The sequence below is a fragment of the Anolis carolinensis genome, chromosome 2 (genome assembly GCF_035594765.1).
Source record: "Anolis carolinensis isolate JA03-04 chromosome 2, rAnoCar3.1.pri, whole genome shotgun sequence".
NCBI classification, from domain to species: domain Eukaryota; kingdom Metazoa; phylum Chordata; class Lepidosauria; order Squamata; family Dactyloidae; genus Anolis; species Anolis carolinensis.
This window is the reverse complement of record NC_085842.1, coordinates 266,659,969-266,729,915: the sequence shown is the minus strand read 5'-3', so window position 1 is coordinate 266,729,915 and position 69,947 is coordinate 266,659,969. Positions and strand designations below refer to the sequence as shown.

The following is a 69,947-nucleotide window of genomic DNA, read 5'->3' as shown; positions in this document are numbered from 1 at the left end:
CCATGTTATTTGTTCAAAACAAACACTAATCCTGCCTGTAAAAGAGAAAGCTCTGTGCCTGATTGAAGGCAGCTGGTTGTCGCTCAACAGTGGTATTAAAGCAACATTTTCTCAGCATCTTTTCCAAAGCTTTTGTTGAGCTACGTGTAGTAAAATATTAAATTTTATTAAGGGGTGAGCATGGAATGAGAACATGGGTAGGGAAGGCAAAAGAAATCAAGGAAACTATAAATGACAAAAGAAGTAATTTACACTAATTTTAAAGGGCGGATCTGATGCTGACATTGGACGAGGAGGGGTGAGCTTCTCTCAGGGAGCCATGTGAATTCTTATTTCAATGAAAATGAAAGCGTTAATTAACCAGGACGATTGTAGAATCAGCCGTTAAGCATTATCTTGGTAGGGTAGCAATTTCGCAGCCAGCTTTGGCACTTTGTCCTGATGGTGTTCTACTAACTGAAATAAGAACGTTTCAGTTATTTCAGTCAATGTAACATTTCAACAGAGGTATAGAAAAGTTGCTTTTGGGAGTCTATAACTTCTAGGGCCCTTTCTACATTGCCATATAAAATCCAGATTATCTGCTTTGAACTGGATTATATTGCAGTGTGGACTCATAATCCAGTTCCAAGCAGATAATGTGGATTATCTGCTTTGATAATCTGAAATATATGGCAGTGTAGATCCAGCCTGGAATCGCCCAACTAGCATGGGTATTAGCTATGCTTTGACAGGATTCTGCCAAAAAGGTTGACAATTCGAGCCTGGGTCAGGGTGAGCACTCAGTCTTCAGCCCAGCTCACTGTCCACCAAGAATCATAGAGTCATCGAATCATAGTTGGAAGAGACCTCACAGGCCATCCAGTCCAACCACATGCCAAAAAGCAGGAAGATGACATTCAAAGCACCCCCAACAGCTGGCCATCCAGCCTCTGCTTAAAAACCTACAATGAAGGAGCCTCCACCACACTCCGGGGCAGAGAGTTCCACTGCCAAACAGCTCTCACAGTGAGGAAGTTCTTCCTAATGTTCAGGTGGAATGTCTTTTCCTGTAGTTTGAAGCCATTGTTCTGTGTCCTAGCCTCGAGGGCAGCAGAAAACAAATTTGCTCCCTCCTCCCTATGACTTCCGCTTACAAATTTATACATGGCTATCATGTCTCCTCTCAGCCTTCTCATTCTAAAAATGCCCAGCACTTTAAGCTGCTCCTCATAGGGCTTGTTCTCCAGTCCCTTGATCATTTTAGTTGCCTTCCTCTGGACACTGCACCTATCTTCTGGAGTATTAGCTATCCCCCCCAGTTTGGAGACATCTGCAGTTAGAAAACAGCTGTGAGCTGTGAGTAGAGAAATTAGGCACCGCTTAAGTGGGGAGATATTTTATGGCACCAAAAGGAATTTTACGGTAATCAAAAGAACAGGAGGAAAAGTTGTAATCAAGGGCTCGTCCTCATAGCGGTTGGAGCCACAGCACCCCCCTGTGGCCGGAATCAGGTACAACCTCCCAGACGCCGAAGTTGGAAAAATGCTGACATACTACCTCTATCTGTTGTCTGTCATGTATATCTAACAACACTGAATGTTTGCAGTGTATATGTTCTGTGATCTGCCCTGAGTCCCTTTTGGGGTGAGAATTGCAGAATATAAATGCTCAAAATAAATTTAAAAAGACATTTTTGAAAGCTCTCAATTTCAGTTACATAATATTTTTGGTTATTATTTTAAACAACAACCACTATCATCTTGACCCTATGCCTTGTTCATAGACACAGTCAGGCCCCTTCTACACTGCCATATAAAATCCAGATTATCTGCTTTGAACTGGATTATATGGCAATGTAGACTCATATAATTCAGTCCAAAGCACATAATGTGGATTATCTGCTTTCATAACCTGGATTATATGGCAGTGTAGAAAAGGCTGTAGTTTGGGGAGAGGTGCGCACACACACACACACACACACCACTCTACTACAAAGAACAACTGTACAAAGGAGACTATCTAATGTATTAAGATGAATTGGTATTTGTAGACATTTCCTAAGGGTTTTAAAAATTGTGTCAGAAATGACTTGAGAACATACTGCAAGTCGCTTCTGGTGTGAGAGAATTGGCCATCTACAGAGGTGTTACCCAAAGTACACCTGGATGTATTACCATCCTGCTGGGAAGCTTCTCTCGTATCCCTGCAAGCTAGAGCTGACAGACGGGAGCTCACCCCATTGAACTGGCAATCTTCAGGTCAGCAATCCAACCTTCGGGTCAGAAGTCCAGCCATCACAAGGGTTTAACCCATTGTGCCATTGCGGCTCCTAAGGGTTAACCATATTAACTTGTTTGCAGCAAAAATGCAAAGTGTTAGAAAGTTTGGTGTTGGAAGGAAAAAAACACCAATAGATGCAACAAGTCACCACTAAGAAAAGTGGGAGATAACCATATAACCAGATGGTTTGGTCAGATGGTTGTCTCTTAATTTTTTTAAGTGATTAGGTGTTTAAAATATAATATTTACTCTCAAGTATATTTCTTGCTTCTTTTCAGAGATAGGCATTAAGGATGGTAAAAGAGTGATGTCACAAGGGACAGCCGCTGGTGATGTGATTAAGCAAGAAATCTTAAACACCAACCCCAGGCTACAGAGTATGCCATTCAAATGAAAAACACAGAGTCTAACAAATGAGGAAAAGCTATCTATGTACACTTTCAAGGCAGTGTTCTCACTCAGAGCTTTCTCCTTTGCACCCGCTGTCAAAAGTGTGAACATGAAATCAAGTCTTAAGATCTGGGAACTGTATTGGACTTATGATAACAATCTCTTAGACCAGTGGTTCTCAACCTGTGGGTCCCCAGATGTTTTGACCTACAACTCTCAGAAATCCCAGCCAGTTTACCAGCTGTTAGGATTTCTGAGAGTTGAAGGCCAAAACGCTTGGGGTCCACAGGTTGAGAAACACTGTCTTAGACTAAGTCTTGCAAGGAACTGTTTTATTGTTCTTTTTTTACTTGAAAAGCATCATGTGCAATGATAGCATTGTATAAATAATTTATGATGGTGCAATTATTCTAGTGTTATTAGTATTATTTATCTGTCACCAGGGCCGGCCGGAGATAAATTTATATATAAAGCGAGGGGGGAAATTGCGCCCCCCCCACCGGCGCCGCAGGAGGCGTGGCCATGTGCCGCGAGAGGCACATGGCCACGCCTACCGCAGCGCCGGCGGGCCCCGCCTCCTGCTCCCTGGCCCCGCCTCCTGCTCCCTGGCCCCGCCTCTCACGCAGCGTGGGAGGCGGGGTCACGGCGAGCAGCGCGGGAGGCGGGGCCAGGGCTGGCCCCGCCTCCCGCGCAGCTCACCCCGACCCCGCCTCTCACCCAGCGTGAGAGGCGGGGCCAGGGCGCACGGGCCAGGAGGCAGGGCTCCGCCCAGACGGGGCCTTGCCTCCCGCCCCGCGCGCCCTGGGCTTTTCCAGGCGGGCAGACTGCAACGGAGGTCCCTGCAGGCCGCAATCGCGGCCTGCAGGGACCTTCGGTGCAGTCTGCCTGCCTGGAAAAGGCCAGACGGGTGAGGCTGAGCTGCGTGGGAGGCAGGGCCAACCCTGGCCCCGCCTCCCACGCAGCTCACCCCGACCCCGCCTCTCACGCAACGTGAGAGGCGGGGCCAGGGCGCACAGGCCGGGAGGCAGGGCTCCGCCCAGACGGGGCCTTGCCTCCCGCCCCGCGCGCCCTGGGCTTTTCCAGGCAGGCAGACTGCACCGGAGGTCCCTGCAGGCCGCGATCGCGGCCTGCAGGGACCTTCGGTGCAGTCTGCCCGCCTGGAAAAGGCCAGACGGGCGAGGCTGAGCTGCGTGGGAGGCAGGGCCAACCCTGGCCCCGCCTCCCACACAGCTCACCCTGACCCCGCCTCTCACGCAACGTGAGAGTGTTGTCGACCGCGTTTCTGGGGGATCGGGCCCCTTAAGGAGAGAGCCGATCCGGTCCTGAGGGAACGGACCTTGGCGAAGCCAAAAGAAGAATATAAGCCGCAATACAACCTGAAGCCTGAAATGAAGAAGGTCCGCCAAGTTGAAGGAAAATCCGCCAAGGAGTTTTTTATTGAGCAATTCAGCTGAAAAGGACGCTAATAGCGATCATTCAATCTACTAGCGTAACATATGTTTCAAATAAAGCCATATTTATACAATGTTTCGGTCTGACAGCCCTTTGAATTTCCCGCCCTGCTCCCCCGCCCATCTGATCGCGGATAGGCTGAGAGGTTGAACGAGGCGGGCTTTCGTTTCCCGCTTTGCTCTGCTGGCCCAATGGGGAGCCGCTTTTTGTCCCCCCTCGAGCCAATCAGAGAGGAGGAGGCGGGAGCTATTGAAACAATGAAGTGACCGGATAGATTAATCCTGACCCGGCCGATTTCTAAAGGAATTAATGGCACCCATCAAGGGTGTCCGGGGTCCTGTCACGTTCACAGATTTTAGATATGCCTTGGGGTGTCAGACGGGAAGTGGTGATGGGTGGTGATGAGCCGTCATTGACGGCCCCACAGGGTGCCTTCCTGCGGCGTCCTGGCCTGGGATATGACAATGTTTGCCCTGGGGGTGAGTCACCTTTAGGAATTTGGGTGACTCGCCCTATATTGTCCATGCGATCGGAATGAGATTGGATTAAACTGTGGCCGATTATCCTTTGGTTTTTGGGAAGGGAGGTCTGGGTCATAGGGCTAGAGTTCATGTTGGGGTCATAATATTTCCCATTTGATTTCATGATTTGGCAATTATATGGGATAGAATGAAAATTAAAATAAAGTTGGAACATAAACCCTGCTGGGAAGAATACATATTTTCCGGGGATCCCAAAGAGTACAAATACATATAGGCAGATAGATAGATTTCAAGGAAATAAAGGAGAATCCATAAAGGTGGGTGACATTGCATAAAGGGGAATCATGAATGATATAAGCAACAGAAAACATTTGATAAGGACGAAGTTCACAACATCTGGGGAACCCGATATGGAAGTTCATAAGAGTGGAGTTCTAGCAGCATAATTTCACAATCCATGAAGTTAGCCCAACGATTAGAAATTCATACAGCAGTGAGTCATGAGAGTGTCCAAGTACATAGAATATGAGAATTCACAAATACATGAGGAAAAAGAGTTCATCTGTGATGGGAGGAATTCGTAGAGGTGGCATGGGGAAGAGGCACATGTGGGTTGCAGTCTTTGGAAGTATAGGATTTCATAAGTCCAGGGGTAGGTCTGGGGAAGAGTGTTCTTCTCCTTCATAAAATCATGAAAAGTATGAAACGTGGAGGGCATCCGTCCGGGCACCCCCTGGCAGCTGCAGAGAGGGTAAGGGTACTTGGAGAACTATGTTTCCCCAGCGAGAGAGAGCGATCCCCCATCCCTAGTTCACAGAAAGGGGCTAGGGATCTCTCAAACCCCTTCCGCGGGGAGAGGAAAGTCCGGGATAAGGCAGCAGTTTAGCTTGAAAGGAGCCGTCGGTCCCGTTTGACAGTCAGCTGTTGAGGTGCCGAAAACTGGACCGATTCCGGTTCTGCTGGTTGTCTTCGAGTCAGGAGCCTTAGAAAGGGTTAGGACTAAAAGAGGAGCATTCTGGGGGTAATTTTGATAGAGATATGAGCCGATTTATATCGACCGCCATGTTAATCTATGGCGGAGAAATCTCAGCCGGAGTTAAAGGGACGAGAGAGAGAGAGAGACTTCATGCAAAGGAAGGAGTCAGGGAAAGATACAAAATAACCAGATAGAGAGTGTTATTGTTAAAATAAATGCTACTTTTATTGGGGGGATTTGTTACATAGTTCAGGGAAGGGGAAAATGAAGTAAAAAGATCTCTTAATAATAGTCTGCTGCGGTCCCGTTCCGTTCCTTTGGTGAGCGATCTATGGAACTCTCCGCTGCGTTTTCAAATCAATTTGAAAGCTGGGGTGACGGTCATCAAGAGGCGGGGCCAAGGCGCACAGGCCGGCCATCCAGGGCCATCCCAGCCGGCCATGAGAGCTCGCTCGTCACCGAACAGGCCTTCCTGTTCGCCGGCGAGCGAGCTCATGGTCCCCGCTGGGAGGGGGGAAGCCTGACGGCGCCCCCCGGGCCCTGCGCCCGAGGCGGCCGCATCACGTGGCCTCCGTGTTGGGCCGGCCCTGGTCACAAACGGTTTACATGAAGTATTACTTCAAGCCCATCTTGCCTTAGTGTTACTTTATTCTTACTTTTGTAAGGAAAGAGCAACATTTTCCATGTTAATGAGCCTCATGGAGAGTCGGTACCCGTTGTGTGGAATAAGAACAAGCAGCTTCTCCAACCACTCATTGGACGTGGCCCATAAGAGACCCATTACTATGACTCAACCACATGCTTTTATAAATGCTTTTAATTGTGGTATTTGAGATAAGGAGCAAGAAATACAGCCTCAATTTCTGCATCTGTCAAACTCCCACAGATGTATCCATGGAATCATTTTGTTTGGCATCCATTGCAAAGCTCTCTCTTCACTGTTGGGCATACTCTCTTTCATTCAGTAACATTCATATTACTGGAAACCACTGACATGTGGGAAATGCAAAGTTTAATATTTCATAGGAAATTTATCCATCACTGGGCTTTCTCGGCTAGACTTTAGAGTAGGCATGGGCAAACTTTAGCCCTCCAGGTGTTTTGGACTTCAACTTCTATTGGCTGTTGGGAATTGTGGGAGTTGAAGTCTAAAACACCTGGAGGGCCGAAGTTTGCCCATGCCTGCATTAGAGACTTGCGTTCCTCTGAGGCTGAAAGAGTGTCAGTGGCCCAGTGGATTTCCATGCCTGAGGCCTCTTCTACACTGCCATATATAATCCAAATGATCTGCTTTGAACTGGGTTATCTGACAGTGTAGACTCGTATAATCTAGTTCAAAGCATGATGTGGATTATCTGCTTTGATAATCTGGATTATATAGCAGTGTAGAAGGAGCCTAAGTGGGGAATCAAAGTTTAATTCTAGAGCTGTAGTACGATATTAAAACCATTATACCAGTGTTTCCCAACCTGGGGGTCAGGACCCCTGGGGATGTCGCGAGGGGGTTTCAGAAAACATATTTCTGAGGGTCTTAGGAACCCAAATCCCTCCAGTATTTTCTGTTGGTCATGAGGGGTCTGTGTGGGAAGTTCGGCCCAATTCTATCAGTGGGATTCAAGGGGCTCTTTGATTGTAGGTGAACTATAAATCCAAGAAACTACAACTCCCAAATGTCAAGATCTATTTTCCCCAAACTCCACCAGTGTCCACATTTGGGCATATTGAGTATTTCATGCCAAGTTTGGTCCAGATCCATCATTGTTTGGAGTCCACAGTGCTCTCTGGATGTAGGAGAACTACAACTCCAAAACTCAAGGCCAATGCCTACCACACCCTTCCAGTATTTCCTGTTGGTCATGGGAGTTCTGTGTGCCAAGTTTGGTTTAATTCCATTGTTGATGGAGTTCAGAATGCTCTTTGATTGTAGGTTAACTATAGGTGTCACAGCATTAGGAAGGTTGAGAACCACTGCACTGAACCATGCTGGCTCACATAAGTAAACCAAACCTAGAATAGTTCATGTAAGCAACTATCCAAAGGCTGCAAGGAAAAGCACACTTTGGGGCATGAGATGGAATGCTAGGCACTTTCCAACAGAATATTTGTAGTGTAAACATGGCCAATTCTGTTTTAGGTCTTGCCTTTCACACTGCAACCATTATTAACCACTAGGAATAGAAATGAGTTACCCTAATAGAGCCAAGGAATAGTTGCAACATCCTTACTTGCGATTTGCTGGGTTGGATTGGAAGAGTATAACTTGCTTAAGGTTGCCCAGTGCAATTCCCTGGCCAAGTGGAGATTCAAATTCAGGTTTCCTAGAATCCAAATCCTTCATTGAAGCCATGATGCCGCACTGGCTGTCTTAAAGAAAGGCAATGGTAAATCTCTTTTGAATAAATCTTGCCACCCCCCCCCACCCCCCACCCCCATCAAACGTTTGCCTTAGACTGGCATGAGCAAACTTTAGCCCTGCAGGTGTTTTGGGCTTCAATTCCCAGAAATCCCAGGCAGATTACTAGCTGTTAGGAATTGTGGGAGTTGAAGTCCAAAACACCTAGAGGCCCGAAGTTTGCCCATGCCTGCCTGAGTCACTGTAAGCTCAAAACAAACTGAAAGCACACAATTGTGGATTAAAGTGATCTCTATTTAATGGTTTTTAAAATACTTTTTTTGCTTTTCGGCTGCTATATTTTAATATATGCTGTAAAAGGTTTGGGGTTTTGTTTTTGTTTTTTTGCAGTTAGAGAAAGATGGAATATTTAATGAATAAATCTAAACGTGGCATTATGTATGGCCATGATGGCTAGGCTTTGGAATGAGAACTGAATTATAATCAAGTGGTATTTTTTATTTGAGTTTTATATAAAGGACATTTTAAAGCATCTTGTGAGACATTTTGAAGCTTTATGCCATTTTCCTTTTAAAAACACAGCAGACAGGTGTGCTGTTTAAAAAAAGAGAGAAATCTCAAGTGAAATAATGAGCAGCACAACAAAGCACTTAAACAGCTGTAACTCTGAAAAGCAACATCTTACTGGGGGCGGGGGGGGGGAGGTTGGCTGCAAGTTACATAGCCAATCCTTTTTAAAAAATGAACTTTCCAGGTTCTATATTCACAGCCTTTCTAGTGAGATATTTTCATGCCTGGTATAACAAAATGAAATATGTTTCAGTCTTGCTCAATACTGTGATATATATGAAATATTGTGGGTGCACAGAGATTTTCCCTTCTAAAGAGATGCCAAAGGCACAGGACAGGTGGAGAAGCGGCATCATGCCCATTGGACACACCTTCTAATGTAAATACACTTTCTTACCTTGCCTCACCTCCATGGCCACACATTTGACACCAATGACAAAGATATCTAAATCCATATAACTTTGTATGCCAATAGAGCTCTTCCTTGGCATCAGCAACACTGTCTGAAGCTGAATTCCTGTAGAAGAGTCCTCTTTCCGTAGTTCCTCTTTTTGACAACCTGGCTGACAGAAGGACAAGGTCATCTTGAAGAGCTTCCTCAACCATTGGACATATTGGGACAACTAGCTGGGATCTGAGTTGGAAGGAACAGCCAAACCCAACAATCTATTATATCAAACATGGTGTGTATGCTATTCTTACAACCATAAAGCTAACCGATCACCCTCGGTTGGTATGAAGGACAATATCCATCCTCTCACCAATGTCTCACCAACGTTTGGGTGAATTTGGGCAAGTCACACTCCCTCAGTCCCAGAAGAAGGCAATAGGAAACCCCTTCTGATTAAATTATGTGAAGATCTCCACATGATAGATTGTCACAATTCAGAAATGACTTAAACTCACACAGCAACAGTGACAACAACAGCAACAACAACTTTGAATACAGATGTGCCCCAGGCTGTCAACACATCCCCATCATTGGCAGGACTCAGATATATAGTTCTACTTGCCTTTGAGACATTCACAAAGGTTGGAGGGGAGATGTCACTGAATATGTAAGAGAGCAGAAAAGCACCACATTGAAACCACTCTAAGGATTTAACATTTTTGTTACAACATTCAGAAGGTGGGGTGAGGGATGGTGAGAGCATTTTGGTGCCATGAGTAAAAAAAAGGCCTTAACATTTGGATCCCATCTGGCCTAAACCAAGCTCTCCTCATCTCTCCTGTGAGTTAGTTTTTTGTGTGGAATTGATATGATTAGAGGAATTGTTCTACAAAAACATCCCCTAGTTCCAGCTTTGCTCAGAGCTGAATAGAGGAAGCCTCTGTAAACAAACAATTGAACTTTAATTGAGATTTGAATGAAGCTCATTGTTTTGCTTAGAAATTATTCTTCCATGATGAAATCCCCTCTTGCTGGACAGGGGAAGTGTTTATCTCTAATATGACTTCTATTTAAAATAAAGCTTCATGTGCAAACTAAATAATTTGAAATATTATAAATCCAGATCATGATTTTTATTTTAGTTAACATCTTTGCCACAATACAAATATTTTGCACCTTCACAGTGTTGATTATTTTGTGTTTATCAAGTGGTAACAATGTTACTTGAATCTATTTTAATTCCAAGTTGTAACACAAGCAAAATACAGAATCCAAGGGTGGGAGGTTTGGAGGCATTGTATCATTCTACAATTATTTTTCCTTATTTTCCTAACTATGCCCAGTCTCACTGCAGCAGTTCACGCTATGCAACAACAACAATACCAACAACAACAACAACAACAACACTTTATTTCTAGATCTCTCCCCAAAGGGACTCAGGGTGGTTTATGGACACAAAACAAAGAGGCAAACATTCAATACCTGAAATGAGTACAAACACATCAAAATAGTACAAGATAATGCACAGTAACAAGAGTCAATTTTCAACAAAAATTAAGCATTGAGATGAAAATAATAATAAAAAACAATCCAATAAGACATTGTAAACTAAAACATGTGTAAAACATTACAACATATATCCTAAAAGCAATAAAGATATAGTTACATTAACATGGCTTTAAAATGGCGAACACCAGTGTTCATTTAAAATGAACAGCCATAAAATGCAAGTGGTTAGCCAAAGTTCCAATGGATTAAAGTGTCCTACAAAATTTGCAGCATCTTTGGCGCAGTGATAGTCGGGCCAAGAATATCCAGCAAAGACAAATTGCTGAGGAAGAAGTACATGGGGGTATGGAGGTGATCATCTGCCACTATTGCCAGGAGGATAGCCTCATTCCCTGCCAGGGAAATCAAGTAGATCAGCAGAATCATCACAAAGAGGAAAAATTGCACTTCTGGGAGGTCAGACAACACGGTCAAGTAGAAGACCTCCACTGATGTGATGTTATCTTTTTCCATTTTCTACCTTTACAAATTGATTGCTGAGAATACCAGAAATCTAAGCAGGCTGAGTCCACAAGTCCAAGAGCAGTCCAGTTTTCAAATGTGTTCACAGTTCCAAGGTACTGAAGTTGCAACCAGCACTTATGATGCTATAGTTCCACTTTAATTGCTATGGCAACATCTTGTGCAATTCCGGGGTCTGCATTTAAAAGAGAAGCATTTAAAATTCTTAGCCAAAAAGCTAAACTACACTAAACTACACTAGGATGATGCCATGATAGTTGAAGTGGAATATAGCACTATAAATATTTCATGTATCCTTTATGCTGCTTACTTGTGTTGTATAATATCCATGAGATTTCTTGACAAGCCTAGAATATTCAAAAGATTCTTAAGCTCTTTCTTCATGAAACCCCAAAAGCACACAATGTGAGGCAATTTGCGCAGGTTTGGGCACCATCTGATGTTACTCCCTGATGCTTTTTGTCTCCTCTTGCCCAAATATTAAATGAAGCATTTTGAGGTCATTGGTGGACATGCGTGCCACGGGGTAACTGAATGTGCTCAATCCTTTTTCTTTCTTTCCATTTCTCCAGGTGTGTTTCCTGTCCATAATACCACTTTACATTTTTATTTATTTTCATAAATAAAACTAGAAATAAAATATTAAGTTGCTTTCTAATTCAGTTAAAGGAAGATTCCTTCCCACTTACTTCCTCATCCATCAACTCAGACTCCTTGCTCTCATAGCCATTGTTCTATGACATGGGAGGGGAGAAAGAAAGTGAATTGCACCCCATTTTTGAAGCGACCCTGTTTCTTCTGTCATGGGAACAAGGCCCCTTTCATTCAAGGTCGGGGTTCCCTTCATTTGTCATTTCCCATGACATTTAACTTGTTTAGAAGAGCTTTAAGAGTTTCCTGCAATTCAATAATGTTCATCTAATCCCAAATATTTACTTCAAGGGCGATTTACTGTATTTAGCTTGTGCTTTTCTTCCCTGCCTTGGATGACTTAGCTTAAGGAAGAGCAAGATGTGGCCCCTCATGTTTTGTGCTCCCAGCTACCCACACAACTGCTGGTTTCAATGGCATGGTGGTGGCTAAAAATACCCACACACTTATGCTCCAGAACAAGGCATCTGGAGAGCACATACATACATTGTTTCAAAGGAAAATTGTATTCCCAGAAAGTTCCCAGCAGCAAGATTCTTTTTAAAAACAGAGTGTGCACTCCATGCATGCTCTGTTTTAAACTACAGTGTTGTTTTTTAAGTTGCTTTCATTAATGAGCTTTTAGCAGTGAGGGGAATACAGCTCTGGGCAAGTTTTAGGAAGTGAAAAGAGAGAGAGAGCTTTGTGTCCTGGGAGGTACCCATTGTTACATTCAGATTACAGCCATTTCATTTTTACTGATTTTTATTTAAAAATAAACAAAACATAATAAAATAACAAAAATAACCAAAAGGCAGATTTTTATAATGTACTGTATATCACTAAAACTTAGCAATTATCTAACTAACCACTACAATATACTACAAAATTAAATCAAAAGTAAACACTCCAACCTAACACATTAATCTGTAACATACTAACCTACAAACACAGAACAGAGGCAATTGTCTGTTAATTTTTATCCATTATTATTATATTCCCTTTAGGTAGTACTACTGTATTTCTTCAATTCTAAGATACACTTTTCCTCCCATGTAAACATCTCTAAAATGGGGTGTGTCTTACAACCATAGGGGATATACATACATACATATATAGCACACACATACACACACATTTCTGTTGGTGATACAGAAATCAGTATGTGGTTTACAATCAATGACATCTTAAAATCAAAGAAATATGGTATATAATCACACTTCTACTTTTAATGACATTCATAAATCCTATAATTGACACTTGTCCCCATCTTTGTGGTAAAAAAGTAATAAACAAGTCCCAGTCTTTTGTGAGTCTTGACCATGATTTTTCCTTGATCAGCATAGTCAGTTTGTCCACCTTAGATGGCTTGCAGATATTTGTTCACCATTATTTTTGCGTTGAAATAACATTTCTTCCAACTCTGCTCATAGATGATTCTCACTGCAGTTGTCATATATTATAGTAATCTTCCATGTTTTCTTTCCTAGTACAGTAGTTTCCAACCTTTGGTCCTCCAGGTGTTTTAGACCAGTTCCCATAATTCCAAACAGCTGGTAAGATTTCTTGAAGCTAAAGTCTAAAACAACTGGAGGACCAAAGCTTGAGAATTGCTATTCCCGACAAATAAAACTGGCTTTATCATGATTAAGACTGCACCCATTTCAGTGGGGTTGCCCACTCACACTGGCAAACTGGTTACATCTCATAAAGTGATATGTAGAGAAACCCACACCATTTCTGTATGTAACCAGTAGCACAGTATGGTGCAGCTTCACAAAAATATAGTGAATACATGCCCAATGCCAATAAGGATTCAGGGTTGGAGGACAAAAACTGAAGTTTTTATTCACAATCTGTGCAGAAAAGGGTGCTTTCACAAAACACGCACCACTATCTACCTGTTTACAAATCTTTTTAAAGCCTTCTAACTAACAGCATGTTACTATCTCATAGGTTCATTGTCTTGACATTCGTTGATTGGTTATAGTTTGACTCATGACCCACAAAAGATGATATTATTATTATTATTATTATTATTATTATTATTATTATTATTATTATGAACTTTATTTCTATCCAACCTTTTTTTCTGTAAGGGATCATGGCAGCTTACAATATTAACATGGCACACCATAATTTTGCACTTCCTACTAAAACATTCTACATCGAGACATTAACTCTCAATGGCTTTGGCCTACTATCTAAATTTTCTTAGCATAGCAGTCATCAACAGGACAAACTGAGCAGTTTTTCAAATTTAGTTTGTAATAAGTCATGAGATGTGAGAAAAAATATCAAAAAAATTTATAGGGTAATTAATGTAAGGGCTGCCCAGAAGATTTAGAAGTGGTTTGGAATTAAGCCATTGTCACTTCCTATTTATATTGATGATTTTCTGCAAGGATAACACGGTGTACTCTTGAGGGCGGGAATTTATTTTTGGAACAGCCCAGAGATATTGATGTTATAGACAAGCCAGATGGTGATGTTCATAAATCATCTTAATTGCATAATTATAACAAGGGAGCTCTGTTTTGGTTGGATAATTGGGATCAGAAATTGCATGAATGATAAGTTGCTCCCTCTTTTGACTCATTGACTTGAAGACAGTATTGTTTTATCTATTTACTGAATTTCTTCTGTCTCGCTCCAATACTTAAACAACATATACCTTAAACTATTCTTTTCTTATATGTAGCTTTTCAATACATTTCTGCTGTGGTGTAATATGTGTGCTTTAAAACAAAATATATAATATCAGATACAAAAGTTTTTGAACTATTCACTATCTAAAATATTCCTTTCCAGATCATGTTAGTACCACTGAGTTTTTACATTTGTCCTTATTGGACAATAAAATTACCTTGATCTTTCTTTATTTTTGTAACCCACTCAGTATAAAAGCCAGTTATATTTTACTTAAAAATAGGCTGGAGACAATAGGACCTAACTGAACTATGTTGATTCAGGACTGCCAATGCATTTCTTTTATGTAACACACCGGGAGATATTCACTTACGTCAAACATCTGTTGCTATGACAGAATGAAAGTAAGCCATGAACTCTGTGCATGAAGAACTTCAACAGTAAACAGTGTGTGTACAAAGAATAAAAATGTTACTGCTTTGTTTCTCTCCAAGACCTTCTGTATGTACTAAATGAGAGCAAACTGTTCTTAAAATACGAGTCATGTACTTTTGGCACTTAGCTGGGTTGAAGAGACACCTACCTTTGCATTGCACTTGTTTTGATGAGAATTCTGTGAGTAGTTAGAAAGTCAATGTGGTAGCAGGGATCAACCATGGATTATGTGCTTTGATCATCTGGATTATGTGGCAATGTAGAAGGAGCCTCAGGTTTCAGTTTCCACCAGTTCTACTCAGTTTAGCCAATGTAAGTCATCATGGAAGCCAAAACCCAGTGACATCTGCATTAAGATCTGACCGGGGGTAATCTAAGGCAGTGGGTCTCAACCTGTGTGTCCCCAGATGCTTTGGCCTTCAACTCCCAGAAATCCTAACAACTGGTAAACTGGCTGGGATTTCTGAGAGTTGTATGCCAAAACACATGAGGACCCACAGGTTGAGAACCACTGGTCTAAGGAAAGGTGTTTCAGGACAGTAGAAACAGAAAACTCAAAAGTGAGTATGCTGGTGGAAGATGTAGGCCAGGGGTCCCCAAACCAAGGCCTATGGGCCAGATGTGGCCCACCAAGGTCATTTACCAAGGCCTTAAACTTTAGATTTAGAGTCGCCCTAAATCTGGAACAATTTGAATGTGCACAACAACAATGATCCTAATTAACTTGACTATCTCATCAGCCAAGAGCAGGCCCACACTTCCCATTGAAATACTGGTAAGTTTATGTTGGTTAAAATTGTTTTTAATTTTAAATTATTGTTCTTTCATTTTTTGTACTTCAAATAAGATATGTGCAGTGTGCATAGGAATTCATTCATGTTTTTTTTTCAAATGATAATCCAGCTCCCAACAGTCTGAGGGACTGTGCATTGGCCCTCTGCTTGAAAAGTTTGAAGACCCCTGATGTAGGCTTTACAATGTAGGCTTTGTGTAAGGCTAGCTGAAGAATAGTGCTTGAAGAAACTGAAAGAGAATGCAAGGAACAATAGCAGGAAAAGGCTTACCAAAGATTGTTTTTAAAACTACACAGCGGTTAGAATTCATAGGGTGCATTTGTTATTGCCCAATACCTGGGATAATTATTTTTAAAGATCACAAAACCCCAAAGTAAGTATTTTTCCAAAGATCTGCTGTTAGCAAATGCTATACATGAAGAGGGTTGGCAGCTTGAAAGAATCAGCTGAAATCATTGGACCTCATCACATGGAGGTCCAGAAGCCAGGGGGCAGTGACAAAAATCATTGGCAGTATTTTCTCTTACTGTCATGGGTCATGGGCTTCCATCCCATGATGTTTCCATGCTGTCCCTTGCTTCCTTCATGCTGTCCTTGGCTTCTTCTATGAGGAGTCAAATAGTCACCTGACTGCTTAGGCTCCATCTCTGCATGCTGCCAACACATTGCCAGCACAGAGCCCTGCTGGAAGTAGCCCTGCATAATTTGATGGGTGCCGGCGGACTCTGTTCTAGCAGCATGTTGGCAACACACAGAGAAGGCGAAAGCCACCCATCTGATGAAGTCTATAGAGAATTGTTGTACAGTAGAGTCTCACTTATCCAACACTCGCTTATCCAACGTTCTGGATTATCCAACGCATTTTTGTAGTCAATGCTTTCAATATATTGTGATATTTTGGTGCTAAATTCATAAATCCAGTAATTTCTACATAGAATTACTGCGTATTGAACTACTTTTTCTTCCAAATTTGTTGTCTAACATGATGTTTTGGTCCTTAATTTGTGAAATCATAACTTAATTTGATGTTTAATAGGCTTATCCTTAATCCCTCCTTATTATCCAACATATTCGCTTATCCAACATTCTGCCAGCCCATTTATGTTGGATAAGTGAGACTCTACTGTACTTCGTAAGCTCTGGAAGTAGAGAGATAAATCTTAAGGTAAAGGTAAAGGCTTCCCCTGACATTAAATCCAGTCGTGTCCGACTCTGGGGGTTGGTGCTCATCTCCATTTCTAAGCCGAAGAGCCGGCGTTGTCCGTAGACACCTCCAAGGTCATGTGGCTGGCATGACTGCATGGAACGCCGTTACCTTCCCACCTGAGCGGTACCTATTGATCTACTCACATTGGCATGTTTTCGAACTGCTAGGTTGGCAGAAGCTGGAGCTAACAGCAGGCGATCACTCCCCTCCCTGCGTTTGAACCTGAGATCTTTTGGTCTGCAAGTTCAGCAGCTCAGCGCTTTAACACACTGCGCCATTGGAGGCTCCGAGATAAATCTTAGGGTGAGCAAAACTAGAGAAAGAAGTTTGCTTTTCACATGTGAAGTGGCTTTAAGCCTGAGCATGCACCTCTAGTGTTTTTCAACTGGTGACAGGACTTTCTAGTTGACTCCAAAGTTTGTGTATGTTGCACTTGTTTAACATTGCTGGAATGAAAATAGTAGGAGCGAGCTCAGGGGCATTGTGAAGTGAAATGGGGAGAGGGTTGTACTTGGACCCTTTGCCCCATTTGGAATAAAACAGGGCATTAAGTGCCCTTTTCTTATCGTATATACCCTTCAGCCTGTGGTGTGGGGACTACTTTTTGAAAGCCAGCAATGAGAATTTCACAACTGAATGGCAGTGATTATTGCAGCTACTGGGAACATTTCATCCTTTAGTCATTTTGGAAAAAATATTCTGCATGGCTTGGGTTGGGGTTACCATATTACCAGGTTAACTCAATTCTACCCAAATTCAGGATCAATAACCCTCCAGGGTTTTTTCCATAATCACTTGACCCAGAAGCCTTCTGGCCTAACTGCAACCCTCTGTCTTACCTGCCTCTGTGACATCACAAAGTCCTACTACTTTTGATTTCAGACGGCCCATCTCATGACATTACAAGACTTCATTCCTTGTTTTCAGGTTAGTTTTGAAAACTCAGGAAATGGGATAGTGCTGACATGGCAGCTATGTTTGGGAAGGGAAGAAAAAATATGCATGTGGGGAATACTGGAGAAGCTGTTCAAGAAACAAGGTTACTAAAAGAATTAGAAAGGAAATAGTGGCCCAAAAACAGGAATCTATGGAAATAATTTGCTAGCAATTACCCTAAAGTGATAAAGAGAGCCAGAGTGGTAGAGTGGTGCAGTGGTTTCAGTGTGGTATAACAACTCTATAGTGTGAATCCCTACTTGACTATGGAAAACCACAGGGGTGATCCTGGGCAAGTCACCTTCCCTTTGCCTTACAGGAAGCAAAAACAAACCATCTCAGAACAAATCTTATCAGAAAACCCCCATGATAGGTTTGCTTTAGGTTTGCCACAAGTTGTAAACAACTTGAAAGCTCACAACAACAAACCCTAACAGCTCTAGATCATGTCTGATCTTGGAAAGGAAACAGGCTCAGCCCTAGTTAGTACTTGGATGGGAGACCTCAAATTAATACTAGATGTTGTAACTACGGTATGTTTCAGAGGAAGGAACTCACAAAACCACCTCAGAGCAATGCTTGCCCAAGGAATCCCTCTGAAATTCATGAGGTCACCCTAATTTGCCAGGTACATATACACACAAAAGACTTTGTTATTACTATGATCACCCACCCAAAGTTACTCCAGAAAGCAACTATGTCTCTTTCCTTGTTCCTACCCCTCAGCTCTTTACTATCTGCGCACAACATACCCAAAATGGTTCATATGGTTGGTCAAACCCACCCAGACTAGTTCAGAATGATTAAAACACACCAAGTACAGTAATGAGTGACAGGCAGAAAATCTATTTTGTTGCCCTAAAAACTAATGAATGATAGCCAAGCTGCTATAGCTGAAAATATTTAACTTCGTTATTATGAAAGATGAGTAGCTGTCATTAGATCTTGTTGCAAGCAACATATTTCTGCCAGATTCTAGGTTATATCTAACAAGGGCCAGCCTTATCTTCCACTGTCACTTTTCATTGTGACTTGACACTTCTAAGGGCTGAGGACGAATTAGTATTGTTTGGGGTAGTTTGGGCTGGATTTCATCTTGATTTCAAGCCAGTTACTTTAGCTACCGTTATATAATTTTCAGTGATTCTGGAAATAGTAGAAGCCCATCAAGAGACTCTGAAGGAATGGAAAGCATAATGAATAAATCATCTGAAGCTTTCATCCAGTTGAGATAGGTGATCTTTTTATTCTCCCAGGCATTTTAAGAATTCTTTTAGTGCTTTTACAAAGTGCTAAGTGCAACCCTCCAGGCATTACTGAACTGCAACTCCCATTAGCTCTAACCAGCATGGCCAGTGAGGAGGAATATTGGGAATTCCAGTTCAGGGGGGTTATGGTTTGCCAACCCCATTGTACACCGTTATCCTTTATGCTACCAGTTTTTAGTTTCTTGGTATATTCTGTATCATCCCTGTTTTATCCTATTTTGCTTCTTCAAACATGGTTTTAATACATTTCACTTGTATTTTAAAGCATTGCATATTTTAACAGATTTTAAACTTCCCAAAGAACCTTCTTTAATGGGTGGTTCCAAACTTCATTCATTAAAAGGTGTTAGGCAAGTTGCTAGAATATTCCGTACTCTTGAGCATATAAAGGCAAGATCCCTCTCAATGGATTGTCACCTTGTCATGGTGAGGCAGCTTGTGTGTTCCAGTGAACCTGTAGGCATAACCACCAAAGTAATGTACTCCCAGGAGGGGCCGCAAGGGAGGTTCCAGACCAAGAATAATCTGAAGACTTGAAGACCTCAACAACGAATCAGGCAGAGGATAGGATGAGGCATGTTACAATGTCTGTGAAGGCAGGAGAAGGCTGCAACAGATTGGGAATCCACCATCATCGTATTAATCATGCCACTGATTGGGACCCCACTCTGTGAAGACTGTGTGTTGATCGGCTGTGCACCGACCTCCACACATTCAAAAAAACTCTCATACAGGCATCTTCCAAGAAAAAAAAACGAACAAAAGTGCCATGGCGATCAGCGAGTGACGACGGGGGCAGGACTGTGAAATTTGAAAGCCCCTAGTCACAGACTGGCACATGGACAGTGGATATGGATTCATTCATTTTACCTCAAGGTCCGAGGCAGTTGTTTAGTCTGGCAGCTGTATCCATGACTGAGCAGCCATTTTAGGATCCACTCTGCTCAACCCACATGGGGAAGGGGCTAGAAAAGGTGCCCTAAACATAGTCTGCCTCTCTTATCCTTGACTGGACTGCCACGTCCAGAGGGGTCACCACCCTGTGGCCAAAAAAGAAAAATGAACTTTGGAACATGGAACATACGGACACTGTTGGACAACATTGACAGTGAACACCCAGAACGCAGGACTGCTATCATTGCAAGGGAGCCGGGACGCTTTAGCATCGACATAGCAGCACTTCAGCAAACCTAGCGGGCAGGAGAGAGACAGCTAAAATAAGAAAAAGGAGGCTACACCTTCTTCTGGAAGGGACTGCCTGAAGAAGAACAAAGAATACACGGAGCTGGCTTTGCTATCAGAAATGACTTGGCGAAGCACCTGTCCAAAGCACCCATTGGCATTAACAAATGACTGTCAACCCTCCGAATTAACCTTGCCAAAAACCAACAGGCAACCATCATAAGTGCCTTTGCACCAACACTAGATGCTGATGAAGACATCAAGGAAAATTTTACTGTCAGATGGACAGCATCCTATCAGAGATACCCAAGCAGGACAAAATCATCCCCCTGGGGGATTTTAATGCAAGAGTCAGACAGGACTCTGACCTGTGTCCAGGGACCATAGGAAAAGACGGGGTTGGAAACAGCAACTTGAATGAAATCCTGCTTCTCACCAAATGTGCATAACACAGCCTTATAATCACCAACATGTTCTTCCACCAGAAAAACAAGTTCAAGACATCATGGAAGCACTCCCAGTCAAAGCATTGGCTTCTCATAGACGATGTAATTACACATGTCAAAGACTGCCACAACATGCTTCTAACAAGAGCCATAACAGGCGCTGATGACTGGTGGACAGACCACAGGCTAATCCAATCCATGATGATTATCAAGATCACCTGAGCTGACACAACAACTCCACCAGCTCATTGAAAAAGTGTGGGTGACCGAGAAAATCCCAGCAGACTTCAAGGATGCCACCATCATCACCCTTTTCAAAAAAGGGGAAAGTACAAAGTGCGGATTCTAACCTCCACTAGGAAAATCTTTGCAAGAATCCTTACAAACTGCCTTCTACCTGTCTCTGAAGACACCCTCTCAGAATCCCAGAATGGCTTCTGCCCCTCCAGAGGAATAGGGGACATGATATTCACTGCATGACAGCTCCAAGAAAAATGCAGGGAACAAAATCAACCTCTGTACATGGCATTCATTGACCTTGCAAAGACATTCGAAACAGTGAATTGCAGTGGAACAAACTCCAAAAAAACCTCCAAAAAATCAAGTGCCCTGACAAATTTGTGAACATCCTGCGGCTCCTCCATGATGACATGATGGCAACAGTCTAGGGCAGCAATAGCTCCCAAAGTGACCCATTTAAGGTGGAATCAGGTGTCAAGCAGGGATGTGTTATTGCCCCAACCTTATTTTCCATCTTCATCACTATGATACTTCATTTTGTTGATGGGAAGCTTCCCACTGGAGTAGAAATCATTTATTGACAGATAGCAAGCTATTTAACCTCAGCAGACTGAAAGCCAAAGCCAAGGTCACAACATCTGTTATAGAACTTCAATATGCTGATGATAACATAGTCTGTGCGCATCCAGAAGACCTACAAGCCACTCTAAACACCTTTGCAGAAGCTTGGCCTCTCACTGAACATGGAGAAAACGAAAGTGCTCTTCCAGCAGTCACCAGCCAATCCCCCTGCAATGCCAGGAATACAGCTTAATGTTGCAACATTAGAAAATGGTGACCATTTCCGCTTCCTTGGCAACCACCTCTCCACAGAAGTCAAAAATGACACTGAAATTCAACGCTGCCTGAGCTTTGCGAGTGCAGCATTTCTCCGAATGAAGCAGAGAGTGTTTGAGGATCGGGACATCTGTAAGGATACCAAATTGCTTGTTTATAAAGCTATTGTCCTCCCAACCCTGTTATACACCTGTGAAATGTGGACTGTCTACAGACATTACACTCAGCTCCTGGGACTATTCCATCAGGGTTGCCTCCTAAAAATCCTACAAATCTCTTGGGAAGGCAGGTAGACAAATGTCAGCATGCTGGAAGAAGCAAAGAACACAAGCACTGAAGCCATCAACTCCGCTGGACTGGACACATTTTCTGAATGCCCAATCAGCATCTCCCAAAGCAGTTGCTATACTCCCAATTCAAGAATGGGAAACATAATGTTGGTGGACAGGAAAAGAGATTTAAATATGGGCTTAAACCAACTTAAAAACTGTGGCATAGACACTGAGAACTGGGAAGCCCTGGCCCTTGAGCGCTCTAACTGGAGATCAGCTGTGACCAGCAGTGCTGCAGAATTTGAAGAGGCACGAATGGAGGGTGAAAGGAAGAAATGTGCCAAGAGGAAGGCATGTCAAGCCAACCCTGAACAGGACTGCCTTCCACCTGGAAACCACTGTCCTCACTGCGAGAGAACACGCGGGTCAAGAATAGGTCTCCAGAATGACCTAGACAGGCATCACCAAGACAATACACTTGGAGGACCATCATCCTCGGGCTATGAGGGATCGCCTAAGTAAGTATAAATGCAAGATAAACCTGCCTTTTCTTTGAAATGTGGCTTGCAGTTGAAGGGTAATGATGCCCCTAAGGCTGAAATTATTTACAGTTTCCTGAAGCAGACTCACTGCTGAATTGACAAGCATTGGATTATGCAATATACTGTTTGTTTTTCCTCTCTGGCTGATATAACCACAAAAACATGATACAGGGTGTGGACACACCTTAGGCCAAATAGACTGCATCTTCCCATCAGTAGATCCAACAAAAGAGCTATCAAGAATACTCTATCATTTGACATGGAAACATGAAAGCAAAGCTTTTGATTCCTTGGCAAGTTGAATTCCTTGGCTGTTCTTCCAAATTATCCTTAATTTCCACTCTGAAATACAGCACAGCATGACCAAGGTATCTACTTCCTGGAGGGATGGGGGCGGGAATAGTAGCTTTAAGTAAAATCATTTCCCCTTGTTTTGTTGCTGAGTTTCTAAGCCATTTTCTCTTAAATGTATAAGGAATTCAGTCTCTTAGCAACACTCTTCCCACAGACAAGAAAGAAAGGAGGATATCAATTCTTTCTGCCTATTTCAGCAAGGCGGGAGCTAAGCTTTAGAAAAACATTTTCTTGCTCAGTGGAAAGAAATGTAAATGGAAGACAAATAAATGCAAGTCTTGTCCTTTAAAGATGTTTTTGGATAAAATCACCATTGTACATGATTGCAAGGTAGCAGCTCTCACTAGGGGTATTCCAGTCATTTCTAGCCACTTTACTGGGTTGTACAAGTGGTAGTTTGTTATCAGGTTTATACAGGGGGAAGCTAGAAGCATGTGTTAGATCTCTCTAGGAAACCAGCACTTCTGCAGAGGTCACTCACCACTTCATTTCAGAACAAGAATGGCAGGCTCGACAGCCCTAATGACAATCATTATTTTCCACACTTGATGACTTCTACAAAGGAATACAAAATAATCTGTCAGCTAGCTGAAAACATCCCAAAGAATGAGGAAATGGCTCAATAAAAATAGAGGATAAGAGTATAAAGATATACCTGCAGTTTGTGTAGGCTGGTGTATTTGTGTACACAGATATATCAAAATAACTTGAATGCCTGTAGAAACACAAGACATCTTTCGTAATGGGGAGGTGATGTTTTGGACTTCAACTCCCAGAAGTCTCAGCTGCTTTGACCAACGATCAGAGATTCTGGAAGCTGGAATTAAAAACACCTGAAGACCAGAGTGCTGTAGATGTTGTTCAACCGCAACTCCTTGCTGTCTGTATCACTGGTATGCTGGCTAGGCCTGCTGGGAGTTGCAGTCCAAAGACATCTGAAAGGTTACATAGTCAAAATCTAATGTTGGTCCTAGTCAGAATAGACTAGTTAAAATAAATAGGACTTGTTGGTTTAGCTGAAGATGGGAGTTGCACAGCAGTCCAGATGGGATTGAGTTGCATTTCTCACTCCTGATTTAAACCATGGTCCTTTACCTTGCCTGGGGAAAATGAAAGGAAAAAGGAAGAGAGGCCAACCAAGGGCAAGATGGATGGATAGTATCCTTGAAGTGACTGGCTTAACCTTGAAAGAGCTGGGGTTGGCAACGGCCAACAGGGAGCTCTGGCGTGGGCTGGTCCATAAGGTCACGAAGAGTCGGAAGCAACTGAAAGAATAAACAAAACCTCTACCTTAAACCAGACTTGAATCCCACAGTTCATCAGTAGAGGGCATTTTCAAATAGAGGTATGTCCTCTTATGGGCATATAAAGATTTGTACAGCATGAAGCTCAGTGGAAAAGTAATTAGTATACACGAGATGTAATCTCTACAAAGCAGATGAACTATTGCCACAGCAGTAATACTTTATATAATTTATATATAACAAAAATTAAGTTAGATACACCACAGGAAAATCTATATACTGGAAATGGTATCTGTGACAATGGAGTTTGACAGCAACTCATTTTGGAAATACAAGTTGAAACTTTGTCCTTCTATTCCCATACCACTGACCTTGCAGCCTTATTTAGGTCTCTGGGAAATTGAAATTCAAGGAGACATTGTGACTCTTTCATAGAATCATAGAATCATAGAATAGTAGAGTTGGAAGAAACCACATGGGCCATCTAGTCCAACCCCCTGCTAAGAAGCAGGAAATCGCATTCAAAGCACCCCCGACAGATGGCCATCCAGCCTCTGCTTAAAAGCCTCCAAGGAAGGAGCCTCCACCACGGCCCCGGGGAGAGAGTTCCACTGTCGAACAGCTCTCACAGTGAGGAAGTTCTTCCTGATGTTCAGGTGGAATCTCCTTTCCTGTAGTTTGAAGCCATTGTTCCGTGTCCTAGTCTGCAGGGCAGCAGAAAACAAGCTTGCTCCCTCTTCCCTATGACTTCCCTTCACATATTTGTACATGGCTATCATGTCTCCTCTCAGCCTTCTCTTCTGCAGGCTAAACATGCCCAGCTCTTTAAGCCGCTCCTCATAGGGCTTGTTCTCCAGACCCTTAATCATTTTAGTCGCCCTCCTCTGGACGCTTTCCAGCTTGTCAACATCTCCCTTCAACTGTGGTGCCCAAAATTGGACACAGTATTCCAGGTGTGGTCTGTTGGGAAAAGAGTGTTGGGAAAAGAGTGGATTGAAATCACACAACACTTGCTTCGCTAATCTTCAAGAAACTGATTACTTTAAACAGTGAAGTCCTCTCCACCTCAGCTCACAACACTAAATTATTGACTGAGCTGCATGACTGTACCAATTTTCTATTAATAGGGCTTGAACCCTTGTGGAGTTCTCTACAGCTTCTAGTTTAAATGATTTTCTGACTCAGACACGACAGAATTTTCTGACAAATTGTTTTTGCCTTTTTACTTGGCAGCAAGCTAACTTGCACAGCTATAGTTTTCTGTTTCTCTGAAGAATAGATTTTATTGCTAAGAAACCCAAGGACAGAAGCTGTAATCACTGGACACAGAAGGAGGTTCTGAATATGTAAACCTAACTGTGCCTAATCCATTTTGAGTCAACCGCACAAAAATTAATTGGTGTCAACACATTCTGGATTCCACCCTCTTGCTCGCCCCATCAAAACATAATTTAAATTTTTATCCAGGTTTGCAAATACTAACAAAAAGAACCCAAATACAAATCATTCCCAGACTGACAATGTTCATGGTCTCTCACCCCTGCAGTGATTCTGAGTCCCAGAAAGCCCATGATTATCTGTCCATGATAACAGAACTATACATTTATTTCACTTTTAAGTCACATTCATCCAAACCACGACAGAAAAAAAGGTCCAAAGTGTGCTTAAGCAATATGAGTAGGGCCAGATACCACTTGGGACAGTCCCATAGCAGACATGACGTCATGAGACATCCCTGACAGGGCAGTCTCAAGGCGGGGGAACTCCAACTCCAATCCAAACTCAAACCCCAGACAGATAGACTCACTCACTCACTCTCTCTCATACACACACACACACACACACACACACACACACACACACAAAACTATCTCAGTAAAGGAGACTCCCCTTCTCCCGAGTGTCCCCTGCTGTTGAACGGGAAATAATGCTGGTGAACAAATGAGAGAGATCCCTGCTTCACCCAGCCAGGTCTCTGTGATACATGCCAGATTGGCGTGCTTATCCAAGATCAAGTCTTCTCATTCACTGACCTGGCATTCACCAGCACGAGTTTTAACCCACGGTTCTGTTTGAATCAAGGACAGCTAACACCCTACTCTGATTAAAGTGTAATTATTTTTCCTTCCTATGTCTCCCTCCGCCCTGTACAACTATAATGACTGCTGCTTCAGATCGAGTACCTCCCCATCTTTTTTTGAGAATCCATCCTTGCTTATGATAGACTAGCTGTATACCTACTGATGATGATGTTATAATGGTTAAGTGCAAATTAACAGAATGCAGCCATCTTCCTTCTTTCGAGCAGGATAACAAGTCCTTGTCTTTGTGTTCCCCCTGAAGTGATTTCTCAAAAGGGAAGACCCTCCTTTTTTGTCATCCCTTTGGCAGTGGATCCATCCCCAATGAACTCCTACTTTTTCTGGCAAGCTCCCACTACTCTACAGGAATTCCAAAGATGCCAAAAGCCTGGCAAAGCTTTCCTTTGACCAATTGAGCATATCCATTCCTGCACTTGGGTTTTACCTGATGGATCAGGGATCAGTGGAGGGTCTGCTTCATTCTAATCTGTTTTTCCAAGCTCTGGAGGACTACAAACAATTTGAAGAAATCCTTGAGTGAGTCAGACATTTTCAGCCCCTGAAAACCCAATGCTAGGGTTACTATAAGATTGCCATGACTCGGAACTGACTTGAAGGCACATAACAAGAACAAACAAACCATCTATTAAAAGAAGCAATGTGTGTTGCTGCCACACATTGAAAGACATGAAAATTTCCTTTCTTCCAAAACAAAGGTGATTCTGAGTTGAGTTTGTATGAAGAAAGGAACAGTACATAGAGATGGTGGCCCTGAACAGAAGACTTGTGGCCGGGAAAATACCTTATATAGAAATTTGCCTTATACCAAGTCTGCAGGCATGTTACACAACTTCCCAAGGAGGAACCTCAACAACATGAGGGTTCTTTCCATGTTCATCTGCTGAACCTCAACCTTTTTCCAGCAGAGCATATAGTCTACCACTTAGCAATGGACTGTCTCCTTTAATTAGCACATTTGTTTTTGTGTGCTTTCAAGTCATTCCCAATTTATGGTGACTCTAAGGCTAACTTATCACCAGCGTTTCTTGTAAGCATTTGTTCAATGGGATTTGCCATTGCCTTCCTCTGAGGCTGAGAGAATGTGACCTGCCCAAAGTCACCTAGAGGGTTTCCATGCCCAAGGGGGACTTGAACCCTGATCCTAGTCCAACAACCAAACCACTACGCCATGCTGGCTCTGCTGCATACACAGAGAACAATTTAAGAGTTACTTAAATTGCATTCAAAGAGAAGAATCATAGAATTGGAAGAAACTAATCCAAACCCTACTATGCAGGAAAAGCATAATCAAAGTACCCCTGACAGATGACTATCTAGCCTCTGTTTAAAAGCCTCCAAGGAAGGCTTTTAAACACCACACTTTGATGCAGAGAGTTCCACTGTTGAACAGCTCTTACAGTCAGGAAGTTGTTCCTAATGCTTAGGTGGAATCGCCTTTCCTGCAATTTGAATCCATTAGTCTGAGTCCTAGTTTCCAGGGCAGCAGAAAACAATCCTGCTTCGTCTTCCTTTTGGCAACCTTTCACATGACTATCATGTCTCCTCTCAACCTTCTCTTCTGCAGGCTAAACATGCCTAGCTCTTTAAGACCCTCCTCATAAGGTATGAAGTATCCTACATTTCTCCTTGTTGAAAGTCATTTTGTTAGTTTTAGCTCAGCTCTCAAAATCTGATCCTGTCTTCTGGAGTATTAGCTATCTCTCCTAATTTGGTGTCATCTGCAAACTTTATACTTATGCCCTCTAGAACTTCATCTAAATCATTAATAAAGATGTTGAACAGCACTGGGCCTAGGACAGAACCCTGTGGCACCCCACTAGCCAGTCACTTCTTTCTAGGATTAAGAGGAACCATTAGTGAGCTCCACTTACAAATTCACCTAACAGTAGTATTGTCTAGCCCACATTTGACAGGTCTGTTTGCAAGATGATCACAGGGGACTTTGTCAAAGGCCTTACTGAAATCAATATATGTCACATCCACAGCATTCCCTGCATCTACCAACTCTATTTAAAAAAGAGATAAGATTAGTCTGGCATGACCTGTTTTTGATAAATCTATGCTGATTTTAATTAATCACAGCATTTCTTTTCTACGTGATTACAGATTGCCTCGTTAATGATCTGCTCCAGAATATTTCCTGGTATTGCTGTCAGGCTGACTGGGTCCTCTTTTTTCCCTTCTTGAAGATAGGGACAACATTTGCCCTCCTCTGGTCTGCTGGGAGTTCTCCTGTTCTCTAAGAATTCTCAAATATTGTTGCCAGTGCTTCTGAAATTACTTCTGCTTGTTCTTTCTATACTCTTGGATGTAGTTCATCTGGCACTAGATACTTGAATTTATTTAGAGTATTCCTTGACTACTTCTTTACCTATTTTGGGTAGCATCTCTCCTATTGCCTTGTCCACTCCATATTGCTCAGGTTGAACATTGATTTTCTTTTGTGAGAAGACTGAGGCAAAAGTGCTAAGTAATTCTTTTTCTCAATCCCATCAGCATTTCACCACCTTCTCCATGCTGAGGCCTTACTGTTTCCTTGATCTTCCTTTTTCCACTGACAAAACCAAAGAACCCCTTTTATTGTTTTTAATCTCTTTGGCAAGCCTGAGCTCATTTTGCACCTTGGCCTTACAAACCTTTTCCCTACATGCATTGGTTATCCATTTGAATTCTTCTTTGGTTATTTCTCCCTTTTCCATTTCTTGTGCATGTCTCTTTTAAATCTTAGCTCAGCTGAAAGTTCTTTGGACATTCATCCTGGTGTCTTTACACTTCTCTAATGTTTTTTCTCCTTGCTGGCACTATTTGTAATTGTGCCTTCAGTACCTCACTTTTAATAAACTCCCATCCATTATTAACTCCCTTCTCTTTTAGTATTCTGGCCAATGGGATCACCCTTAGGATTTCCCTAAATTTCCTGAAATCAGCTCTCCTAAAGTCGAGAATGCATGTCTGACTTTTCTTAGTTTTCCCCTTCCTCTGTATCACAAACTCCAGGGGAACATGGTCACTTCCACCTAAGAAGCAACAGTATCAAAGGTTGCATTGACAATGTAGAATTAATACAATTTAATTCCACTTAAACTGCCATGGCTCCATGCAATGGAATTATGGAAGTTTTAGTTTCATGAGGCACCAGTACCTTTTGGCAGAGAAAGAGACAAATCTAGTAAAACTACATCTCCCATGATTCCATCGCATAGAGCCATGTCAATTAAAAGTGATGTCAAACTGCAGTTAATATTCACTCACAGCCTCATAAACAACAAGAAAAGGGTTTTTGTTTTTTTTACTGATTGGGTAGCTGTTGATTTACGATTCTGACACACAACATTTTCTAAGCTCTCCTTCATTGTTAGTATATAGATGCAAACTGTTCCAATACAGAAACACAACTACACAACTATGCCTGTGATTGTGTGTCCCGGTATGAAAGTTATAAGGCCAGTAACTAGGCAACCGGTAATCAAAACAGATGTGGTCACTGATTATTCAGGGTGTATTCTTTGCTCACAGGAACTGGGTTTTGCAAGCACCTGTCATGTGAATGTCTGACATGAGTCCTGAAGTGATAGGCCCCCGGTTACCCTTTATCTAGTTATGGCTGTACGTTTAGGAGGAAGTCATACAACACAGCCACAATTGTCTGCATCTCAAACTACATTAAAGTTAACTGGAATCACATTTCAATTAACGTCCAGATGGCCTTGTCTTCTCAAATAAGCTGGTCTGAGGCAGCTGAGAAATGTCAGAGAAAAGACAAAATCTTTCTCCAGATGTGAATACAGCAGAGCATTTATTTCAGCCAATGATATATTCCTTATAGATTTTGCTAATTACCATATGTTTGCATAAAATGTTCAAGCCTCTATTCATACTTTAAAAACACACACACATGTACAAAAAGTAGAATTTTGAAACAAAATAGAGAAGGATCAAGGGCAGCCCCACGAAAAAACTAGATTGGGTGAAAAAAGAATTGGCTGAGATGACTATTAAGAAAACAGTGCTTTTGCTATTCATAAACTTCATAGCTAATTGCCAATAAAAGTATCTTGTGACCAAAAGGCTGAGAATGGGCAAACTGGAGAGCAAGCACTTACATCCAATCTCGTAGCCATCTCTAGAAAGGGCAAAGATAACTGCATACAGAACTTTCCAAGGTCCTAAGAGATGGACATAGTGCAGTTCCTGTATCCCACTTTTGTGGCTTCTGAAGCCTATTTCCTCAATCCCCCAATCCCCCCTTGTTTCAGTGTGATTTTCAACCAAATTTTCCCCTCAAGAGCTCACAGAAATTTATCAAAACATCCCTAATCTCAAATAGAAAAAAGCCCATCAGAACGCCCAGCATCCTTAAAAATCTCTGGGTTTGCCTGGAGCACAGATGATTGGGGGAAATTGACCCCATCGCTTCCATCCCATTGTCCATCCCACACTGAGATTTTGGTACATAGTGCAATTTGACACTTTAACCTCTAATGCTCAGTGCTATGAAATCATGGCAGTTGCAGTTTGGTGAAGCACTAATACTATTCGGAGAAAAGGCCAAAAGATTTCTAAAATTACAATTCCCATGATTCCATAGCATTGACCCATAGTAAAGTGGTGTCAAACTGCATTAATACTACAGGAGTGAGAAAACTGGTCCACCAGATATTTTGGTCTAGAATTGTCAGAATCCCCTCGCATTGGTCATGCTGAGAACAGCTTCTCAGACTTGTAAGCCAGGGGACCTTGACCCATGGCTTAGCTAAAGCAACAATTGCATTTTGCAGTGAGCCTAAGAACAGAGATGGACATTTTAAAAATACTGAAGGGAAATTAGGCTGAGCAAATGGAGAGACTCCTGCTTAGGAAGGAGGCTGAAATAGCTTGAAGGCAGCAAGCGTGAGCTAGCCAAGGAATTCATGCAGGAAACTGTCAAAGTGAGAGATCCTTGTATAGATTTGGGAGCAAAGCCCAGTTTGATATATGATATTTCAGCTTCTCACTCTGTTATGTGCCAAAGGCAGAAGGGTTCTGGACCTCATGACAGAGGTACTTTTGCTCAGAGGACTCTGAGGAAGGCAGCTGTCCAGAGAGAGTGGAATGATACCAAGCTGTATTACTGGCATCAGTACAAGGGCTCCCCATAGATTATTCAAGCTCCTTTCCTTTCCTTGTCACTAGCAGATAGCCCAGGCTTGGGACAAACTGAGGTCGAAAAGATTTCCAAATCCAGTTCACAAGAGCAGATGGGGAAATGCAGACAGCATTGCAGGTTCTACATGTTACACAACAAGTAGCATTAAATTAAGCTTTCCTTGACATCTAGAATTCCAAGGGAGCCCTGAAATATGATGCTAGCATGGAATCTGCCCAAGATGTGATAGGACAGATACATTTACTGGCCCATTTGATTTGAGTTTCAAGAAGACCCATAGCTACCAATGTGATTCGAGCTGTTCTTCAGCTCATCTTCCCACTTTCATTGCTTCACACTTGGACAGTGCACATGAGCAGGAGCCAAGTATGCATATCCTTTGTCCTTCCCTGATATACTGAATTTTTTGTCTTTTGGGAGACTTGACTCCACATCTTTCAAGTCTCCTATGATCACTCCACTTTTAACTGTTCTGTTCGTCCAAAGTAAGGCCAGGAGCAGCTGCGGAGTGCTCTGAACTATAACCACTTTCCTATATCACTTTCAGCCTGATATCAGAGCCAGGTGAGACACCCCTTGATCTGGTCTCAGACTGTCTGAAGTTTGTGGTATTCTTCCATGCTATCTAGCCAGGCAAGGACACTCACATTGCTGTTACAGGACTGAGAAAACAGTGTGCATCACACACCACTAATTCATGATGGTGGTGCATACCACTTACAGATCATATTGTTGCTAACTCTAGTTTATAATGTAGAATTTGACATAGGAAGAACACACAAGTCAACTGTGAATAAGGAGTAAACTAGAAAAATATGTTATCATTTCAATTACATGTACTTAGGTTTACCAACAGTGGAAGTTGAGTATTAGACAGTCATGCCTTCTCACAAAGCTGGATTTTGATGAGGGAGTGCCCAATAGGTTCTAGACCTGGGAACCATTTTAAAGGTTAGCTCAGAAAATGATTTCAGGCACATCTGAATAAGCAAATCACAGTTCCAAGTCAATGCCTTGAGACTACACTTCTTGGGGGTTCTACAAACTGTAATTATTACACAACATTTTGAAGAAAATAAAAAACAAGTCCAATAAATCAATAATACCAACCTTTTAAGGAAACAGAGTAGACTTTCTTTCCACTTTCAGCACGATCACACATTGTAACAATTATAGCCGCACACTTCATGTATTGCAATAAACAATCTAATCCAGGATGCACCGATACATCAAGGTCAAATGTCATGAAATTAGAGAAGACAAATGTTGAAATGAACTGAAGATTTGAGGAGCTGCCAAAAGCATTTTATAGCGACTGTAGACAACTTGGAAAATCAAGGTAAATATGAGTAACCTGATTAAAAGATGTAAAGGTGGGGAGTTGTAGTTTGGTGACTCGTCCATTAAATCTTCATATTAATTTGGACTATGAAACAGACATTTGGCTGCTTCTGCACTGGACATAACTAAGGAATAATAGGTGTATGGAACTCAACTGCTAGATAGTTAATTTAATACATTCCAAATATCTATGGGGTAGTAACTATCATAGAGATTAACTTAGGAGAAATAGTCAAAGGCAAATTTCCTCACAACCTCTGAGGATGCCTGCCATAGATGTGGGTGAAACATCAGGAGAGAATACTTCTGGAACATGGCCATACAGCCCGGAAAACATACAACAACCCAGCCAAAGGCAGTATTTGTACATCTACAGCAGCTTCAGTGGCAGCCCACACGATAAAAAAGGTCTAGCATTTTTTCCCACTAGTTCTACAGATTTTTTTAAAAAATTATCTTTGGGCTATCTTTTCCCAAAGAAAGTGACCATGTAAAATTACCTTGGGGATTTCGAATTATCTGAGAAGAGGAAAGCATAGTATACTGGGTTAAGCTTGAAAAGGACTATTAGCAGTAAAATTTTGTGTGAACAAGAAAAAATCTGTTAAGCTACTTTGGATTAATAGAGGTTACTGGGCATTGTTCTCTATATATTTATCCAGTTTATTAAGTTCAGATAAATTTTAACATATTTTCTACAAGAAGATATGATGCTATTCATTTCACTTTTATCTGAATCTTTCAGAAAATACCTCAGTGAGTATCAATGTGGGTCTTACTAAATCTCAAGGCTGATGGGGAAACCACACAAAAAAGTACAGGAGGAGTCAGTACTTTCTCACCTTTAGGAAGAGGAGAAATATCCTGAAAAGAAAGAAATGGCATGTCATCTAGATGGTGCTCCAATGTGTTTGAGGCAGCACGCTAAATGGGCAACTAATCCACAACATTTTCACTGTGGAGATGAAGAGCTGTTTTGTGAAGCCAGAGACATCAGTGTTTGTCTCACACATCACTGTGCTTTAACATATGTGTTGTACTGTGTGATACTTCGTTCCACAAATATCACCAATCTTGTTGCAGGTGTCAACACCCACCCAACTTCTAGTGCCACCACCTATAGTATATTACAGATATCTGAAATCACACTATACACAAGGTAACAAGTTCCGTTCAACACCTTGAGGATTATGTTTATAGCTAGAGAGACAGCTTACAAGCAAGAATGAAGATGAAATGTTCAATAGTTTACACATTTGTCTCACAAACTGAAAGCAGAAGCAAAATTATAACATTAATTCACTTTGCAACATGTCTTTTCTTTGTGCAATATCTGAATGCTTTAGTGCACATATGTAGAGCCCTGAGTGTTTTAATTATATATACATATAAACTCATCTGAGTTTTAACAAGTTAACCTCACAAACATATCCATAGCCTTGTTTGATGTTAATAATCAAACTGATAAACAGAAATAATAATAGCCTTCATTTTGTTCTTTACATTTTTGGTATTAGATCACTACTGGTAGAAAGGAAAAAAACAATTAAATACTTATTAGCAGGCATCTTTGCAAAGCCATGTCCCACAAATACGGAAACATCCCATCCACTGCCCTTAATTTAGAAGTCTGCAATTTCAGTGCTCATGTGCTCTGCTTCTTTCAAGAATCACATTAAATCAGAGCCCTATAACAAACCCTATATTGAAACATCACACAAACACACATATATTATTTATAATTCTACCAGAGCGAACTTTTAGGGTCCCCAGAAAATCAGATAAGCTGCACCTGTTTTTGAAGAGCATCTTCATTCCATTGATCTTTTCAGAACAGGGATGATACACTAGCAGTTACTAGTTAGATGTAGAAAATACCAGGGATCTCTAAAACTATGAAATGGCTAGTCAGGCTGGACCATGACTAATATACAGACATCTGAGGCATGTTTCTAGCAAATTGATATTTGTTTCCATTTATTTGTACCATTTTACAGCACTGCTATTGCACTATAAATTCTATAGTTCCAGCTTCACTTTTTATGAGGTCAACCAATATTTACTGTTGTCGGGAATGTTGGCATTCTGCACAAAACCTTTCAATTTCTGCAACAACACATTCTTGAGTCTAGAGGATTGCAAGAATGATTCTGCATGCTTCAAAGGACTTGCAATTTGACATTGTGCGACAGAAAAATTTCAGAATATCAAGTTCTGTGCACCATGTATTGAGAGAATTGGGCACAAGAGGAATGAAGTGTAGGAAAAACAAATTAGTTTGTAAAAGGGCTCCTAGAGGGTTGTTAACTGTACTCTGAAGCCACTTACAGTCTCTTAATATATCTTTGTTCGCTGTTATGACACAGAATTTTGCTTTTAAATCATTGGTTAGGGTTCTAATTTCAGTATTTGGATTCAGCCTTAAATGTACATAGAAGCCACTAGAGCAAAAAAAAAAAAACCTTGTTAAAAGATGGTTGGCAATGTGGTGTATTTTAAAGTGTTCACCACCCTGAATCCATTCGGGGAGATGGGACAGAATATAAAACAAATTGTTGTATTATTATTATTATTATTATTATTATTATTATTATTATTATTATAGTTCTACTCTCAGGCTTTTTGCTTCCAGACAATATCAACCAGACATACACTGTGTTTGGTTATACCAAATAAGGCCACATGTTTGCAGGTCACTATTTAGAGCACAGACATTTTTCTACTGCTGCCAAAAATAGTAAACATTCCTATAATAATGGAGAACAGATAAAATGATGAATCGAAGTAATTTACTCAAAAGTCAAAGTGGAGAATAACAATACACATTTCTGTTTTTCACTTTAAACAGGTACCATACGTTTAAGAGATATGCCAGATTCCCAAGTAAGGAACAATAGCAGCAACTGAATGCTCAGAGTGTTTATAAGGAAACTAAGAAGCGAGCAGCAGAAGTGATCACTCAAAATACCTTGAGGGTTTTAGTGTGATAACAAGGAGTACAAGAAAGCCAAATTTTTCCTTCTAAGTTTGGAAATCTCCAAGTCTGAAATGTAATGCATCCATTTTAAAAATAAATTTTAGAAGTCTAGGTAATATTGGTAAGAATGAAGAAGCTATGTAAGTGAGGAGTAATTAATTGTGCTTATGTTTTTCATAGAATACTAAGAGTTAAATCAGGAGGACTTGCACTTGCGTTGAATTAAAAAGTTCCACTTATTCAGTGGGTCTACTCTAGTTAGAATAACTGGATCAATCCTTATAATTTTTTACTTATCAGCAGAAATTATATTTGTTAAACACATGAAATCAAACGAATCCATGGGGTGCTCCATTTTCCAGAAGCCTTCCAATGTCACAGAGTAAAATAAAACATCAGAGATGACACCATGTTCTAGAGTCTCCCTTTTCTCATATGCTCTATTTTTGGTTAAAGTAGGTTGAATTTGCCCTTTCTGTTATCAGAAGTATCTACTTGCAAAACAGGTAAGCATGGGAGAGGGATATGAAAAATAACAGCATGTTCTTCAGTGTATTTATGCTTTTAGTCTTCAAATAGTATGAGCTTTAACTACTGTGAAAATGACCATCTAAAATGAATCTTGGGCATATATTCATGCAATTGTGTTTGAGAAAAAATGAACCAGATATTTTTATGGATATGAAATAATTTATATTTTCACTTGTGAAAATTATACAATGTACAAAAAAGTTTGCTTTTTTTCCTTCTCATTGTAATATTTTTGTGTTTAACGGACAACAGATATTGACCTTGTTAAGATGTAAGCCTTAAGCATGATTTAGCCTTAAGAAAATGAGCAACTGTCTGTTGAATGGATTCATGTTCTATTCCATCTTCTCTTACCATCTAAGGGAGTAAAATTGAAAGCTCACATCTTCTTACTTAAAAGGGAGAACAGGAAGGAAAAAAGCAGGAGCCCAAGACTCTCAACAGATTCTCATAATTTGTAACACTAATCTATGGGATAAATTATGACTGAGCTGTGTCAATCAGATGATACCAACAAGGCCGTGATGTGATTACTAATGTATATAAACTATGAGGATGTGGACATACTCAAATTAACATATCTTTCAAAAAATATAACCTTGAACTAGTCACACCAGACTTGAGGCATCAATTTCATTGTAAATTTGTCCTACATTGTCAATATTCATAGTAATCTATGCATTGCATTTCCAAACTGAAAAGGCATTAGATATTATAAACCAAATAAGATACCAAGTCAGGGGCAATTCAGAACATCCAGAAAGCTAGACTGGAACATATACTGTATTCCACTCCAAGAAGAAAATGAAGGATTTTTTTTTCTTGAGAACCATTTTATTTTAAGACATTTGCAGGTCTAATATGCCATAGTAAATTCCATTATGAGTCAACAATAAAGTGCTGAATTAGTTACCTGAATCTTAATCGCAATTGTAGTCTTCACTTATGGTTTCCTTATCAAGTCTAAAAAGCCCTTTCTGCTGCAATAGCTAAGCTGTTGCGCAAATATTATAAAAATAGATAGCTTTCAGTAGAGGCTATATATTTCACATGGCCTCTTGATGTTTCCATAATATGGCTGAAAGGTCTTAGGAGAATAGAATGCATGCAAATTATGTGTAAGAGTTATTTTAAAATGAAGGAGAGGGGACACTACTAAACTTCTGAAACCCCCACAGAGGGGTTCTGATTACAACCATATAATTAATTATACTAGCTGATAGCTAGATCTGGACTGACAAGCATCATGCCAACATGCTTTAGTTTCTTTCGTAGCTAAGAATCTTGAGTTGTAATTTCAAGACTATGTTTGATCTAGTTCTTCTCATTGAGTCATATGATTAAGTTTCAGGTTAAATTTGAGGAAAAAAACACCTCTATGTCTAGTCACACAATCAGCTCAAGCAAGACATGAGTGCAGAGGGGAATAAGGTTGCTCATTGCCTTTCTCCACTTGCAGCAAGAAATATTAAAATAACTTTTAGACTTAATTTAAAGTGGGTTTGCCAACAAGAACACATTTTACTCCCAAATTCAGCACACATCTCTAAAAAAATCAATAGAATGCAACCGCAGAAACAGCTCGGGGTAAAAAGTCAAATGAGGCTGGACAGCTGACTGAAGTCTTCAAAAACTGTCATGCTGTAAAAGGTGTATTTGAGAGAGAGGCCCCCCCTCTCTCTCTCGAGAAAGAGAGAGAGAACTAAAAAAAAACTGCAAGAGAACAGTATCAAAGCTAAAATGACCAACTGATGCATAGGAATATGCCAACACACAAACAGTCATGTTCAAGCCAGTGCATAGAGAAGATAAAAGCACTTATGGTAATTGCAAATGTTAACAAGTCCATACAACTTGTATAGTTCAGCAATGAACCAATTAGAAAAAAAGTAGAAACGCTCAAGCAAGAACAAAAAGATGACTTCTCAACTATATAAAATTCACACACCAGTAAGAATAAGACAATACCACGAAAATTATTCAATTCAGTCCCAAACAACCAACAGGCAAACTAAACCAGAGTAGACGAGCCTTTGGCAGACAATTTTAGTGAGTCCAAATATAACCTTACATTTCTAAGTAATCCACAAAATATATTATATGGTGTTTGTTTTAAATACTAGGCGACCGGTTCTGCAGATCTGATTCTTAATGATGCTTTAGCTAATGAGCAGGATGGACCAAGCGGAATGAATGATGGTGTATCGCTGGCATATCACAACAGTGCTTGAGAAAGCAACAGTGAAAGTTCCTAACACATGCTCCCACAGTGAAGAAGAGCCTACTATCATCTATGCAGTAAAACAAAGTTCTCAAGTTTTTCTGGGATGTGCCCTTGGTAATGTATGCAATGATTAACAATGACACGGGCAGCAAGACACTGCAGTGTAGTATGGTTGATGGGCTGAATCAGATTCTTTGCCATTTCCTTCTCATCCAGCAAATCGATAGCAGTTTGTTTATGCAAGTTTGTGGCATCAAAATGCGAACCTGATTTGATAAGAAGATTCATGATATCAGGATGGTTGTTCAGTGCAGATATGTGTAAAGGGCTGTTGTCATCTGAGTCTCTAGCATTGACATCAGCACCACATTCCACTAACGTAGCAGTAACTTGCAAGGAAGGAAATTTGCAAACTGGATAACGCCCAACACATGTGGTGTTCTTGTCGACAGCAAGGTGGAGTGGGCTAAAGTTATTTTTTCCCTTAGGATGTAGCTTAAGAAACCGATATATAGTCTGCTTCTTAAAATGATCTTGTTCAGGACTACAAGGAACTTTTTCCAGCAAGCAAATTAAATGCAAGATGATGGAAAGGGCTTTGTGGAGCTGTATTTGGTCAGGTGGACATTGAGTATGTTTGATGGCACGTTCTATTTCAAGAACACTTTTGCACAGTATACCCATAAGGTCATCAAAGGTAACAGTTGTACCCAATAAGCCTTTTGCCCTGTCTTGCAGCATGAAGGAGAAGAGTTCAGCAAATGACAAGAGGCTGCTTGCAGTCATAGGGCTCAGGGGGTCCAAATTGTTCTGCTGCATGTCCAGAGCATACTTCCACAGATTGATGCACCGTTTGAAGTTGCCAGAGTCTGCATAGACAGCTCCTCGGTACCGAATATAGTAAGATGTATCTGGATGAGAAGGGCCAAGAATACGTTCTCTAATTAACAATGCCTGCATTCTCATCTCATCAGGGTCTGCAATTAGGTTTTCCAACTCTTCAGTACTGTTCACTTCCTTGGCATAATCGTAAGCCATTATTAAAGCTTGAGGCACAGGCTTGCTGAGGATGTTAGTCCTATCACTGTACCTCATATCCATGGCTCTTTTCCAGTATTTCAGAGCACCAAGCAAATCTCTCTTTTTGTCCACAAATGTGGCTCCTAGAAGTTCCAGTGCATTGATGCGTTCTGCTTTGCTTGTCTCCACATGTTGGGTCAAGAAGTCAACAATGTTCGTGTGCCCTGTAACACTTGCAGAAAGAAGAGGAGTCATTCCATAACCATCTTTTTCCATCTTTGCACAGTATTTGAGAAGCATCTTCATAATGTCCAGACTACCAGATTCTGCACAGTCATGCAATGCCGTGTTTCCTGTGGAGAGGGAAAAGAGGAAACTAGTGATCACGCATACTGCACAGTGAAACATTTTAGAGCATGATTACACCTAAACACCTACTAAAATGCCTATACAAATGACATATAAATTATCTAGTAGGCTTACTTCTGAAATAATTAAGATGATAAAGTTACATCTCATAAACAAATATTTTGTGAGTGGACCAATATTCAAAGGTGGTATTTTAATTTATGGCATTAACAAGTCAAAAGGGCAACCTCCTTTTTAGTCACTTGAATAAACTTCACACTTGCATTTAAAAAAAATAATCGGTCATGAATATTTGGGCTTTCATATTTGCCAGCTCAAAGACAACAGCCTTTTATCAGAATTTCCTAACACAGCTGTTCTATTGGAAATCTTCCTGTAAAGCATTCTTCCACATTCTCCTAATAAACATTTTTTTAACAATTCACCCAGCTGTGTTAAAGTATTAATTGTGCCTAAGCAATCAGACTCTGGGTGGAGATAAAAGAAAGCCCTTTCTTGCCTCTAAATCCAATAAGATCACAATCAAGTGAACATGAGAGATTAAAATTGGGCAGGATCCTGTAAAGCAGTGATTTCCAAAGTGGGCGCTACCGCACCCTGGTGGGCGCTGCAGCGATCCAGGGGGGCGGCGATGACGCCTATTAGGACATGGAGGTGGGGCCAGGGGAGGGGCGGGGCCTCTTCCCAAGTACCGGAGACAGGGCTGAGCACCTGAGGCGTCTGTTAGGACACAGGGGTTGGAGCTAGAGGAGTGGGTGTGGCTTCTTCCCAAGAGCCCGAGACAGGGCGGAGCTAGGGAAAGGGGCGGGGCCTCCTTCCAAGAGCATGAGATAGGGCTGAGCCTCTATACCTCTCCTGAGAGGCCCTTTAGGACTAAAGGGTGGGGATAGAGGTGGGGGCGGGGCCTCTTCCAAGAGCACAAGAGAGGACTAAGCCTCTGTATACCTCCCCTGAGGCGCTTGTTAGAACATGGGGGCAGGGTATAGAGGCTCAGCCCCGCCAGGCACTTGGGAAGAGCGCCCCCCCCCGCGTCCTGCCAGGCACCGCAGGACAGGGATAGAAGCTCAGCCCTGCCTCAGAGCTCGCAACTCGGCCCATCCCATTCCTGGCCACCCATTTGTGGTCCCGCCCACCTCCCCCTCCCAGCCCTGCATCTTGGACTAGGGGAGAGGCTTAGCCCCACCCACTTGAACAGCAGCCACCCCACCCCTCTAAGCCACGCCCCCCTTCCAGGGGGCACTGAGTAATATTTTTTCTGGAAAGGGGTGGCAGGCCAAATAAGTTTGGGAACCACTGCTGTAAAGGAAGGGAAGGCCATATAGGTGAGTAATGCTGATTTTCCTCTGGGAAACAAAAATATGTACTGTGGCACAGCTTTGGCTAGATCTCATTGAACCTAACACAAGTATTATAAATATTTATTTCTAATTTTCATTTTGTTGAAATTTAACTTTCTTCTCTAACGCAGCAATCAAGTCTCTCCAGGAGGACTCAATTCATAGTGGTCATATATTTAGCTGCCCACAGTTCTGTAGCCAAACCACTTATCCCCAATAAAATATTCATGCCTAAAAGAAGAATACCCCAATAAGGTTCACATGAACCAACAATGCAGAAATTGACAGTTCTGCTATCATAAAATCACAAGTCCTCAGAGCTCCTTGTAAGTCTACAGCCAACAGATGCCAAGATAAGTGATAGAGCTATCTAAATAAATAAATACCTAAATGAAAGTACCTCTCTATGTAGCATCAAAAGTCATTTACTACCAAGTGGATCCTCTAGCATTCAAGCCTAACACTTTAATGATGGGCTTGTGCTCTTGTTAATAAGTAGATCTGATTGCAAATAACTACCCTATATTGTCACTTCAATGGCCTATGGTTACATCAGGTAGGGGTGGAAATCACAAAGCCTTTCCAATATTACTGAACTACAACTTCCAGCACTTCTAGTGATTGGTTGTGCTGGCTATGATTGCCTAGCCTTGCAATCAATGTAGAGGGGCACATAATTGCCGCACCTGGTTTATAGGCTTTAATTAACTATCGTTACAATTTTTGATCCTGGTTATAAATGTCATTTCTTAATTGATTCTATCATAAAAACATGGGAAAGATTTATTAAACTGCAAAAACTCTGTTTTTGCGTGAAATTCTGAATCACATTTTGCTATAGTTTTTCAATGAATATCTCATAAAGTCTCAACCAATTCAACACAGTTTGTGACAGCTACAAAAAAAGTTTCTGGAATATAACGACGACTTTCAAAATAAATACAGTAGAGTCTCACTTATCCAGCATTCTGGATTATCCAACACATTTTTGTAGTCAATGTTTTCAATGCATTGTGATATTTTGGTGCTAAATTCGTAAATACAGTAATTACTACATAGCATTAATGTGTAATGAACTACTTTTTCTGTCAAATTTGTTGTATAACATGTTTTGGTGCTTAATTTGTAAAATCATAACCTATTTTGATGTTTAATAGGCTTTTTCTTAATCTCTCCTTATTATCCAACATATTCGCTTATCCAACGTTCTGCCGGCCCGTTCTGGATAAGTGAGACTCTACTGTACTGCATAATTAAGCATGGAAGAATACTTTCAAACTAGGGGCAGATTTTCTTTCAAATTTTGTTACATAGTGTTATTAGTTCCAACTTCCAACTAAAATCAACCCACTGACTTAAGAATGTCATTCAATAATTATGGAAATCCTATTCATCCAATGAGTATTTGACAGCTCCAGACATTCAACCTCCTTCCCCAGAGAGATCAGGATGCCCTGTTCAACTTTTGTAGACCAGTAAAAAAAATCCTTGCCATTGGGCATTTATAAACTAATGACGGTTGGATTTTTAAAGCCAGTGTGACTGGGATTTAAATTCTGGTATTAAGTTTTAATACATTTCAATATTTTACATTTAATGAGTTTAGGATAATTTATTTGCTTGATTTTTATATTTATATCTTAATCTATTTGCACGGTTTTTAATGAGCATTGTTTTATTGTTAGCCATGCTAAGTACCTATACAAAGAGAAAGGCAGGTTAAAATAAAGAAATATTTGGGATTAACAATTGGATTCAGCCCTATATAAAAACAGCAACTATTTTCAGCAGGTTGTTGCCTGCCTGACTCGTTCTGTAACTAATAGATGCACTGCTATGATGTCACAGAATACTGTCCAACTCCTGGAAAGCTTTCAACTCGATAATGTTTATAAATAGTGCTGCTCCTTCAAAGGAAATAAAACATCTAGGAAATTGCTCATATCAAGCTCAGAGACAGCATGCAACAGAGCCAGGGTAAAAAAGCAGAGACATTTATGGGAAGGTATTTAAGAAAGTAGTAAAGTTAAGAAATAACAAAACAGAATAATTTAAGAAAAGGAAGCCAAATTAGGGATGTCAGCAAAAAAATAGTTGCATTTCAAATCCCAGAAGATTATTGGTATTTGCCCCCCCCCCCCTTTGTACTGTGTCTAAATGCAAGGGGCTCCTTCAACAGTCATAACCGTTAAATAACAATGCAGTCAACAACAGCATTACATTGTGATCACATCTACTCCAAACTTTGGGAATTTATCCTAAACCTGGTAAAAAAATATCACTCAATGTGATGGAATCTTACGTTTTCCCACAAAATTGGGCAATCAGTCTAAAATGTACACAGAATATCTTAATTCTGACAGGTAACTAGATTGACCCAGTCTACAAGCCAAAACAGCAAGAATGTTCTTTTTTCAAGAATGTATTTGTTTTTTAAAAACAGCCACCAAGTATTTGCTGCTATTTATAACTTTGCACAAAGTAGGATTTAAAAAGAGATAGTGTGCAATGGTCTTCCTTGTACTGAGATGTTACTTAATTGCATTCACTAATCTTACTTTTCCTTGTTAAAAGTCACTGTACGAATGAAAATAATATGTATGTCCGGCTATATGTTTGTTGCTCTTTGGATAACAGTTATTATACTAGCTTGACTATAACTTTATGAAAATTATTATTTATGGATTAATAATGCCCTGTTTGAACCATTGTATTTTGTATCTTAATCATTTAGGCTGCAATCTTATTTGCAGTTACCTGTCCAGTGACAACAAACATGTATATGATGGAATTGTGAAAGATTTAACTCACATTCTTATGGCCAGACTACGCTACTACTTCAGTACTGTACTTACAGGAAAAAAAATGCAGGCCTTGGTAACATCAGAGAGCCAGCATGGTATAGTTATTTGAGCACTCTGGAGACCAGGATTCAAATCCCCAGCAAATGGGCAGCAAATGTGGAGTAGGAGCAGAGAGGGACAGTGAGATATTGGAGGATTGATATACGAGAGCTATAGCAGCTTGCCTTTCATCCCTTGAGTTGGACTGCTGTCTCCCAGTGCATTAAAAAAAAAGATCCTATGAAGAACACAGTAACTGAATTCCTATGTACCTAAAACGGGATGAGGTACTATCTTTTATTTTATATCACACAGCAACATTTCTTGGATCGGCTCTTGATGTTATTTTAACTGCATAGGCTGTTGTGTTGTATAGAGGTTATATTTTACCTTCTTTCTCCCTAGAACTCTCCACTGTAGAGGTAATGTAACATTTTCTACGCCCTTTAATTTTTTGCACACTGAATAAATTGCTATAGGTAGATTCAAGTATTAATCATAATTCATAGTAATGAACCATAATGATGGCAGGTTTATATATACACAGCATGATTTATGAGGACAGGATTCACATGGTTCTTCTTTCTGGATTTAAAATATCTTTTAGCATACACTATACAAGATTATGTGCCCGATTACTAAGATCTTACTTTTTATAGTTAGCCATAAAAATAAATGTAACAGTAATGGTGATACCTAGAGTATTAAAACCTAACCTAACAAACCTATTGTTTAAAAAACCCAAGAGCAGTTATAGTGAACAAACATGGCTCTACACATACTTCCAAGGATAATCTTCAAAGTTCTTTTTCTTCAAAAACGTCTTTCAGATGTCCTGAACTACAACTCCCATCAAGGTCAACCAAAACACTCTGGCCTACTAGGGATGGCGGAAGCAAAACAAAATAAGAGGACCAAAATATCTGGAAGGCATCTACTTTGTTATTCTAAATATTTGGAAAAGGCAGCCAGAAACAGAAAACACCTGAAAAAAAGATGACGGCCCTCTTATTATCATCATCACCACCCCACCCACAAGTATGATGTAAAAAGGATTTATTTTTATCACCCTTGTCAGATTTCCCTGTAATCTCCAGGCTACTGCTATTCTCTGGTCCAGAAAGATATCTAGACAGCAATCCTTTACATATTGGCTTGTCAGTACAGTAGAGTTTCACTTATCCAACGTTCTGGATTATCCAATGCATTTTTGTAGTCAATGTTTTCAATACATCGTGATATTTTGGTGCTAAATTCGTAAATACAGTAATTACTACATAGCATTACTGTGTAATGAACTACTTTTTCTGTCAAATTTGTTGTATAACATGATGTTTTGGTGATTAATTTGTAAAATCATAACCTAATTTGATGTTTAATAGGCTTTTTCTTAATCTCTCCTTATTATCCAACATATTCGCTTATCCAACGTTCTGCCGGCCCGTTTACCGAGACTCTACTGTAATTTGAACTGAACTCAATGGGGTTTATGTCTGAGCAGTCATGCTCCTGATTGTTAAGGAAGAAAGGTACATTTGTGAAAATGAAGTTGCTTTAAATGTTTCCTTGAACTGACAGATACTTTTAAGACATAGTTTGATATAACTAGCAAAATCTGCTGCATACTGTATTGCAAAAAATTATAGTTCATACTTTTTATGACCTGATATTTATTTCTTTGATTTTATATCCTATCTTCCTCCCAAAATGTGATTGTATATGCTACATTAAATCCTATCACAAAGTTTTGAAAGGAGAAATTGAGATCCTGTTAGTACTCCCAACCTACCTAAATAAATGAATGTAACTTTTATCATAGGAGCCACAAACACTATAGTGTCACTTCAAAAGTCCCCAGTTTAGCTAACAGCAATGGGAGCAGAAGAAATCAAATGCTTCTGTTAATGATTACAAAAATATTTATTTCAGGAACTGGATCAATTTCTTATAAGCCAGTACAAAAAATAATGATTCAACTGATATCTGTCAATGCAGTTACTCTCCCAGTGATCAGAGAGAAGGGAAAAGGTTTGTAGCTAAGAGTTAGCAACTTCTGAACTTCCCTTTTCCCACAAGCCACCAGTGTCACACTTCAGTGACTGAGACTACAAACAAAATGTCCATGTACCCCCCTCGTTCATGTCTTCAATAATCCAAGTCTTCTACTAACTATAAGAATACATGGCTATATTACATTTCAGTTGCTATACTAAAATGATGTTGAGAATTTATCATCATATAATAGAAGAAAGTTGAATTTTGCTGCAAAAATGTCAGCATCCACCTTTGCTAATAAAAATAAAACTCCATTCTCATTGCTATAAAGAGTAGTACATCTGTTTCACTTATGAGTCACTCATAAAAACATTGAAGACTCACAACAGCAGCAGTTCACAGGACATGAGCAAGTCTGTCAAAAACATGCTTAGAATTTTTATAATTCTTTTGAATGCTCCAAGCATTTCATTTAATTGTCTTGAGGAAGCCCTTACTAAAAGCTAGTCAGGTAAGTCAGTATTATTACCACCACCACTCCCGATATATTCTGTAGAGTGGAGGGATTACCACACCAAATTGAACTGCACTCATGCACTATGCAAACACATTATCACACAACACTTTATTGCGCAATGGTCATGATCCAGACAAAGTGAAGCACTTCTAAATCACAATGATTTCAGTATGAATTAAATGCATACTTAAATCTCCCTAAAATATTATACCTAATATTTTTAGGCTGACATGGTAGGGACAAATTGATCTCATTCAGAGACAGGCCAGGAAGAATCTGGGTCCTAGCGCCGATGTCTCTGATGCCACCTGGTGCTGCGGGGAGGCAGGTGGGGCCAAGGCCTGCTCACAGAGCAAGGCCTGCAACTGAGAGGCATGGTTTTTCTTTGCCCGAGGCATGAGCGCCCGGCAAGCAGGACAAGAGCTCACAGACTGCGCCTCTCCCAAGCAAACAAGGCACATAGTGTGCATGTCCTTCAAGAAGCTTGCCCCTGCAAGAAGTACAATTTTTAGAAATAGTCATTATACAAACCAGTCTAAAGGGTACCAGAAGAGACAGAGTAGTCGTGGTCAGGGTTGGAGACAGGCAAATAGAGTAGTCCAATAACAGTCCGAAGTCAAGGTTTTAAAGTCTGTAAACTAGAGAGGTTCCTATGATGCTGCAAAGGGCGGCGGAAAAAGGAACTGAGGCTACAGCCCCTTCCTCAGGCTATATCTCCCTCAGGTGAGGGTGGGCAGGGCCATAGCCACAAGCACGGGCTTTCCAGAGGTTTCCGTTGATTGCTGCACAGGTCCACCAACTACCACATGTGCTTATTTCAACAGACACCACGAAGGAGAAACATACGTATCAAATAAAATAACAGTGTGACAAATAAGGAAAAGATTGAACTAAAAAGAACAGCACACTCACCTCTGGAACAAAAGTTCAAGGTAAAGTAACTATCGCAATTTAAACTGCAGGGCCCTCTACTAAATAATAATGTTATATTAACCATTAAAAAAACAATGTGGCATTGGTCAATATTGCCCTCTTGTTTTGTTTTTAAATTCCAATCATTGGTATAAACTGATAATTGATTTCTTTGCAGCAAGCTAAGTTTTTAATTTCAATTCAATGAGTGACGTTAAAAAAAAGTCAAGACAACAGTCTATTTGTACTGTTTCTTCCACTCAATAAAGACAAAAATTACCAAATGGATTTATACCACATCAGTCCACAGAGCAACATATTCACAACTGCTAGCTGCAGTTTCCATTACATGAACAACACTAAAAAGGTATAGACAAAAAACACAGTTAAACTTGCTATCATTGAGTTTTCAACCCCATAGCTGACAAATTAGATGCACATTCTTATGAAAAATAAAAGTGTATTCACTTTGCTGAAAATTAGTACTAAACTCACCTTTGACACTTTTTCTGTTTACATCAGCTCCTTTCTCAAGCAAATATTCCGCAATTTCTTTATGTCCTTTATAACAAGATATCATAAGGCATGTATGCCCATGGCGGTTTGATACTTCCAAGTCAGCTTTATGCTCCACAAGATACTTCACAATATCTAGGTGGCCATCGAAACAGGCAGCTCTAAGAGGTGTTGAGTTTGTCAAAGTTGTGTTGTTGACAGATGCGCCATGATTTAACAGAGACTGGACCACCTTCAAATGGCCAGCCGCTGATGCTGCCCATAATGGTGGGGCACCTTCAATAGTCTCACCATCAAAATTAACAGAGCCACCAACTTCTATTGAAGCACTGCAGTGTTCGAGTAGATGTTCTACCATGTCGAGGTGCCCGTAGCGAGCTGCCATGAGAAGAGGTGTGGCTCCATTAGTTTTTTCTGACATCAGCAAGGCCACCTCTTCTTTACTTTTATTTGCCAGCAATTTGGTGAGCAGCCGCAGCTTGCCATCACGAGCTGCGTTAAATACCGCTGTCTTTAGATCCATTTAGTCTTTTCCTCTCACTTATATTTCTTCTTCAGAATCACAAGTAGCAGAGTAAGTGGAACCACACTTGAAGCCAGTCTCTGCAATCTCTGTGTACAGCATGAATTTTTACCACGTGACTTCTCAAAGCAAATATTCGACTCAGTTTCCTAGAACAATAAAATGAAGAACAAAAACTTTTAAAAGTTTTTCTCTTTGCTTTTAAGTGAAATCATTCAAAACAGTATATATGCCTTTGCTTACAAAGTTCTTCTCCTGTGTACCATTAACTCTCCCCTCTGAAAAGATGAGTTGGATTCAAAGGCTCCATCTATACCAGTGGTTCCCAAACTTATTTGGCATACCGCCCCCTTTCCAGAAAAAATATTACTCAGCGCCCCCTGGAAATTATTTTTTTAAAATTTTAATAGCAATTAAACAGAAAGATATATGTATTAATGCATATGGCAAATGCACCTGTGGCCATCACCGCCCCCCTGGATCGCTGCAGCGCCCACCAGGGGGCGGTAGCACCCACTTTGGGAATCACTGATCTATACCAACCATTTAATGCAGTTTCAAACCACAATTGAAGAAAATGGTTTTGCTGTATACATAATTACATAAGAAATCCTGGAACCACTTTGAGGCCCTGATAGCAATGACACAAACCACAAAGCACTGGTGAACATTAAGGGCTTTCTTTTGCACTTTTTTTGGGAGTTTTTATGTATGCTTGTGCAGTTCGAAGCTGGCCTCAAACTGGTCAGTGTAGATGGGGCAAAAGATAAACTTCCAATAAACATTGGCTCCTGAGATCACCAACCAAGCAGAAGTTTGTCACCTGCCAGGATTCAATGTTTAAGTAACTCCAGTCACCTTGGCCAACCAAACAAGCTCTACCACCTGTGCCTGGGAAGGCTATTTGATGCAGTTTTAAACCGGTATTTTAAAAAGCTATTCTGCTGTGAAGATGACGACATAAGAAACCCAGGAACCAGTTTGCGGTTCAGATGGTGATTACACAAGCTATTAAAGGGTCAGTGTTGATTAGGCCTGAGAAGTTAGTTCATGTCAGTATGTGTGTAAAAGATCTCGAAGTTCTCATGGACAAGTTAAACTTGAGTCAACAATGGCATGCGGCAGCTAAAAAAGCCAATGGAATTTGGCCTGCATAAATAGGAGAATAGTGTCTAGATCCTGGGAAGGCATGATACCCCTCTATTCTGCCTTGGTCAGAACACACCTGGAATACTGTGTCCAATTCTGGGCACCACAATTTAAGGGAGATGTTGACAAGCTGGAATGTGTCCAGATGAGGGTAACTAAAATGATAATGGGTCTGGAGAATAAGCCCTATGAGGAGCGGCTTAAAGAGCTGGGCATGTTTAGCCTGCAGAAGAGAAGAATAAATATAAATATGTGGGGGAGGAGGGAGCAAGCTTGTTTTCTGCTGCCCTGGAGACTAGGACGCAGAAGAATAGCTTCAAATTACAGAAAAGGAGAATCCTCCTGAACATTAGGAAAAAACTTCCTAACTGTTATCGTTGTTCAGCAGTGGAACTCTCTGCCCCAGTGTGTGGCGGAGGCTCCTTCTTCGGAGGCTTTGAAGCAGAGGCTGGAAGGCCATCTGTCGGGGGTGCTGTGAATGCGGTTTTCCTGCTCCTTGGCAGGGGGTTGGACTGGGTGGCTCTTCCACCTCTATGACTCTTAAGTCTTTTCAGACCAATTTGCCAACAACGGCTTGCGGCAGAGTCGCATGGCTGTGTCTGCGACTTGAAATCAATGCCTAAAACTAGGGAAGAATGCTGTGGAATCCTGGGAGGAGTTGCCGTTTCACAAGCCTTCGCCATGGCAATTCAAAGAGGGGTCATAGTGGAGGACAGGCCTGGGTAAACTTGGGCCCTCCTTCCCTCCAGGTGGTTTGGACTTCAACTCCCACCGTTCCTAACAGCCTCAGGCCCCTTCCTTTTCCCCCTCAGCCGCTTAAGCGGCTGAGGGGGAAAAGGAAAGGGCCTGAGGCTGTTAGGAACGGTGGGAGTTGAAGTCCAAAACACCGAGAGGGAGGGAGGGCCCAAGTTGGCCCATGCCTGATGTCCAAGAACAAGGACAGGGCCCCTTGTGGAAAAGCTGAGGGAAAGAGAAGCAAAGGGCGGGCAGAGAAGGAAAGAAGGGAAGCTCCAACTACCTTCTCTCAGCGGAGACGACGGTGGGGTCGTTCTCGGAGCGGCTACAGGCGCCGCGCCCCGCTGCCAGCGCAGCTCCTCCATGACAGGCGCTCCTCCTCACCAGTCGCCGAACGGACGCGGAACTCGGCGCAACCGAACCTGCTACCTCCCGCCTTCGCGTTCTCCTCTTGGGTCCTCTTCTTCCTCCGGCCCAATGGGGAGGGAAGGAGAGGGGAAAGGGGCGGGGCTCGGCGGCTATGGCGAAGGGCAAGCTAGGCTGAGAGCGCGCGCACGAAGAAGGCGGCGGTTGAAGAAAAAGGGGCGGGGCGTCGAGCCGAGGGCGCGCGACGCCTCCTTGCCTTGCCTTCCTTTCCTCCGTTGAAGGGCGGGATTAGCACATAATGGCGGCGCCGAGCAGCGTGACCCGCCTACGTTGGGGAGTTAACTCACTTTCACACCGCTTGAGCTGCCTTGGTTCAATGCTTATGAAAGCCTGGGAACCGTAGTTCGGTGAGTTACAAAAAGGTGTCAAGCAGAAGATTATTCAGGATGCGTATTGGAGAGGATACTAAAAAAAAAAAAAACACATACGCACAAATGCATGATTCTTAGGACAAATAGGGCTAAGCTCTCCCTAGAAGCCAAAATGTCAAAACTTGGGTCTGTACTCCCATATCGTGAGAGAGAGATGACTCAGGCCCCCTCCACACAGCTGAACAAAATCCCACATCTTCTTTGAACTGGGATGTATTTATTTTATTTATTTGCGACATTTATATCCCGCCCTTCTCACCCCGAAGGGGACTCAGGGCGGCTTACAAGTTATATATACATACAATATATTATATTATTAGTATAGCACAATATAAGCACTATATAAGCATTATATTTTATTATATTGTACTATACGACTATATTGCAATATTAGTAATATTGCATGTACAGTAGAGTCTCACTTATCCAACGTTCTGGATTATCCAACGCATTTTTGTAGTCAATGTTTTCAATACATCGTGATATTTTGGTGCTAAATTTGTAAATACAGTAATTACTACATAGTATTACTGCGTATTGAACTACTTTTTCTGTCAAATTTGTTGTTAAACATGATGTTTTGGTGCTTAACTTGTAAAATCATAACCTAATTTGAAACCTAAGGCTTTTCCTTAATCCCTCCTTATTATCCAACATATTTGCTTATCCAACATTCTGCCGGCCCGTTTATGTTGGATAAGTGAGACTCTACTGCAATATAAATATGCAATTATAATAGTTTATTATTATTACATTGTATTGCATTGTAATATTATCAATATATGTATATACAATCTATTACAATATTAGTATAGTATAATATATAATAATTATTATATTGTTAATTTGATACAGGAGACATGGTGGAAAGATGTCTTCCTGGCCCCACCTTCTTCATTCTGGTCCAGAATGGCAGTTACGCCTTTGGGGGGGGGGTGCTCCCATTTGATGATACAGGAGACATGGTGGAAAGATGTCTTCCTGGCCCCGCCTTCTTCATTCATATATGGCAGTGTGAACTCAGATAACCTAGTTCAAAACAGATGTTGTGGGATTTCCTGCCTTGATGGTCTGCGATATAGGGCTGTGTTGAAGGGCCCTCACTTAGGACCCTTCTACACAGCCCTATATCGTAGACTATCAAAGCAGAAAATCCCACATTATCTGATTGTGGACTCAGATAACCCAGGGCCTTTCCACACAGCCATATAACCCATAATATCAAGGCAGAAAATCCCACAACATCTACTTTGAACAGGGTTATCTGAGTCCACACTGCCATATATCCCAGTTCAAAGCAGAAAATGTGGGATTTTATTTAGCTGTGTGGAAGGGGCCCCAGAATATCGAGGTAGAAAATCCCACAATATCTGCTTTGAACTGGGTTATCCGAGTCCATACTGCCATATATCCCCGTTCAAGGCAAAAATGTAGGATTTTATTCAGGTGTGTGGAAGGGGTCCCTTTGAACTGGAATATATGGCAGTATGCACTCAGGGCCCTTCCACACAGCCGTATAACCCTCAAAATCTGCTTTGAACTGAGTTATCTGAGTCCACACTGCCATATATCCCTGTTCAAAGCAGATAATGTGGGATTTTATTCAGCTGTGTGGAAGGGGCCTCAGATAACCCAGGGCCCTTCCACACAGCCCTATATCTCAGAATATCAAGGCAGAAAATCCCACATTAGCTTAGTGAGGGCTCAGATAACCCAGGGTAAAACAAATATTGTGGGATTTTCTGCATATTCAGGGTTATATGGCTGTGTGGAAGGGCCCTGAGGAAAGACTACCATTCCTAGCAAAGTGGAAAGCAGCTGGAAAAGGAGAAGGCAGCTTTCCAAATGACTGGACTCCAGCAAGGAACTTATAGCCCTGAAGCTGCAAGACCCTGAGAGTGGGTGACTTGGAGGTCTCTCTTCATTAGAACTCGCCATCATTAGAAGACTACTTGAAGGCCATGAACTGTTAAGAGTGCACGCAGCAGTTAGACCCCTTCCACACAGCTGTATAAAATCCCACATTATCTGCTTTAAACGAATATATGGCAGTATGGACTCAGATAACACAAATCAAAGAAGATATTCTGGGTTATTTGGCTGTGTGGAAGGGCCCTGAGGAAAGATGATCATTCCTGGAAGGCAGCAGGAAAAGGAGAAGGCGACTTTCCAGGTGAATGGACTCCAGCAAGGAACCCACAGCCCTGAAGCTGCAATACCCGGAGAGTGGGTGACTCTTCATTAGAACTCACCGTCATTAGAAGACTACTTGAAGGCCATGAACTGTTAAGAGTGCACGCAGCAGTTAGGCCTCTTCCACACAGCTACATAAAATAACACATTTTCTGCTTTGAACTGGAGGCCCCTTTCACATAACTGTATAAAATCAACATTGAACTAGATTATATGCAGTGTGGACTCAGATAACCCAGTTCAAAGTGGATTATCTATCTTGATATTCTGGGTTATATGGCTGTGTGGAAGGGAACAAATGTACCAATGGCTTAGAGACAGAAGCTAAACTCAAGCCCAAACCTTGACAAGCCAGACTTGGCCACAGTAGTCCACACTCTTGTTACATCTCGAAGAGACTACTGTAACATGCTCTACATGGGGCTGCCTTTGAAGACCATTTGGAAGCTCCAAGTAGTTCAACGGGCGGCAGCCAGATTGCTCACTGGAGCAATGTACAGGGAGCACACAACCATTTTGCTACTAAGCACAATTCAAAGTTTGGGTTTAGCCTATAAAGCTCTAAACAGTTTTGGCCCAGCTTACCTGTCCAAACGTATCTCCCTCTATGAACCACCTCGGAGACTAAGATCTGGGGAAGCCCTGCTCTTGGTCCCACCTCCTTTGCAGGCGCGACTGGTGAGGGCGAGATACAGGGCCTTCTCAGTGGTGGCCCCATGGCTATGGAACTCCCTCCCCAGATTCCCTCCCCCTGGTTTTCAGGAAGAAATGTGGAAACAAGCATTTGGGGAGGAGCGTATCAACAGTGTAGTATACAACCACAAATTAATACAAATGAATCGACTTGGACACTGACTACGAGATTAGAGCCTGTGATTTTGATCAGTTATTTAAATGGATTTATATGACTTTAATTATGATTTTATTGTTAGTGTGTTGGATATTTATTTGCATTTGTGTTATTCAGCATTGAATTGCCAAACTGGAAGCCGCTCTGAACCCCCTGCAGGGTGAGATAGAGCGGGGCAGAAATGTAGTAAATAAATAATAATAAATAAGCTTTATTATATGAATTCCATTCCAAGATAGGAAAGTTACTCAGGGTGCTGATCTATCCTGGGTGCCTCTTGGGCCCCTTCCACACTGCCATATAAAATCCAGATTATCTGCTTTGAGCTGGATTATATGGCAGTGTACACTCATATAACCCAGTTCAAAGCAGATAATCTGGATTTTCTGATTTGATAATAATAATTATTATTACTACAATATTTATATCCCACCCTTCTCACCCAACAGGGGACTCAGGGCGGCTTACAAAAAACATATATAAAAATTATACAGTGCAATATAAATCAGTTAAAAATTATTATTAACTTACATCAGTATTCATAAAACACATTATAAAATACAGATAGGCATGTTCAGTTCAAAAAATTGGGTCTGTCGATTGAGTTCCAGCGTACATGATAATAATTAACGCTGCCAATTATTATTATAATCTGGATTATATGGTAGTGTCCCTTCCTCATTGCTCCTATATCTTAGGATCTTATCCCAGGATAATCCAGTTTAAAGCAGATAATCTGGGATCAGATCCTGAGATATAGGGCAGTGTAGAAAGGACTTCAGAAGGTCAAGTGAGGACTCATGGGAAGAAGAAGAGTTGCATCATAGAGGGGTCAAGATAGATAGCATAGAGGAGCACACTTCTCACATAAACTATCCAATTCTGGATGGTTCTCAGTTATATGAGTCTACACTGCCATATAATCTATTGGATACTCACTGGCCCTTTCTACACTGCCATATAAAATCCAGATTATCTGCTTTGAACTGGATTATATGGCAGTGTAGACTCATAATTCAGTTCAAAGTAGATCATGTGATTATCTGCTTTGATAATCTGGAATATATGGCAGTGTAGAAGAGACCTGTGAGGCATTTTTTGCCCTCCTGTGTGAAGTGCTGTTGCATTTCCAACATGAACAAATAATAAGCAAAGTGTCTTTAGAAATGAAAGATGACCTTATATATATTTGCCATCCATGCACCTCTTTTTTATTCCACTGGTGGAAAGGCACTCAGCTCAGGGTGCCAGTGTTTTCTGTGACAGAAGCTGGTTGCTCAAAAGAAGTACTGTATTTTGCCATGCAATAGTCGTGCTTTTAATCCCTTTTTTAGCCAAAAAAATGAGGTGTGACTATTATGCAATGAAAAAAATTCCAGCTACATGACTTCACTTTTAGAAAGGAAAGGAAAGGGGGTAGGCTCACAGACAAGTGAAGCTTTACTTTACTCAGCTTCAAGCTTCACTCATCCCCATACCTGTCCCTTTTCAGGAATGGCGTGCAGCTATTATTTGAGGAATACAAAAATACCAATTTTGCCACCTCAAGAATGAGGTTTTGACTATAAATAAAGTTTTATTATTATTATTATTATTATTATTATTATTATTATTATTATTATTATGCAAGGAGATACAATATTTTATGAAGGTGCAAATACAGTAGAGTCTCACTTATCCAAGCTAAACGGGCCGGCAGAAGCTTGGATAAGCGAATATCTTGGATAATAAGGAGGCATTAAGGAAAAGCCTATTAAACATCAAATTAGGTTATGATTTTACAAATTAAGCACCAGAACATCATGTTATACAACAAATCTGACAGAAAAAGTAGTTCAATATGCAATAATGTTATGTTGTTATTACTGTATTTATGAATTTAGCACCAAAATATCGCGATATATTGAAAACATTGACTACAAAAATGGCTTGGATAATCCAGAGGCTTGGATAAGTGAGGCTTGGATAAGTGAGACTCTACTGTACTGTAAGAATTTCAGTCCAGGGTGTTGTGGACCTTGTTGCAATTTACCTTGTTGATCTTTAAAGTTTACCTTTGTGTGTCACCGAAGATCAAAAACCTAGATGAAAGTGAAAATTGACCCTGGATGTGAGAAAGGGTGCCTGTTCTCTTTCTCAAGGCACTCAGACAATTTTTAGAGAGCAGACTATTCTGAACAATCCTACAAAAATGAAACTCTGTTGCAAGAACTGTATGTGACATTACAATTTTAAGAGGTAAAGAAGTCATAATAATTCAGTTTTTCCTGGTGATAAAATAGGACATTCTATACTCAGACTTGCCTGCTGAATGTGATAGAGTAATTGTTGTTATGCACCTTCAAACTATTCCCAATGTGTGATAACCCTAAAGCAAACCCTTTCATTGTTTTCTGGTGCTAAGTGTATGACTTGCCCAAAGTTATTTAATGGGTTTCCATGGTTGAGTGGGGAATCATACCTTGACTTCTAGAATCATAGTCCAGTGCTCAAACCATTATACCACAATGGTTCTGATAGAGTAATGGGGGTTTACTGTAAGCCAGGGATGGGAATCCTTTGGCCCTCAGGTTGTTGTTGGGACAGCAAGTAACAGCAGCTGTAGACAGGCCAGCTAAAAGGGAAAGATGCTGAGAATTATAGTTCAGCATTCCAATCATTGAGCTGCTTGAACAACTAACTGCATAGAATTGGGAAAGTCAATATCCTTAGAAGAGTCACATCCTACTTTTTTTGGTGAAGGTAACAGTTGGATTCAAAGATAAATCTCAAAACAACATTGGCTTCTGGGGTCATCAAGCAAATAGAAGTACGGTATACTTAAAATTCTGTATGTTCAGTAGTGTAGTAAGTTTTAAAAGTATATTCAATACTTTGCTTTTGCAGGGTCCTTGGGTAGTTGATGCCAGATAGAAAACACAGCAGGGATCAACATGCACTATATAAGAATAACCTAAAGGGCAAATAATTATTCTAATGAACCCAGATTGCTTAAACGCTCAAGATGCACAAGACAAGATGGAAAAACCCAATGGATCTAGCTAAGGAGGAATAAAAATGTTCATGCTTTTGAATGTGCTATGAAGTTGAAATTCACTGTGACATACAATTCTAGCTGAAAGTGAGGTGGTTTTGTTTTAAGTTCTTGTGATTGCATTTCTTTGCCAGTTTTACTGTCTTATTGGGCTTTACAAGTTGAGACTAGATATGAATCACTTTCTTTTCCCAGTTAATCCCACATGGAACAGGCCCAGCTCCATGCCCTACCACTGACAAAAGTATGCTTGGTGTTCGTGTTGAAGAGGGCTTTCTTTGTTATTCCCAGTTCAACACTTGCCCAGATGAGCAACTGATAATATTCCACTACAGTGGAGTCTCACTTATTCAACATTAACTTATCCAAACATTCTGGATTATCCAACACTGTCTGCCTTTTAGTAGTCAGTGTTTTTGTAGTCAATATTTTCAATACATTACGATGTTTTGGTGCTACATTTGTAAATACAGTAATTACTACATAACGTTAATGTGTATTGAACTGCTTTTTTTGTCGATTTGTTGTTAAACATGATTTTTGGTGCTTAATTTGTAAAATCATAACGTAATTTGGTGTTTAATAGGCTTTTCCTTAATTCCTCCTTATTATCCAACATTTTTGCTTATCCAACATTCTGCCGGCCCTTTTATGTTGGATAAATGAGACTCTATTGTACTTTTGATGACATTATGGGTTTATTATACAGAAAATATATCTAGTGATGCTATTGGTAGTAGTTTTTTAATATTCTGGTGGAGGAAATAAACTCTCTGTGAACCCATTTTCATGTAACCAGACTACCACCAACTCTGCACAAGGTGGACATATCAGCAAGTTGTGTAAACTTTAGTGCCTGAAGTTGTAAGGTTGTTTAAGGTAACGAACACAATGGGAGCATCCCAAAATCAGCTTAATGAGGAAACATGGATGAAGTTTCTCACCTTTACATTTCTCAGGCCCAATAAAATGCATTGATCTACTCATTCTTCAACTTGTTTCCTGAATTTGAAACATTTCTTGCTTTATTTTCATATTCAAGGAAAAGTTGTTTACCAGTTTTAAGATGTGCGTTTGCTTAAAAACAAGCATTAAAGTTACTAAAAATAGTTGTAATTGTTATTCTGAGGTTAGTTTGTTATTTACCTTTGGTATGTTTTTAACTTTTTTTCAAAGAATAATCTGCCTTGTATCTTTACTAGTGACAGTTTCTATCTGAAGCTAACAAATTAGCTGTGAAATACAGCTTTCTTTTTTGAGCATTTGCTTTCTTTTTAGCGAAGTTACTGTGTTTTTTACAGGCTAAGACTATGTTTAGCTACATCTTAAAATGCTTAGGTACCAAATTATATATTACATGCACTAGGAAGATTTCCAGATTTCTTTCTTCCAGGTTGTTTTCTCCCCCCGCCTCAAACACACATATTTCAGATACAGGTCTGCAAGGCAAACATATTTGAAACACCTTAGCTGCAGTGAATTGGTATTAAAAATGGCAGGCAGATATTAATCATTTATTCCCGGATTCTTCCATGAACAGATATTGGAAACCTTGATGGAAAGTCAAGGGGTGGGAGTGAGGCAGGAATGAGAAACAGCAGACAGAAAAAAAAAGCCTGAATGCATACGCTTTGGTTCCCTTTTATTTACTCTTGTTTACTCCCCGTTGGAGGTAACTTTTTATCTTCCAGTGAAAAAAGCAAACCTCTGGCCAATGGTTCCAGACATCTGCTTATACTTTGGCCAAAAGGCACAGAACCAAGTCGCAGGCCTGTTTCTCCTTTTCCTGTCCCTCTCCACTAGTCTCCCTTCTTTCCCTGTCTGGACTCTAATGTCATCACATACAACCCAGAAAATTGGAGAGGGTTCAATTGATGGCAAGAGATGCAGGAGCTGTGGTCTGTCTCAAAGCATGTAAAGCATCGCCAGCCTCAGGATGGACTCCTCTGTGCATAGCTTGCCAAAATGCATTTTGTGAAATATGGTGCTGGAAAGAGAAAGATTAGTTGGAGAGAAATCCAGGAAGAGCAATTAGCTTGATTAAGGCGCTAGTTTTGTTAATTTATGAGAAAAGATTAAGGGAATTAATGTATGTTCAGCTTGACTAAATGGCAAATTATAATAAATTCAATTGGGGGCGTAGAGAATATGTTTAACTGAAGGAACAATTTTAGAACTATCACAACAGATGAAAACTTGTCCGCAGCCCAAATGGGTCAAAGTTTAGGCTACAGGAGTTAAAAACAAATATATCTTTTGGCTTTCACAAACTCCTGTCCTTTCAAAGCGAACTGGCAGCTTCAACTGAGCAGTGTATATATGACTAAGTGGAAGATCCAGTGATACATAACTATATCTATCTTCCAGCCCATTGTGTCTACTTGATATATTGCTTTTACATCTTAAGTTTATGTGTTTTATCTTGATTAATAAGTGCCTTGATATTGCACTGAAAGGCCAGATATAATCCTGTTAAAAATAAAACAAACGCCTATTGCACTGTAGAAGAAAAGACACCATAGGCAATTATACCATCCTGATAGCAAGACTGGAAAAACAGCCTGAACCGTGTCTGTTTCTGGTCCAGTTTCTGTGTGCAGCTTTCAAAGTCCATTTTGAGGCCACCTAGATCTCCAACTTTTTCTTCAAAAAATATCCCCCCCCCCCCCACAATAGTATTTCATGCTTCTTGGGGGACAATCTTACCATCAAGGAGGGAGGTTGTTCTAGGCCCTTTTAAAAAACAGTAAACCCAAAAAAGGAACAATGTTAGTGACTGAGCTGACCTAAAAATTAAGACATATACCATCAGTATGATGAAAGCTGGTGGTGGCATCTACTTGTTTTCACAAAACTATCTTTACAAGGTACTCTACATATCGTTTGCTAGCTAAGGAGCTACTTCCTCAAAGCTTTTATAAAATACTTTGCCATGCCCAGTTATCCCCATGCAACTTAGTACACCAAACTGCATGAAGCCAAAAACACTAGCTGGATGACTCAAGTAATTGAGTCTCTCTATACTCTTAGAAAATGCCAAAATATTCCTGATTGCTTTTTTACTTGTGATAAAAATTGGCTCATTACTGTTAGGCCATTCTCTTTGTTGGCAGAAGCCAACCTGGGTGGTGAATGATTGTTTTTAGAGATGTGTTTATATGGAGGGAAAGGGTGTCTTAGGAAGAAATACAGCATAAATATAGGGTTACTAACAGAAGGATGTTCATTTATTGAATCTTGCTGTAGTTGGGGAGGGGGGTTGCCTATGGAATATTTTTGGGAATATACAAATAGGGCAGATTATTAATAACCTCACTAGGGGAATTCTGAAGAGCTGAAATGGTCTCATTAATCCACGTCATCTTGCAGATCTAATACTGTGCAAGGTTGGAAAGAACATTTGTCTCTCCCTCCTCCTCTTTTGATAAAAGGCTACTCACAAACTGTCTTCTGACATTTTAATGAGCATATGGCACACTAGTATTCTTTGTTATATTTTTGTAATTCCTTTGCAGATCGGTTCTTGGAGAACAGCAAAGCCAGAAATGAACAGTGGGAAGTAGCTTACAAATGTAGAAGGTTATTTAAGTGGGCACATTTTAAACAGCCAGAGAATTTCTCAATTTTCATGTGATCGTTTCACACTGTTTTAGAAAGTCTTGCCATGAATGTAGAGTATATTGCCTGTGTATAGTCTTATTTTCCTACCAATGCAGCATATAGTCTGTGACTAATATTTTAAAAGGTTGAAATATCACTTGTCTTGAAAACAACCTACATAAGGAGTCGCTTCACTGGGCTGGCCACAGTAGGGATATAAAAAGGCTTTTCTGCCAGTTCAAAACAGAATTTATCCTAACAGACAATGCCGGTGGCATGTTGGGCATTCGCTGCTGCTTCTCTCAGCAAGAACAACTTGTACTACTGATCATCTGCCAGCCAGTGTCTGTTACTGTTAACCATGCCCTTTTTCCAGCAAAGTCTGTAGCATAATATACTCCTAGCATAATGAAGTTGTATATCTGCTGCATCTCTTTTTTTCTAAGTCCCATTTACCACACATGTATTAATTTCCCCTCCTTTATCTACAACAGCTGGAAGTATATTTTCTGTTTATTGTTATTTTGTTATAACTTTTTAGTCACTTTGGATCCCATGTTTTAGAGAAAAATAGGATAGAAATTAAATATAGTAATAAAATATCAAAATAGACACTGAAATCAAATAACAAAACAAAATACTGAGACATAAAAAACTGAGTTCCCAACTCGATAGTCTAAAGTCCGTATATGGCTTTGTATACGCAGACACCCTTTTCAAATCTATTACAAATTGTAAATTCACACTTCACAACTGTTGGGTGCAGTTCCACACCTGATACACACCACAACTGTAATTCTTAATGCACCATGTCATTTTTCACTGTCTAACAACTGTTGCACTGGAAAAAAAATTACTGGAATTAACAACACTGGAGACTCATTGGAAACTTGTGTTTTTTAAATAAGATATTATTTTTTCTTACTCATCTCTCCTCATGGCTCGAGGTGGGTTACAGAATAACTAAAACACATAAGTATAGTAAAAATACCACAAATACACATATTAAAATGTATTACTATAAAATATACATACTAAAATGCATTTCTATAAAATACATATTAAAATACGCAAACCAGAAATTAAACAAAGGACATGAGTTTAAAATTCATTCCTTAAAACTGGCTGGTTAGGCCTGCCGGAAGAGATAGGTCTTTAGATGATTTTTAAATTCCAACAGCTCATTTAGCTGCTGGAATTTTTCCGGCAGCTCATTCCACAGTCTTGGGGCAGCCGATGAAAAGGTCCTCTGGGTGACAGTTGCCAGTCAGGTACTGGCTGGAGTAACCACCCCCCATAGGACCTAAGTGTTCAGGGTGGATTGTATGGTATCCTAGTTGAAGCTGTTTTTGAAGGCATGGAGAAATATATTTGGGTGTCATCACTATACTAATAACACCCTGTCCCATGCCTACCGATGATCTCTCCCAGCGACTTCATGTAAATATTAAAGAGCACTGGCGATAGAATGGCACCTTGTAGGATACCACATAACACCTCCTTTTTTGAGGAGCAGCTATCCCCAAGCACCACCATCAGGAACCTGCCTGAGATGCAGGACTGGAACCACTGCAACACAGTGCCTCTGATTCCCAGCCGCACCCCCCCCCCCCAGGCATTCCAGAAGGATAACATGGTTGATGGTATTGAAGGCTGCTGAGAAGGACTAGAAACACCAGCAGGGGCACACTCCCCCTGTCAGTGTTGTGACAGAGATCATCCACTAAGGGGACCATAGCAATCTCAATTCCATATCCTACTCTGAAGCTGGTTTAAAATGGGTCTAGGAAGTGTGTGTCATCCAAGACTGCCTGGAGTTGGAGGGCAACTGCCTTCTCCATCACCTTGCCCAAAAAAGGGAGGTTAGATACTGGTCTGTAATTATTAAGGTTCAGGGGATCCAGGGAGGACTTTTTCAGCAGCGGTCTAATTACTGCTTCTTTTAAACAGAATGGAAAGTTTCCTTCCCTGAGAGATGCTTGGATAATTCGTTGTATTTGAGATCGAATTGCATCTCAACCAGCCAAGATGGACAGGGATCAAGAAAGCAGGCTGTCCTTACTAGCCCCAGCAGCTTATCCACATCAACAGTACTTGCCAATTGAAACGGATCCAATGTAATCCCACTTACAGACTTGCTGGACACCTCATTGTTGGCCTCTGCTCCAATGACTATGTCTAAATCTATGTGTGAGGTTTTATCTGCTAAATGGTTGTTAAAAGCATCTCAGTGAGCTACTGAAAGTTCTAGCAAGGTTCGGAAGGGAGGGCACCTGGGTTAATCCCCTCACCACTCTGAGCTCATTTAGATGTGAGTCTGCAGATGCAAGTTTTCTTCATTGCACGTATTGCCACTTTATAAGAGCAAAGGTGCCCTCTATAACGTGTCTTGTCACATAAAAGTCTAGTTTTCCGCCATCTGCGCTCTAGTCATCGTCCTTCCTATTTCATTTCTCTGAGGGTGTCTGTATACCAGGGAGCCTGATTTGTAATGGGTCAGAGAGGAAGTTTCAATAACCCTAGCTAGATTTTGATTCCATTTATTGACCAAGGATTCAACAAGATCATCAGTGATGCCATAAATGGTTAACTTTTTGAAAAAATTACAAATTACAAAAATTACAAATTTCGTAAATTACACACGCAGGTAACAGATGTTTGTCCAAAAAACCAACATCACTCCAGCACTTCCACCCCAAGCCTTCTCTACAAGGTGGCCCTTACTCCTTGGCTTTCTTTTGTCCTATAGGTAAGATTAAGGTGAGAGTAGGCTGTTGGCTGGCAGGAGCTGTTAAGGCAGGATCTTTTTTCACCATCAGGCAGCAGATGGTACAAGAAATTAGAAGAAGCCTGTGAACAATAAAATATCTTTACTTACAGCAATATGCATTAATGCTTTAATCTGGTGTAACTCCCAGGAAAAGCCATTTGTGCTTCAACATAATAAGCTCAGCTGGCTATATTATTCAATCATTCTTGAGACCAAAAGGAATACAGACCAGAAGGAATAAAGGAATATTCAGGCAGTGCTAGAAGCTCATCCATGTAATTGTGTGGGCAACATTGCTAGTTGGTCGTACTGGTCAATGAAAAAGGCTCAGCTGAATCATCTAGTATTTTAGAACTAAAAGATCTGGAATGAAACAGCTCATCAATCCTCTTGAGATTAAAATGTGATAAAATATAATTTAAAAGATATCAACCCCTGGCATGCTTTTAGATTCCCTAAGAAAAAATACAACTAAATGAACACTCACCGGAAAAAAAGTAAAACTACATTGGTCTTTAGAATGGCTATGCATCTACAAATGAAGGAAGCACAACGTCTTAACCACTTGTCCCAATCAAGTTACATGTCATTGGTGATGCTGGTTGGGAGATTCTGGGAGCTGTAGTACAAAAATCAAATTTCCCAATCTCTGCTGTCTAGATGGATGAGGACCTGTCATAAGGAACCCTATGCCTTTACTGGGAATGTGAACATTGGTTGTATATACATATTTGAGACTTACTTTGAAATCCTTTTCATTCAGAACATCTCCACATTACAATACAATACTTGTTTCCCTTGTGTCACCATAGCATCTTTAGTGCATTTAACATCTTTTTTTCTTTTATTTATACTTTGCTTTACAGGTTTTATTTTTGTGGCATGGGATAATAACATGTCTTTGAATTGAAAAAGATATGACTAAAAAAGGAGATACTGACCTCAAAAACGATGGTGAATATATCTGAAGATTATAATGGTGGGAGTGGGTAAGAAGGTATTCATTTTTTCAAAATAAATAGGGCAAGGCTGGACAAGTGTCAAAGCAACATTCCACATATTTTAATCATTTCTCTGTGAGGAAAAAGTAACAGAAAGAAGACAACTGCAAGCTAGCATTCTTGAATCACTATGTTATGTAGGTTCTACAGTCTGTACAAACTAGTAAAGGAGAAGAAAGTGAAATTCCACGTGGAGCACGGTGCCAGGGACCCCATATCCCTTGGCATCTGTCATAGCCCTGTGACACAAGCAGAGGAGACCACTACTCATTCTCTCCCGCCGGTGATTTTGTGCTCCTCAAAGTCTTAGATAGTTTAGTCTATCTGCCATTTTAACTTTCTGTGGGCACATCACACTTACGGTGACTGCTTAGTACAAAGGGTGAGCAAATGGACTCCGTGGGGAATAAACGACTCACCACATTAACCAAAGTTGCAGGTAGCTCAGAATGCTGAACAAAGTGTGACTTTGGGCCCAAGTAAATAGACGGAACCCGAAACAACTGTTTACATGGCCATCCTGTTTTCCCCGGGCTTGAGCAGCCTGGGCATATGGCATGGCACTCTATCCCCTCCTGTTCTCGTTGCAGTGGCCAGCAGGCATGATGTAATTCCTGCATGTTGCTTGTCACCTGGAGTGACATCGTCTGGGGTGCAGAGAAGGGAGGGGATGTCTTTGGAGCCCAGGTCAATGGCACTCCAGTCAAGAAACAACCAGCATGAGCTGTGTTGTAACTGCTGACCACTGCAACAAGGAGAATGAGAAGGTACAATAAAGGCTCTGAACCAAGTTTGGAGTCACTGGGCAGTCAGGACTCTCTGCTGCCTCTGCAGTAGCTGGTGGTGGTGGTTTTAATTATCCTGGAGGTGATCCAGTGTTCACCACAATAGATTGGCCCTGGGATAAGTAGTCAGTTTAGAACTACCCAATAATCCCCCAACACAGCAACTCTCTGGTAAATTAAAAAAGCAGGCATCAATTCCACAGTGCTGCTTCCTTTCATTACTGTAAGCTAAGCTTGCCAAGAGCCCACCATAAGAAAACACTGTTCATTTGGAGATAGGTTGAAATCTGCCTCCTCAAATCTGGAGCAGGCGCTTTGCAGGGCTGAATAAATTAACTCATTACACTTATCAGTAAATTATTTTTGCCCTCCCAGTTATTCCATTCGCCATTAGCACCCAAGTGTGTATTTGGATTTTAAAATTAGCAGCCAGATATTATTAGGCAAATATTTTTTTGCAAGTGAAAATTATTGTGTGAGCTTTGCCTGTCTTCCAGACATTCAAATTGTTATGTATGTCGAACTATTTTGTTGCATCAGCAAATTCTTATGCATATTTGTTTGAGGGTGACAAGATGCAAAGCCCAAGGTTGCTGTGAAGAGACAATTTCAGCAGGGGCTGTTTTTGCATAACATGTCAAACCTGTTGAAATCCCCTGCTTCGTGCAGCTATTAGAGTACTGCTGGAGCCCTGCCCTCCTTTCTTCACCCTGCTTCTAACTTGCAGTTTTCAGCCAAAATCTCAAGAGGAGAAGAGAGTGCCACAGAACTAGAGCAATGCTCTGCTCTATATAAACAGAGCTTAGAGTTTGTTTGGCCAAGACCCATGTGATCAAGGATTGAAATTGGAACAAACTGTTGGGTAGCAAGACAGACAGTTGTGTGTTAGCAGAAAGAAGACCTCTATGACAGGACATCAGTATTTTTGGGAGCATATCTGGAGAGTCAAAGCAAAGGAAGACCACAGAAAATGTAGAATGCCCAAAGAAGGTGATTCTCCATCTTTAAAAAAGAGAGAGAGAGAGAGTTTAGGTACAGTACTTACATTGACCTATGGATAAATTGACCCATATTTTTATTTGATTATTTTTGACTAACATTTCTAGACGTGTGTGCGTATATAGGGCAATCAAGTGACACCACTGCACCATTTCAGATGCCACTCTTTAACAGCAGCATGTTAACAAAGATTTTATGCCTAATTCCCAGAAAAAAATCCCAGGAAATGTCCTTGTTTGGCTCAACAATATCACCTCCTACTGCTGAAGGGACGTCAAAGATTGTTCTTGATAAACCTTCATTTCAAGTACAGGATAAAAGGGCTAAAAAGCAAAACAAACCACAACACTATGAGATATAAGAAAGAAGGAAACAGTTACAGTCTTCCACCTGATTAAAATTTATTTAATGGATTAACTTTAGATTACTCTGCTAAGTTTTTTTTTCATTTCATTAAAAAATAAAGCTGCCCATTCAAATAAGTATTATTTCCCAACATAATTTACACATATCTGAAAATTAAATAGATTAAAAATACAGCATTAAAAGTACATAATAAATGTAAACCCAAAGAACCCATCCTTATAAAGGCAAGAATAAATTTACACATTATCAAAACTTCCTTGCTGCTTTTGCAAGGATGTTGGAGGAATATATTTACATTTTAATAAGAGAAGTTAGCACTTAGGGTTAGACAAGGCCATGAGTAACTTTCCTCCCATTCACTGCAGTAACAAATGAGAAACAAAATAATGTCAACCTGGTAAATATGTGATTAATTTGTAGTGTCCTCAATTAAAAGTTGACCTTCATTAATCAAGCCAAGCTGTAGTAATTAAAAGCTGGTGGCCCTACTATTTACATATACTGAAAAACCAAGTTGCTAAATATCTACTTGCTTGTAAAGTAGCTGTGAGAATAGAGAGATATAAAATCTCCACTTCAGTTTCAGATATTGGCAACAGGGTTGAAACATGGATAGCAATGCCCTCCATTATAATGGACTAACACATCTACCATTTTATGTTCATGCTACAACAACCCTATAATTTATTATTTGAAAGAAGTGAGTCCAACCAATCAAAGCAAGAAAGTTTTTCTTCTTTTTAAGTTCTGGTAGTATTAAAGTCTTTAACAACATGAGCAGCATCGACAAGGTCTGAAGTGACTAGGAGAAAAAAAAGAGCAGCTGCTGCACCGATACAGTATATTGTCAGCTACTGATATCTTAGGGGTCAAAAAGAGACAGGCGTCATCATTGGGTAAGAATGAGGCAATCTGTTGTCACTATCATCACAAGGAAAATTGTTATTTGACTTGGGCGGCAGGCACACCTTGCAAGACTTCTGAAATACAGCCAGTCTGTAATTTATAAGCACAAAACAAGAGGAAAACTCTGTGGTCAAACAAAATCTTCATATAAAATGACTGTGGTAGTTATCAAACCTGTTGGTGACTGCTTTAAGACACTGTGTAAAATCAAAAGAAAATGCAAACAGCACTACCAAGGGGCTTTTAATTAAATGAGTCACCACTTGTTGGCTACACGGCTTCATAGTCCCATCTTTACAATCCCACTCAGTTTCTTTAACAATACACATTGAAGCTTGGCCAGTCCAGTGGAAAGCCTTGGAATTTGATAGAGTCAGTCTGAGCCATGATGGCATTGAATGAACAACCAAAGGGAGGGACGGGGGGGACCATCACAATTCCAACTGTGTTTGAAGATACAGGAATCTTTAACAGGAAAGCCTTGGTTCTCCTCTTGTACCATAACAAGGCGCAGCCCCCAGTGGCGCAGTGGGTTAAACCCTTGTGCTGGCAGGACTGATGACTTGAAGTTTGGGTTGCTGACCTAAAGGTTACCAGTTTGAATCCAACCCAGGGAGAGTGCGGATGAGCTCCCTCTGTCAGCTCCAGCTCCCCATGCGGGGACATGAGAGAAGCCTTCCACAAGGATGATCAAAACATCCCTTAGGCAACGTCCTTGTAGACAGCCAATTATCTCACACCAGAAGTGACTTGCAGTTTCTCAAGTTGCTTCTGACACATGCACACACACACACACAAAAAAGATGGCAAGTGCCTCAGATGTTTGAAGCCAAATGCAGAACTAATGCCCTCTGCTTCTGTAAACCTCTGCAAGATCAAGGTAACCTGATGACTGCAAATAATTAGTAATGCTATAATGAACAGACACATATTAATCCTTACCCACCTCTCCCCAAAGCTCAAGGCGGGTTACAACATAATTAAAATACAATATAGACAAAAATATAGATTAAAACATATAGATTAAAATACACATTAAAATAATTCAAACCAATAAAATGTCAGTTTAAAATGCATACTTAAAAACTAATCGGATTAGCCTGCTGTAAGAGATAGATGTTTATTTTATTTTATTTTAGTTTTAAAAATCCTGACAGTGTGTTTAGCTGTTAAATCTCTTCCAGCTGGCCATTCCTCTGGGTGACAATTGTCAGTTGGGTTCTGTCTGGTTGAAATAAATGTTCCTAAAGGACCCAAGTTTATATGGGGTGGATTGTATGGGAGAAGGCAGATAACCTGGACACCATCTGTGTAGGACTTTACAGTTAATAACCAAGACTCTTTACTTTGCCCAGAAACTAAGGACCTTGTCAGACATGCTACTGGAACTACATCTCGGCTGCGGTTACACAGGGGGTATGAGGACCTGTCGTCCCACGCCATACTCAGTTGTGGCCTCCCACTGCCCCATCACATGGGGGGAAGCCTTTTTTTGGTGGCTTGACCCATCTTTTCTTATGGAAAGACTACCATTGTTCTCCCCTTCACACTTACCTTTTTTCAGTGACTGGGGTTTCAATTTCAACCCCAAAACCACTCCGGAGTTTGTTCTCTGGGGTGTGATGGGAGCCATTGGGCTCTGTAGTTGAAATTGTAAACTCCCGTCGCTGCCGCCAAAAAAAGCTAAGTGTGACGAGGTTGTAACTGGCAGCCAGTGGAGTGATCTTAATACAACTGTGATATGCTCACTCCTGGGTGTACCTGTAACTCATCTGACTTCCATATTTTGGACTCGTTGGAGTTTCTAAATTTGGTACAAAGGTAGCCCCACTCTACAGCGCATTGCAAAAGTCTAACCTTAAGGTTACCAGTGCATGCGCTACCATTTTGATTGGCAGCAAACGGTATCTGGCTGTGGATGTTTTTGGACATCTGGATAACAAAACCACTTCATCACACTAGAGCAGTGGTTCCCAAACTTATTTGGCCTACCGCCCCCTTTCCAGAAAAAATATTACTCAGCGCCCCCTGGAAAGGGGGGGCGTGGCTTAGAGGAGTGGGCGGGGCGGAGCCTCTCCCCTAGTCCAAGATGCAGGGCTGGGAGGGGGAAGTGGGTGGGTCCATAAATGGGCGGCCAGAACTGGGATGGGCAGAGTTACGAGCTCTGAGGCAGGGCTGAGCTTCTATCCCTGCCCTGCGGCACCTGCCAGGACACAGGGGGTGGGGCTAGAGGAGGGGGTGGGGCCTCTTCCCAAGTGCCTGACAGGGCTGAACCTCTATATCCCGCTCCCGTGTTCTAACAAGAGCCTCAGGGGAGGTATACAGAGGCTCAGCCCTGTCTCACACTCTTGGGAAGAGGCCCCTCCCCCACCCCTAGCCCCGCCCTTTAGTCCTAAAAGGCCTCCCGGGAGAGGTAGATTCTCAGCCCTGTCTCGGACTCTTGGGAAGAAGCCACGCCCACTCCTC

General features: G+C 40.9%; 2 protein-coding genes and 1 long non-coding RNA gene across 3 annotated transcripts in view; 1 reads left to right on the top strand and 2 right to left on the bottom strand.

The window, feature by feature from the left end:
• Positions 1 to 9,994: 9,994 nt before the first annotated feature.
• Positions 9,995 to 50,721, bottom strand: fem1c (fem-1 homolog C). Its single transcript, XM_003223027.4, has 3 exons — positions 50,464 to 50,721; positions 47,753 to 48,445; positions 9,995 to 39,637 (listed from the first exon to the last, which is right to left on the bottom strand). The coding sequence occupies exons 2-3, from the start codon at positions 48,294 to 48,296 to the stop codon at positions 38,328 to 38,330; spliced, it is 1,854 nt and encodes a 617-aa protein (XP_003223075.1). The 5' UTR covers positions 48,297 to 48,445; positions 50,464 to 50,721; the 3' UTR covers positions 9,995 to 38,327.
• On the top strand, positions 50,711 to 58,163 carry LOC134296669 (uncharacterized). The gene is made up of 2 exons (XR_010003488.1): positions 50,711 to 50,953; positions 56,907 to 58,163. It is a non-coding gene; the product is annotated as an uncharacterized LOC134296669 (long non-coding RNA).
• Positions 58,164 to 66,598: 8,435 nt separating this feature from the next.
• Positions 66,599 to 69,947, bottom strand: part of ticam2 (TIR domain containing adaptor molecule 2) — a 13,209-nt gene continuing 9,860 nt past the window's right edge. The window contains exon 2 of the mRNA XM_016994852.2: positions 66,599 to 69,947. This exon is cut by the window's right edge and continues 1,472 nt beyond it. The gene's annotated coding sequence lies outside the window, so the exon portion shown is untranslated.

Bases quoted from the DNA above. Each gene is read 5' to 3' on its own strand.
- fem1c (XM_003223027.4), bottom strand. From the start codon at position 48,296: ATGGATCTAAAGACAGCGGTATTTAACGCAGCTCGTGATGGCAAGCTG. The intron at 39,638-47,752 runs GTGAGTTTAGTA...CCCTCTCCACAG, and splicing joins AAACAGAAAAAGTGTCAAAG to GAAACACGGCATTGCATGAC.